At 35.8% G+C, this 66,174-nt stretch overlaps 3 protein-coding genes across 3 annotated transcripts; 1 reads left to right on the top strand and 2 right to left on the bottom strand.

Moving 5' to 3' along the window:
• Positions 1-8,058: 8,058 nt before the first annotated feature.
• LOC113326377 (zinc finger protein 2-like) lies at positions 8,059-8,992 on the top strand. The gene has a single exon (XM_026574115.1). It carries the CDS (start codon positions 8,059-8,061, stop codon positions 8,836-8,838), a length of 780 nt encoding a protein of 259 aa, XP_026429900.1. The 3' UTR covers positions 8,839-8,992.
• A 24,205-nt stretch (positions 8,993-33,197) lies between these two features.
• On the bottom strand, positions 33,198-34,178 carry LOC113326376 (salutaridinol 7-O-acetyltransferase-like). Its single transcript, XM_026574114.1, has one exon. The coding sequence runs from the start codon at positions 34,176-34,178 to the stop codon at positions 33,198-33,200; it is 981 nt and encodes a 326-aa protein (XP_026429899.1).
• A 3,036-nt stretch (positions 34,179-37,214) lies between these two features.
• LOC113326789 (12-oxophytodienoate reductase 3-like) lies at positions 37,215-39,952 on the bottom strand. Its single transcript, XM_026574443.1, has 4 exons — positions 39,599-39,952; positions 39,275-39,415; positions 38,517-38,647; positions 37,215-38,385 (listed from the first exon to the last, which is right to left on the bottom strand). Exons 1-4 carry the CDS (start codon positions 39,697-39,699, stop codon positions 37,532-37,534), a joined length of 1,227 nt encoding a protein of 408 aa, XP_026430228.1. The 5' UTR covers positions 39,700-39,952; the 3' UTR covers positions 37,215-37,531.
• Positions 39,953-66,174: the final 26,222 nt, after the last annotated feature.

The following is a 66,174-nucleotide window of genomic DNA, read 5'->3' as shown; positions in this document are numbered from 1 at the left end:
CTCTGATATGGAGACCATGGATACACGGGATAAAAGGGATTGCCTCTATATATCATCAAGCAATACGATTTCCCATGCCAAGTGCGATTGACGAAATAAGAGGAGATTTCCTGGACGCGCAAGATTGCATCAACAAGGATGTCCATAACTATGAGGAGAAACAAAGAAATAAAATCGAGCAAAGGAAGAAGGCGTGCGAAGAAACAAGAGCGGAGCAACTGATGGTATTAACTATCGGGACATGTGAAGAGTTGGACGCAACACGGAGGGACATGGGCGAGGAGGAAAAAATGACGAGTGACGGTGAAAAGGAGTACGAGATGACTCCAGAAAAGGGAGGTCCAGATGAGGTAAAGCAAAATGGAAGGGAAAAGAAAGGAAAACGGCTGAGAAAAGCGTGACGTCGAGAAGTGAGAAAGAAACCCCTATCATAAAAGATAAACGAGCCCCGTGAGGAGGATAAAAGATAAACATTTCAAAGCATAAAAGGGCATTGAAACAAAAGGATGATGAGAGCGTTGAGTTGCATGATTCCATAGGTAAAGGGGAAAGGGATTACGAAAAAGAAGAAATGGAGTGATTGAAGGAGGAACTCTACCAAGAAAGACGAAAAATAGAAAACTTAGTGAAGGAGCGCGTAAGTCAGGAAAGACAAAATGAGAAGCTTATAATCAAGAACAACTATTTAAAAAGGATGCAGGAGGGGAGTAGTGCACACAGAGGAGAATACCGGCGAGATAACAAAGGGCGAGGGGAACAAAACGAACGAGAAAACTTAAAGAAAGCCATAGAGAATAGGATGAGGGAATTCAGAGAAAGAGAATATTTAATGCAGCAATCAATGGTGTCCGACAAGAGAGGAAACATCACCCGAACAATAGAAAAGGCAACCGGGATGCAACCCAAGCTAATGAACAAGTGCGCAAGAAGCGACCCATGCAAACCGGAAATAACATCATTGTTTTTGTTAAGACAAAGAGAAAATGAAAATCTTCGAAGTCCAGTGGCGAGATGGGACGCGATCTGCAGAGAACTAGAAGGAAGGATTTCGGAGGAAGATTTAGTGCGATCATTCATCTATGCATTGTCAACTAGGAAGCCATTATTCACGACATTATTTAAAATCAAAAACGAAGTAAATATGAAGGAATTGAAAAGATATCAGTCTGAGCACATTCGCATGAAAGAAGAACACTGATAATCGATGAAGAGTGATAGGGTCCAGATGAGTGTACCTAATTCAATCTATAACTGATAATGTATCAAATTTCAAAAGGATAGCAATGAAAATTTTATGAATTTTGATAAATCGTATCACACATATGAATTTCACAAGAGCAAGGTAAGACCTCACATTAGGAGGAAAATACGATTCATAAAATAAACAATTTCTAGGGAAACTTAAAACCTTCACCTAGGAAGGCTAAGAATCCACGACATGCACCCTAGTTCGCATGAAAATACAAGGGGCAAGACCTAACGCATGTCTTGAACAACTCTCAGAGAGATAAGATAGGGGCAATGATAAGACCTATCCGCTGAGGGTCCCTTTTTATGATGGCCTTCAGTAAGAGGTGCAGAAATATGACCAAGGCGCCGACGTAGTCGGTTGAGCTGCGGGTGCCTGGGACGTCTGGAGCGTTACCGTCCATGACCGTATGGAAAGTCTTGGCTACGATGCACTCTATCCCAAAGAAACCTCACATAGGGTATGGCTTCGTAATCCCAAGACGTATCGGCGAAGGTGATAAGAAGCCACGAAAACAACTGAATGTCGTAATAACTGGATGGGAGGAGACCGACATGGCTATTAGGGTTAACCTCCTTGAAGGGGAAATCAGGGGGAATATAAAGGGATGGCACCCTCCAGATTAGAGAGCTGTGTGACCAAAAAAGACGACAGTGTCATGGGACTAACATTCATGGGAATGGCTAGACCTGTCGCATTGTCGCGAGATGGGGACAAAGCGAATGTTAAGACGAGGTTGATGGATTATTACTTGAAAGAGTAATAAGCGCCTGAGACTTCGTCGAATTAAAATCCTTCAAAAAGGATGAGGCAAAATAAGAACTTAATTAGGAGGCGCGTTAAGACCTTGTATAAAGTAACATGTAACAATCAGAATGTGAATAAGGACTAAAAGCGGCGAGATAATTCCTGGAAAGTAAAGGCAATAAAGAAGCAAAGGTAAGGATGTCAGAACTAAAGGAAACGAGATAATATTTTTACATTTTATGTTTAACACCATCCACGCGAGGCTTAGCGTTTCGCCCCGACGAGAAGGGAAAGAGGAAAAAGGTAAAAAGCAAAAACAAGAGCAAATAACATAAGAAATCTGAAAACAAAGACCACATGAGGAATGCAGGCGGGTCATAAGATAAGACAAAATAAAATGCATCATGAACCCAAAGGAAGGGAAGCATTTAGCAAGGTCATGGCGAAGATGGGAGCTGTCAATAATGTCTACACCATACCTCAGAAACACATAAAAGAATAAGAGTATACTTTAAATTTCATTATTCTTTTGAGCGTTTCTTCGGTAAGTATATACTTAGCAAAATAGAAGGTAACACAAAAGTCTATCGAAATACTACCCGAAGATGTTAAAATGTCCCCCCCCCCCCCCCCCAAGTTTGGGAGCGCCCAAAAAGAAAATTTGTTTCTAAAGAAGTTAGATGTAAAACCAAAATGATTAAAGAAAATTAAAGCTACTGCTGAGGGAGGGCGTCATCGATAATGGTTGTCTCGGGAATTTCATCACGCGCTCCAACACCAGTACTAGCAGAAGCACCCTTGGAATCTTCCTCCACGACCTTCGTGTCATCAGCCTTATGTTCCTCGCAATCCTCAGTGAGCCTATCTTCATCACCAGATATGACATTATCATCCTTTGGTTGTTCGTCATCGGACACCTCCAAGGGAAAGGTAGGATGAGGAAGGCCTTTCTCATCACAGAAGTTGCCAAAAAGAGAGACCAGATAGCTCTGAGTATTCTTGCGAGCTAATTTCGCCATTTTCGCAGAAGACTCAAGCATTTCTTCCAAATCCCCGTTCAGACCGTTGACCTCATTTTGAAGGCGAGGAGTCTTTGTGTGTGGCTCATCCCTTTTACGAGAAAGGCGGAGGACTTGGATCTTGTGACGCTCTTCGGACTCTGTAAAACCAAACAGAACTTCATCAAGAACTATAAATTTGACATAATCAATGTTATTTGGCATCACACCTAAAACTACCTTTCATCTGCAAGATAGTGGTATTCAAGGTTTCTTGAATATCAGTATACAAATGATCCATCTTGGAGATCGTTAGGTCTGACTCTTGAAGCCGTACACATAACTCGTGATATGCATTATCCTAGCCTTTACCATGACCAGACTTCGAGGTATCTTTTTCGGATTGAATGACAAGAGCACCCTTGTTTTTGCAACGTTCGAGGGACTTGGCCTGAGAGGAAGATTTGATGGACTTAGGGCGCGATGAGTTATCTATCTGAGCCTGAAGGAGTTCCACTTTCCTTTTTAGACATTCAATCTCTTCGTTTAAACCAGCTACTTTATTACGAGACTTGCGAAGATCAACCACAACCCTACTTTTGCAGTTGATCACGCGCTCGCAATCTTCATCCAGTCTCTTATAGGAAGCCGACGACGAGAAGTGGAGACCCCTCGAGGTAAGGAGGGAATTGTTGACTCGTTGAAGTTCCAGATTGAGGCGCTCATTATCATTATGAAGATGGTGATTCAACTCCTCATTACGGGAACAGTCAATGGACGGACGATCCACTTGCGAAAAACGAGTTTCGACCTTCTCATTTAATATTGTCTTTTCAGACACATAACAGTCATTTTAGGTCACGAGGTTCATTTTCTCGGCACGAAGATCTTCTAGTGAGGCAAATGCTTCGGAGGCACTCGTTTAGCGTTGTATGCACCGAGATTAACGAAATACGAAATAAGAAAATAACAGAAGTAAAGATAAAGGAAAAAACGAATCTGCGAAGTTAGGAAACTTACTTTGAAGATTCTCTATCTTCTGACTTTTCTTGCTGGAGTGCTCCTTCTCCTCTTTGAGCTCCTTTGCCAAGGTTTTGATTTGAGCTTCATCCTTCTTCGCTTTCTCGCAGACCTGTCTAATATCCACGAGGCTGGCCATATGTCGATTGACCTCCTGAAAATCAAAGAACCAAAAGTTAGAAGTAATCTTCAGAGTGATAGGGAGGTCGAACTGAGGAGATACAAGAGATTTACCTGGCACATTAAGGCGGAATGTTGCTGGAGAGACAAGTTCATAGAGGCGTTTAGCATCACAAAAGGATCTTGGGAAAGAAAATTGCCGGAGCTAAAGGTCACTAAGGATTCTAAGGCACGGGACTTTAGAGCTGGATTTTCGCGAGATTTGTCATAAACCTCCTGAAGAAAATTCATATCATGATCATAAATGAGATTATACATCACCGACGGAGCCGCTTTCTTCTTCGTCTCGCTGACAGAATGATCCTTGGTGGGATTCTTGGAGCACTCAACCTTGGGAAGAGCGGAAGGATCAACTACTGAGGGAGATACGGTCATGCGAGACCGAGAAGATGGATGCTTGGGAGGAGTAGAGAGGCTTGTAAGAACGACAGATTTCGGAACTGCGGTCAAAGCATCTAGATCTAGGACCTTTCTTTGCCTCTTATGCTCGCCTGAAGAAGGAGAGCGAGTATGCGAAACAACAAGATTAGAAGGAAGATGGATAAGAGTTTGAAATAGGCGAGGTAGTAATGATGACGAAGTAGAATACCTGAGAAGAAGGAGGAGGCGGAGTAGGGTGATCACGCCTTTTTTGCCCCTTTGACGATCCCAAGGTGGGCTGCTTAACAAGAGGAGTATCATCCTACAAGGAGAAAAGGATTAGAGTTTAAGGATATCACGAGAAGAAAATCATAGGCGAGATGGATAACTGTTTGAGATTTGGGTACTTGGTAGTTACAACCATTTCCTTGTCCGTCCTAAGAAAGCCAGCGGCATGCATCACGAACTGAAATAAAGGAGAAACATGAGAACTAATCAAACCCCGAAACAAGGAGGATTATAAGGAAGGGAGTCATACCTCGGGTGGCACAGACCACCGAAGTCTCCAAGGATCACAATCAGCGAGATAACAATGTTTAGGAAGAGGGCCTTGGCGAGGAACCTCCTTTTCGTCAAAACCCCAAACAAGTGGGCCACCCACCACTTGAGGAAACATTTCCCAATCATCATCCTTAGAAAGGAGAAGCTGGGAATCCACATCTAACAAGAGAGCTTTGATCGGAGCCACGACAGTCTTTCGAGCAAGCTCAATGCCCCATTCCTGGTGTTCTCTAATACTTGTGAACTTCGCCGAATAGTTAGCCATGAAGGAATCCACATTGAAATCGAGAGAATCGACTTCCTCGGCCACTGATGGAACCTGCGAGATACCGTTACCAGAACGGATCTTGAACTCGTTGAGATGCGAATTGTGTTACCCGAAAGCTGAAAAGTCCCGCAGTACAGCTTTCCAAGAATCTCGAGGAAGATGGGGTTGGAAGGATTGTAAAGTGAAAGTTAATCCATCCCTTAACTTACCAATCGTGACGATCATATTGTTGGCCGTCCAAGTATCCGACTGAATCCACCTATAGTTAAGCTCAATATCCTAGGTAGCGATAACAGGAGGACTCACAGAAGAGTCAACAACAAGAGTTAGGGTTAAACCCATCTTTTGAAAATCTTCTTGGGAATCCTCAAAGGATTTAAGAGAGATGGTTACTGAGACATTCTTGGAAGCCATGATAATGAGAGAAGAATAGGGGATAAGAAGCGGAACGACAATGGAAGAAGAAAGAAGAAACACAAAACCAGATAAACGCAGAAAGAAAGAAAGAAGAGGGAAGAAAACCCCAGACTTAGGTCGAGTGGGATATAGATAACACATAAAGGACGACTGGCTTAATGGGTTGATGACACGTTCGAGGTATACTAACCGGCAATAAACGGTTACCCAGAGAACGTGGACACGTGGAAGCAGGGAAGTGGAGAACATGGCGGCTAGGGAATCTGAAGCGGTTCTTATTCCATTCTCGTATTATTCGAATAGAATAAGAAAAACAAAATGTAGGTACACGAATAAGGTTCGCCACGTGTCGGAAATAAAGAGAAGAAATAGGGATAAAAAATCTCACTAAAAGATCCCGGTCAGAAACTTGTCAATTCAAATGCCAGAATTATCTCGTCATCGATTGCCTCTGCGAAGTACGAAGAGAGTGAGTGCGGAAGCGAAGAAACTCGTACCAAGTTGAAGTATCCAACAAGATATCAAGGACGAAGTCGTAAGGGACGAAGTAAGATTACTTGGCCGAAAAGATAATCCACGAGATAGATAAATTATGGAGCAAGAAGGAGACAGGTTTCCCGACAACCCATGTGAAGTAAGCGAAAGAAGGGGAAAAACTTTATGGAAAACGGTCCGGGCGAAGTGTAAAGCGTTACTGCGAGAACGCGACGAGATAAAATGAGTTGTGTTCCATAAGGGTTAGATGGCCTATAAATAGAGGTCTTTGGACAATGCAAGGGGGATTGGATTTTTGGAGAGTGGGAGAGCTTAACCAAGGAGAGATATTAGGGTTTTTTGGTACTCGAGAACTTATATCTTTATTATTTTGAATGATTCATCAATAAGAATTCTCGGTATTTACTTTACTTAATATGTCTTAGATCTTAGTTACTATCACTTTGGGTGTATTACTGGATTTTGAGCAGTTACATCTCCCTCAAATTATGATCACAAGAATGTATTTTGAAATCCTCGACTGAAACCTGTTCTTGGTGTTCGAGTAAAGTCGGGCGAAGAACAAACAAATATGTTTTCAAAATATTCTCTCTCTATATCTACTTATATACTCTGTATTAAACGGAAAATACCTAACTCGCCAGCCAATCATTCTTGTGCCAACGTGAAAGGGGAACAAGACAATAAATATGGATACATCATTCGTCCTTAGTACTATAATGGATTAGCTCTTTCTTCCATGGTTCATACCTTTTTCTTCCAATACAAACTACTTCTCACCCGAAGGTGTTAGTCCCCCACTCAACAAGGCATGCTGATTGTGTAGTCGGCATTGTTATCATGGATGATTGCCATACCGATTGTGTAGTCGGCATTGTTTCCATGATGGAGGCCATACCGATTGTGGGTGCCTTTTATACTTTGATTTCTTTTTAGAGTTGATTTTACAATCTGAGCTCATATAAACGTCTAATTGTCAACGGCGAGTACTTTGATTTTCTTTTCAATTTTTTCAAACTTCTTCTCAATTAATTCAAAACTCTAATCCAATTAACCTAAACGAATATTCCAATCTAATCATAACAACTAATCTCATTAACACTAATTAATCAAGAATAAATTAGACATTACCATAACTATTTGGATAAGGGATTATTTAAATTACTTCATAATGTTTTATTATTTATTTATTTTTAGTATCCTTAATTTGTGAGAGTATCCCCAATTGTGGGTTCCTTTTAAACTACACGTCGGATTTTTGTAAATTTTATATATTTGAAAAACACTTTAAATTATCTACGCAATGAGCACAAATAATAATATCAAATTTTTGTTTTTCAATTTTTTTTTATATTTCTCCAAATTTTATATGCTTTCTCCTTAAAAGTTAGACATAACTTAAAATAAATTGAAAAAATTTACAAAAGAAAAAAAATTGATTGATTCTTAAGTACAAAAACGATTAATTTTCAAATAAAAAGATATGGTGTCGAATCACCACCAAATTATTTGCAAAGTAGAAAAATAGCATGGCTGACGTGAAACGCACATGCTCACTACTTGTATTCAGTAATGTAAGAAAAGGACATCATCTTTACATACTTGCAGAGAGACAGAGAGAGTGAGACTTGATTTGGATCACACGAGATTTCTCTTTCTGTCTCTAGCTAATTAAGTTTTCTTCTCCAATAAAAACACCCAACAGATAAGTGTAAGAAAGAAAAATCTCATTAAAATCTGTTCCTCCTCCTCCTCCTCCTCTCATGGAAGAAACACAACCCAGTACTGAACCTTCTCTTTCACTTACTTCATGTAGTATATCGTTTTTGCATGAAATAGACAACTCTGAAACAGAAAACCCAAGTAGATACAATACATACCAAGTAGAAGAACTCAATCTTATAGGTAATTTCAACGATGAAGAAAGTAGAGAATTAAATGAAGAACCAAGAGTATTCCCATGTATATATTGTCAAAAGAAATTCTATAGTTCACAAGCTTTAGGAGGACATCAAAACGCACATAAACGAGAGCGTACAATAGCCAAAAGAGATCGATATCTTGGCCGTGAAGCCGCTGCTTTTAGTTATGCTAATAACATGCACCACTACCATCCCTACTATCAGCATCAATTCTCAACTATGGGTTCTTTACCTTTTCATGGTTTACTCATCAGTAATAATAATAGATCATTAGGTGTTCAAGTTCATTCTGTGCTGATGAATGAACCCACACCATCATCTCATTTACCTTCTTCATCTTTTCGTGGTCTTCCTCCTCCTCACCATCTATATGGACAGCAGCATCCTGGACGGACAGCATCATTAAAACCATTTATAATGGATCATCGACCAACAGTCGGACGGTTACCGACGTCCTATGTACCTGGGTCCCTTCCCCGAATCCCAAGGTTTCATGATGAAGGGATTGATGGTGGGAGTTTTCTGTTGCAAGTTGGCGGCCGCGGTGGGGTTTACCGGAGTGGCACTGCTAATGATAATCAAAAAGACTTGAAGAAGATTGATTTGGGTCTTAGGCTTTAGGTTATATTAGGAAGTTTTTTAAGTCTTGAACTCTGGAATAAGAGTTTTCTCACTGGTATCATCACTAAATTTGTTATTTCAAATTGATATCTTTTTCTATCACTCTGTAATTTGTACTTCATTTTTAGTCTTAATCTATTCATGTCTGGTCTAGAACATACCAAATTTGTATCAGTTCAATGTTCAAACAATGATGCGTACAAACGTACATTGTCAATGTTTATGGGGCTTATAATATGGGGCATATAACAATCTCTAAAGATAAATATGTTTTGTTTACTATTTTGATTGGTGATATAATTTGGTTGTGTGGACTCTGGCCTGGTTGGTAGTTAATAAGTTCTCTATGCAGAGGTGAAGCTGGTATGGTGTGACCAGGTAAAATTGAACTGAGGTACCCTTTACTTTTATTAAGAGTAAACCACTTATATGGTGCGCTTGAATAAGTATATATGACTGCAAATGGTGTTACAAAATTATGGGAAGTTACCAATCCAGTGGATCCAGTGGCGAAGATTATTTTATGTTATACGTAATCCTTTGCAGCAGCCTTCCAAAGTCCTAACGACATTCAAGATCTAGCCAGTGTAACCAGAAAGCTCATTGATACAGAGGTGTGGTGTGGTGTCCTCGGATAGGCCTTCGAATGTTATCCGAAAATTCAAATATAGAATCGAGCGAGTCGTGAGTTTTTGGAGGGCAGAGCGAGTCAGTGGTTTACTCACCATTTAGATTGACCCTCCATATGATCAGGATTCAGGTGGTAGCTACTCCTACTTGCTAGAAAATATCAGTTTGGAAAAACGTTAAAGATAGAAAGATCCAAAGATGTCTGTGTTGTGGAAAAACGTTAGAAGTTAGAAAAATCCAAAGATGTCTGTGTCGTGGGGTTAATGATTTTTATCATAGTACAGACAGACTGTATTCAATATAGACCTCTCTATACTGTAAAACCATGTGTGAAGATCGAGTACAATCAAAATATCGACACCTGAACGCAAAACGATAAAACGCATTCATCAGTTTTAGGTAGTGTGGACGCCGGCAATTCCCCATTTTTGTTCTGAACAGTTTGGAAGTGCACGTCACGAGTTATACTTTTTCATCGAGAAACTGAATCGATTTCTTATGTTTTGCTACAAGAAATAACCCGTGCCATAGCGGCACGGCATGAAACTGGAAATTTTTTAATTATAATTATGAGGCTTAATTCGATCCGAACAAACTTTTAGACATGAAAATCTTAATCCAAACAATTATAAAATTGGTCACGCTTAAATAATAGTTTAATCATTCTCACGATGATCTTTCGACTTAAAATAATATTTCTTTTATAAAAATTCCGTTTTATTTTACGTTAACTAATGATTTTTTTCCGATCCCCAAAGATTGGTACTTGGTGGTATTGATTTGTGTTGGGATAAACACCAATCTGCTTCATGTGACCCAACGTATAGTGCATCGAGATACTGCTCGACTTCATCGCAGACTTTTGGGACCAATGTGCTTTGGATCCATCCTTGAGAACCATGTGAAAAAGCGTGGGTCTAACAACACCACCCAATATTTCGCTTAGCAATCTGTATGGACAAACTCGAATATATTTTTAAGAGAATCAACAAGACTCAATCAATTAAAAGCATATCAACGAGTTTATATCTCTCTCTTGATTTAATTTACTCAAGCAGGAACTGCGAGTTCTAATCAAATACAAGGAATAACTTGGATGGTACCAACGACCAATATCCAAGGATCAATCAATGAAAATCAACAACCAAAGGTTGGATTATTTTAATTGATGATCTAAACGCACAACCTGTATTATTTCAATTATAAAGATAAAACAATATAATGCGGAAATAAAAATAACACAGACACCAGAAATTTTGTTAACGAGAAAACCGAAAATGCAGAAAAACCCCGGGACCTAGTCCAGATTGAACACACACTGTATTAAGCCGCTACAGACACTAGCCTACTCCAAGCTAACTTCGGACCGGACTGTAGTTGAACCCAAATCAGTCTCCCACTGATCCAAGGTACAGTTGTACTCCCTACGCCTCTGATCCCAGCAGGATACTGCGCATTTGATTCCCTTAACTGATCTCACCCACAACTAATAGTTGCTACGACCCAAAGTCGATGACTTGACAATAAACAAATCTGTCTCACACAGACAAGTCAATCTGTCTCCCACAAATAAACCCTAAAAGATTTTATTCTGTCTTTTGATAATAATCAAGGTGAACAGGAACCAATTGATAATCCGGTCTAATATTCCCGAAGAACAGCCTAGAGTTATCAATCACCTCACAACAATCTTAATCGTATGGTAGGGAAACAAGATGTCGTGGAATCACAAACAATGAGACGGAGATGTTTGTGATTACTTTTTATCTCTTGCCTATCGGAGATATCAATCTCAAGCCAATCAATCTGATTGTAATCGTACGATAGAAGATGCAAGATCAGATCACACAACTACGATAAAAGTAGTATCGGTCTGGCTTCACAATCCAAATGAAGTCTTTAAGTCGTTACTGGTTTTAGAAGAAGAAAACCAAAGGTTAAAGGAGAACCGACTCTAGTATGCAAACTAGTATTACACGTGAGGTGTGGGGATTAGTTTTGCACAGATACTAGAGTTCCCCTTATACAGTTTTGCACAGATACTAGAGTTCCCCTATACAGTCTTTCAAATCAGGGTTTGAATTAAGTTACCTTGGTAACAAAGCAATCAATATCCACCATTAGATGAAAACCTGATTAAGATTCAAGATAATATTTCTCAACCCTTAGATCGAAAACTTAGCTTGTTACACACACTTGACAATACACGCTTCTAGGTTTGTTAACCGTACCGAAACATATTCACTTGTTGGTTCAACAATTGTTAACCAAATGGTTAGCCATATGAGCATTCCATATCAACCACATTCTTCTTCACCATAACTAGTTCAAATGATTTCAAATGAACTAGTTAGAGAGTTGATCAATTGCAAGGAAATCTCATGTACTACACAAGACACAATTGAAGCAAGGATGATTTGATTCACTTGAATCGGTTCATGAACTTTTACATCCACGGTTTGCAAACTGCATTCCTTAGTCTTTATAAGTTTAAGTTCAGAAATCATCTTCAAGTATATGACCTTCTTAAGTTTGCACACTAGGTTCACGGACTTAAGCAACCGGGCAGAGTTTACAAACTCCAGTAGAAAATCTCGGCAAAGACTTTCCACCGGTTCCCGAAGTGGGTTCGCGGACTGAGTTCGCGAACTTAGTTTCACGCAAGTAGTTTGTCAGCTCCATCAGAAATTCTGGGGTTTGATAACTTCGGCAGTTCGCGGACTTGGCTCACGCCATTCTTCCGGTTCTCTTGATCAACAAAGTTCGCAAACTTTGGTTCAAGGAATAGGACTTATACATAAATGTGTTTCCACAACAATGCTTATGTCCACCATTGGTTATGTAATCTAAACTCTCATTTCAATCATTGAAATATTCTTAGAGGACGTTATATAGTTGTTACACCATTTCTCGTCAAAGAAATTTTCAAGATGATTGAAACATATCATGACTTTCGTCACATGGTAAAGATAAACTTGGTTAAAGCGAAAAGCTTACCAACTCATATTTCGTGATATATATAGGCGAGGTATACTCGGTTCGAAATACCAAATGTGTATAATCAAATTCTATATATATAGCATACGACTTCTTGTCTCAAAGAGCAGGAGATAGGGTAGATGGACTTTTGAGTGATACAAAAGTTCAAGTCTTCACATACCTTTTTGTCGAGAAGTTCCACCGGTTCCTTAAGTAGTTCTTCTACTTGTATGATGAATCGCCATGAAGTCCTTGATCTCAACTACACTTTCTATCCTAGTCCTAGACTTAGCTATAATAGACTAGAAATCAAGACTTATAGTTTTGATCACTAACATTGACAAACATGCTTGAGATAGCAACGCATGCGAGTTCGACCGAGCAATGCTCTAACACCATGGGCTTGTCTTCTTTGCAGCCATGCATCCTTGAAAATGAAGCATGTTCGACATATTGATTACAATGAATCAGTATGAAGGTATAATAGGAGATACACTCCTCTACTTATACATGTTTAGTGAACAATTAGTCTTTTGAAAATTAGCATTTCCTTAATTTTTGCATGAGATATTATGTCTTAATAATAAATTACTATGGTGCACGGTGCACCCTTTATTAAGCCCTTCATAACTAGTCACATTTCTTTTGCATCATTGTCTAATATTATGAATATGTTGATGGTAATATTGTGTTTGTGTACGACATAAAAGTGGTAATTCCCAAATAGTAGCCTTGCCGTGACAGGGAAACTACAGTTAAATCTGCAGAGGATTCAAGGAATGGAAATAAAGGGTGAATAAGGAGGAGATACATTGAGAAATAATTGTAACATACTATATTTTTCAAGAGGGATTGACGTGTCACTGCACCTTACATTTTGGAGAGTCATTAGTAAATCCAAAGTAGTGACTTCATTGGTCGCCACGAAATCGATCTCTTCCCATTTTTCTGCAACACCAAACCTGAGTACTGCAGGTTTGTTTTCATCGCAATCGTGCATTCTCGAAAAGGAAGAAAACACGTTTTGGGAAACGGTTTTCTTGGGCTGCAGATAATCATGTTTAACATGTTGATACTCTTAAGCTAAAAATTTCACCAATAAAATAAGTTAGGAATGAGTGGATGAATGAATGTGTGTAGTTGAAGAAATATATTCCTTTATTTATACACGATTCATTGATAATTGTAATTAGTGACGTATTCAGTTTTTTGAACGTTTTTTTCTCTTGGAATGGCTTGTTATGTGCTAGTCATAAAGGAGTAGCCGTTTCGTTGCATGTAAACCTTGGAGCATGGATGGTTTTAACTTATTTATGGGTAAGCAATTATCTTAATCGTGGGAGGATGATGGAGGAGTAAATAGAGGATCCAAAGTAATTGAAAAAATTAGAATTAGAAGTAAACTTTTAAAGGTGGGATGTATAGGTGCATGGCCTAAATTTTATCAAAAATTATGATTGAATTCTTATGTAACTTTTCCGTTTTGAGATTATTTTATTTTTGTTTGTGTCGTGGATCACCAAAAAAGAATTTTTTTTTTGACTCCATCGGAAGGCATTAACGTTTCCATCAGAAGATGTGCTCCCAAAACTAAAGAAATAACTTTATTCCATATCCCATTATCACCAAAATAGTGGCATGGAAGCTCATTGGTAAGTTTTACTTTAGTAAGCGTGTAAATGGTAAGGAAACTCATAAGTTTCATTCTTCGTTTTCTTGGAATCAATTGATATCGAATGTGAATGGCATGAATTTTGGTGACAGTTCGTTTCACCATTTAGTTTATATACATGTATATGTGTTATCTCTATTTTTCAATTGCTTGATCAGGATTTTTTGTTTTTTTTTTGTTTGAGTTTAGCTTCTTTTTGTTTGTGCTGCAAATTTTGATTAAATTATTCATGGCATTAAAATCTGAAGAAAAAATAGTCATGATCTTGATCAAGTGATACATGTGTATCTTTATCTCTCTGGGAACTAGTGATCCTCAAGATGGATTGAGGATAAAATTGTAATTTAGGATGGATTACTGATTTAAGGCAGTATTCCTATTAAAGGGAAATAAATTCCTACGAGGTTTGGGAAACCAAACCAAAGTAAGGAAGTATACCTAGATAAGGAAATACTTCCTAGATGAGGTAATATTCCTAGAAAGGGAAATATACCTAGAAAGGGAATTATTCCTAGATAAGGAAATAGATTCCTATAAGATTTGGGTAACCGTTAAAGCTATAAATAGAGATGTTTAGCTCATTGCTAAGACATATCTAGGGAGTGTGGTTTGACACCTAGAAAATGAGGTTTAACACACATACCTAGAGAGAAGTTTGTGAGGCAATTAATTATTTTAAAAGCAAGCTTAAAAAATAGTTCAAAGTTATTTACCTAGAGAGATTGTGAGCGTAACAAAGAGAGAATTGTAATAGTTTTGTTGTTCATAATCTAGAGAAGGTATATTATTCTGAATTCCGCCTCTATAATAATAGTCACCAAGGTATAGAGATCAGTATGTATCATCAAGAATGCTCAAATGTATCCAAAAATACTAAAGTTGATACACATGAAAACAGGGTTCATCTTTCGATTGGTTAAATATCTCATTCAAAAATAAATTTATTATGGATGCTAGAAAATGACTCTAAAATTCTTTGTTCTTTGGTTAAATGACTCTAATGTTTTTTTTTTTATTATTATTATTTTTTTTATTTTTTTGCAGGATGATGAAAATAGGTTCATTCGATTACTAAAATTAAAATCAGGCCTATGGTGTAAGATTATTTCTTTTGGTGAGTCCTTTTTTGGGTATATATAACTCATTGTTACATTTTTACAATGAGTATAATGAAAATTATTATTCCTATTTTTCCCTTTACACAATGAGTATAATAAAAATTGTTTGTGTTTTGCAGATTGTTAAAGGCTGGGATAATTTGTTTTTTTAAAGATACGGGTTAATTTTGTATTTATTTTTTGTCTATGGTTGTAACATTTATTTTTTCAGTTTATTTTCTTAATGACGCATTTATTTCTTAAACTGATGAGGAACTAATTAAGAGGGTTAGTAATATCTCCATAAACGAAGGAGGTTACAAACACCAAAGTCGTTAGATGGCTTTGGCTGGGATGAGACTGGGATGATCAGATCACTTGTTTGTCTCTCAAAATGTTATCCGTCCGTCCAAGCTCAAAAACCCATTATGTTATGTATTATAGATAAACTTATGAATTAAAAGAGAACACTGTCTAAGCAACATATAAGAGCAAGTCCAACAGGACTTGGTAAAATAACATAATTGGTAGTCCATGTGGATGGGCAAACTTATTTTATCACGGTAAGAAAAAAGAAAAGAATATATCGATGAAGATTGAGATGATCGGTCTTAGTTGGGACGTTCTTCCCAGATTGAGTCGAGCTTCGGCAAAAGATCAACCGAGCCTCAATTCCGCTAGATCCGATTGTCGCCATATGCGATAATAATGTCTACATTTCTAACGTTAATCAAACAACTATTTTACTTATATGTCTATTTTACTTATATAAATCTTCTCCCATTCGCCAATAAACTCACACAACTTCTATTTATTTTTTATTTTCACATAAATTTATTCAATATGTTCCTTATTTTCAGTCATTTCAATCAATTTTTATTCTTCGTACGGATCCTGATTTGTAGAATAAGGAATCACATACAGTTGCGTTATTCTTTCTCCATCAAAAACAAGCGTGCTTGTATCAGTTGGATCAAATAATGGATGCAGATTCAGACAATGATGAACTCCTTATACAATTATATATAAGGGAAAATTGGAATATGTTCCGTTCTCACTATTTTATTTGAGGATCTATCCCATGACGAAAAATATTAAGGAGTCTATCCTAGAGAGAGAAAATAAACATTAAAACTTTGGTATCCCGCCCGTGTGAGATTACACGTATACTACAATTTCAATTTTACCCTCAAAATCTAAAATTTAGTTATCGTATCTGTAGCATGTACATTTGAAGAGAGAATCCATGGAAGAAAGTAAACTACTTTGAACCGACAATAGTTTTTCTTAATGATTGAATTCTAACGGTAAGTCACTAAACCTAGTTTTGCTTCTTCTACTTCTTCATCTGGTTCCATGTCTCCCTTTTTAATATTCTAAAAACACACTTGTCTCTCTAAACCTCTCTCTTTTTCTTTAGGGAAAGTGCAATCCAATCATCCATCAGTAGTTACTAAAAAGTAGAAGTGATAAAGAAATTAACTTGTCGGAGTATAGAATTATAGGAAGAAACAATTACTTGGAAGATGAAGGTTGATTCAAAAATTGAAATGAATGGGGAAAAAAATCTATGGTCCCTCTTTGAACCATCTAACACCTCCGTTGATCCTGTGTTTGAATCACACAAAATTGGTCAATTAACCCAATAATGACAATTCCTTGGTGAAAAAAACATGTAAAATTTGATATTATTTAAATGGACGAGAATATAAAAATAGTCAGGATGTAAACAATTTCATCCTACCCATTTTCAAATACTTTTTCTTATTTTTAATTTGCATCAGGATGCATCCAGTTTCACCCTCGCTATTTTTTAAGTTTAAGCCCGGATGAATCCAGATTCATTCTTGCTTATTCTTTTTTTTGTGTCCATTTCACCCATAGTAATTTTTACTCGTCCATTAGAACCATGTTTTAAATTATTTGGGAAATTGACCCAATTTCTCTTTGAAATACCGAAGATATGGAAATAATTTCTAGCTGTGGCTAGTTCTTTTTAATATTGTTATACTGACTTTATAATGCCGGAAAATCCAATTGAGTATCTTGAATTCATCGTGTTTGTTCCATATTAATGTTGTTCTTTACTAATTCAAGAAGTTTGCATATTTGAATGGATGTTTGAAATCGATGGGCTGGAAATAATTAATCATGTAAAATTGTATCTTTAAGGGTTTGATTTCATCGATCAATTAAAAATGAATACAAAGTGTATTTTTTGCCATGGTTGTTGGAGCGAAGATAAACATGTTACAGAGAAACTCGTTTAGCAATTGAGGGTAAAATTGTCACTCTAACACACTTGTATCCCACACATGTGGTATACTAAGTATTTAACGTTTTTTTTCTCTCTCTTTGATAGATCCCTTAATATTTTCCGTCATGGGGATAGATACCCAAACTAATTAGTGAAAACGGGAGATATTCCTAATTTTCCCATTATACAAGGGACAAGTTTCGCTAGATCCAGAACCAAGAGCAATATTGACAAGAAGATACACGTGTTCGACAGGAAGAACATTAATAACTGATACATGATTATTTTATCGACGGATGTGTGTAGTATGTTCAAGATTTTCAACGTCGCTTCACTATGCCTCTACCTTGGTTATAGAATTATCGGAAATCTTTGTTGGGTAAACCCGAAGCTCAACTATCAATTTGATATCCGAAATTACAAGCACATAGTCCTGAACAAAAGGTCACTGCATCTCTAAGGATTCTAGATTATGTATTCCAACAAATGGCCGTGATGAGTATATTCGTATCGCAAAATAATAAATACATGTACTTGGTTTAACAATATCCTCAAAAAGGGGATGGATTTGTCCACACCTTAAGAATTTCGAAACAGAGGATACTACCCCTTTTAATGTTTACCATTCCTAAAAATCTTCTTACCAACTCAGCATCAGTCTTACTTACTCCTCACTCTAAATTGATCGACTTGCACGCTTAAAGCTAAAAATTCACATACTTCACTGCTAATTGTCTCCAAACAACATTGTAAGTCACATATATAGCGTGACGACTCTGGTTATGGGTGCCAGTACGATACTTCACCTTAAATTCATACTCGATGTTGGTGCTCCAGCAAGATGAGTTTCTAACACATAGTTTTTCAAACAGCCAAATCTTCTTCTCGAGTATATTAAACTCGAAGAACTAACTAGGGTTGAGACATATTTCAATAAATTATATTTAAATTGGGAGAGATTTGTGTGATATTTAAGGTTTGATGGAGATATAATTTGATACAATGTAAGAAATTAGTATTTATAGAGAAGTGAAAGATAACCATAGGGCGGGGGAACTTTTGGCCACACTGTTGAATTGCAGGTGCCAGTGGTTGATCCTAAACCGCGCAACAAAACATACGCCACGACTTAAGAAGAGACGCGCATCTGTAGTAAGGCCACAGTGCTCAAACCCACAAATTTGTTGGTTTTCCTATCTATATTTTCATGTTTATCTTTCTATCATGGGATCAATATGGAAAATCTAATTCTCTCATCCATAAGAATTTCTCTTGTATGTCACGTGTTATGCTATTTTATCCAAAAACTAAACTGATTTTTAACTTGTGAACCAAAGGGGTTGAAGTTTGAATACCATCTAAACAACATGTAACTATGGGTTCTTTCAAACAACATATAAGAATGAGTTCTTTCAAATTGACCTCAAAATATGTGTAACCTCCTGGGGAGTTACATATTACACGCTTACACACTTAGCAATACAATAAAACCTCTGTGTAAGAATGTCTTAAGGCCACGAAAAAAAAAACTTTATATGTAGCAGTGGCGAACCTAGAAGATTTTATTATTGGGATCAATGTATGGAAAAATCAACATTTAAGTGGGGTCAACATACCTATTTTTTACTCTTAGGAAAGTTCCTACGGTAATGGTTGAATTGGAAATTTTGCTCAGCTACGTGGGTGAACGAACGTGATTTTCCACTATGGAAAACAATAACAAAATGAACAAATCAGGTTTTCTAGGTACCACCAATTATTTTATTAATATAAAATAATAAAGATAATGTCCCACTGACTATTTAATAAATAATATAAAAGGATGATGATTAAAAATTAATGGTAATATAAAATATTCGAATATAATAGAGAGGGAGGCATTTAGCGGGCAATTTCATAATCCGCCAACGGATAATGTTCATCCGCACAGGCATATTAAATCCGCGCGGTTTTAAATGAAACGCGTAACTCTTGTTGGTCCGCAGTAAAAAAACCTACAAAATCGTTGGTTTGTCCACCCGTTTTTCATGTTTGTTGAGTCCATAGTTAGAGCAAAATGAACAAATTTCATGTTTATTGAGTCCATATAAACTGCTCTTACACCCAAATTTTTTTAGTGGGGGTCTGATACAAGTTAGCCAATAATGTGGAGGTTATTCTTATATAGAGGTCTACCTTGATTAACCGAAAAGAAATGTTACAGAAGAAGGATTGATTTACACTTTTTTGGTAAGAATATGGATCTTTATAAAAACAAAACGAAACGCTGGACGTATAGAGTTTTAAGAATATAGATCTTTTTTTGGTAAAAATATAGAGTTTTAAGGATTCATTTACACTTTTTAGGAAGGATTCTATCTCACACGCTAGACGTCATTTTTGTGAATAAAAACAAAATGAAAACAAATTTGAAGCTAGGATATGTTCCTCTTCATTATAATGCTCCACATGACTACCAAAAATTAGCGCATTCTGAAATATTATACCTCACAATTTACCGGTCTTAATTTCGATGGTTAAAAATTCTTTAGCTTTCAACGACTCATTTTCAAAGAATTTGATGGTGGTGTTATACATCTCCGAATACGCTCGTTTATGGTAAGAATATAGAGCTTTATAAGATGAACATATCCCCAAAATGTTAGCTTCTAATCCGCCACCATTTAGTTTTTATTCACAAAAATGACGTCCAATGTGTGAGAATAAAAGTGTAAGGGGATCCTACTATGACATCGGAAATTGATAAGTGAATCATATAAGTAAAAGATATTTGTATTCAATTCTGCAAAAAAAAAAAAAAAGAATGGTTATAAGAGTCTTTTAGTCTTAATCTTTGATGTATGATTTCCGTCTTGGTATTTTTGAAAACAGGATTTGTGAAAACAATTAATACGAAGGACACATGTCAACATCTCATTTTTCTCTCGTGCCCCCATCAAAAATTTATTCATCAATTATTCTTAAATGCGGAGGTGATTTTCCTAAGACAGGACTGAAAAAAATTATAACTTATTATAATATGAAGTTTATTCTTAATTATAAGTGGCCCATGCCATAACCAGAACTTTTTATGCTTATATGGATTTTATTCCTAGATAGTGTACTCTTGCATAGGGGTTTCAGATACGCGACAAGGGTTCTTTCTCTATGTTTCCCTGAACGATAAATGGATAGAGAAGTTTCAGAGACGCGACAAGGGTTCTTTCTCAATTTTTCCCTGAACGATAAATGGATAATCTGTAAATCCAGTAACTGGGTTTGATGTGTAAAATGTAGCATACTGGACAATATCTTGATCTTCTACAAATATGGCCATGTCTTCCTCTTCTAAAGTCACCCATGCTTCTATACCAGTGCCAGATTTTGCGTCCACCAGAAAAAGAGAGTTCTTATATTATTTAAATGTATTTAAGGCCACCCATGATGGTTTTCCCCAACCAAAATTAATCTCATAAATCGGAAGTCTACCTATGTTGCTTATCGAACAGATATGAACCTTCTCATCAGCATTTTCATCACCATTTGAATGATGAGAGGCTTCATCAAGTGATTTTAAGAACTCAACATCACCTTCTTATAATTTCCGTCGTCCTTGATCTTACTTACCCCTAACCTCAGCTGGCTTAGCAAACCATGTAACGGTTCCGCGAACCGCAGAGTATTTTCATCATGGTCAATTACCGATGACTTTGCTGTTGCATACATCATAATATTGTCGAATGATGGTTGAGGCAATGGTAGATTTAACCTTGTTCGCATATTTACAGCAAATTTTGCTTTAGACCTTATGATGGGTTTTTTTTCCTGCTGTTGATAAGGGGAATTCACGGCTTACTTGCACTCTACTTGTCTCCATGAACGACTTCCACACCAAAGCCGATACTACTTCAGTACGAGTCGGATATTTTGATAAAATGTTGAACGCCGTTTTTTCTTTGGAGGGAGTCATCTGACTCAAGTGATGATACTTGAACTCCTGGTGGTAGGGCTAGGAAAATAGCCGCTGAATCAAAAGTTGATACACGATTTGTTTGTCAGGTGCTGAACGAGCAGTGGCTTCCCGACTATTAAGGAATGTCATTTATGCAGATCCATCAACTGTTAAGGTATGTCATTTGTGATAAACATACACTAATTGCGAATCCGCCACAATCAAATAAATTGGCTTGAACTGTTAACTGCACTTCTTTAGCTACACCGGCGAACACAATGTACGACTGGTGAATTTGATGAACTACATCGACATTCATAAAATCAAACATCACAGCATTAACTTTCGCTTCGATATAGTCCACGCCGTGGACATTACAATCTACAAAAGATGTTATCTCTGACTCTACTTAATTGGGTAGTAACGTTTCAGGGTTTCCGATAAATATTTCTTGAGCATGCTAGATTTACTTCTTTGATCATTATTATTTGATTCATGACCATCATTAGCCGAGTAGAATATTACTATGGGAAAGTAGAATGCTGGAAGAAGTTGATCAAGAATTGAAAGCTTGAAATTTCTAAGATGCGGAGGTGTTGGTTTCGAAGGTTTAATGATCTCTTTCGAGATAACCGGGACCTTCATCATTTTCGAAATCTGCTGATTATTATTTACAAATGAACAGAAATATGGATACAGACGATGCAGATATAGGCTGGTTTCATCTTCTATATATGACATTGATCTTACATTATTGTAAAACATCATTCACTAGATGAACTACCATTCATTTGTAACTTTTCCATTTTGAGATTCTTTTATTTTTGTTTGTGTCGTGGATCACCAAAAAAGATTTATTTTTTTTTTGACTCCATCAGAAGACATTAACGTTTCCATCAGAAGATGTGCTCCCAAAGCTAAAGAAATAACTTTATTCATATCCCATTATGACCAAAATAGTGGCATGGAAGCTCATTGGTAAGTTTTACTTTAATAAGCGTGTAAATGATATGGAAGCTCATAAGTTTCATTCTTCGTTTTCTTGGAATCAATGATATCGAATGTGAATGGCGTGAATTTTTGTGACAGTTCGTTTCACCATTTAGTTTATATATGTACATGTGTTATCTCTATTTTTCAATTGTTTAATCAGGATTTTTTGCTCTCTTTTTTTTGTTTGAATTTAGCTTTTTTTTGTTTGTGATGCAGATTTTTGATTAAATTATTCATGCAAGAATGCTCAAATGTTTCCAAAAATACTAAAGTTGATACGGATGAAAACCGGGTTCATCTTTCGATTGGTTAAATGTATCATTCAAAAATAAATTTATTATGGATGCTAGGAAATGACTCTAAAGTTCTTTGGTTAAATGACTCTAACGTTGTTTTTTTTTTTTTTTTTTTTGCAGGACGATGAAAATAGGCTCATTCGATTACTAAAATGAAAATCAAGCCTATGGTGTAAGATTATTTCTTTTCATGAGTCATTTTTTGGATATATATATAACTCATTGTTGCATTTGTACAATGAATATAATTAAAATTAATATTCCTATTTTTCCCTTTACACAATGAATATAATAAAAATTGTTTGTGTTTTGCAGGTTGTTAAAGGGTGGATAATTTGTTTTTTAAAGATAAGGTTTTTTATTTTTTATTTTTTTCTATGGTTGTAACATTTATTTTTTCAGTTTATTTTCTTAATAGCGCATTTATTTCTTAAACTGATAAGGAACTAGTTAAGAGGGTTAGTGATATCTCCAAAAATGAAGGAGGTTACAAACACCAAAGCTGTTAGATGGCTTTGGCTGGGATGAGACTGGGATGGTCGGATCACTTGTTTGTCTCTCAAAATTTTATCTGTCCGTCCAAGCTCAAAAACCCATTCTGTTTTGTATTATAAATGAACTTATGAATTACAGGAGAACACTGTCTAAGCAACATATAAGAGAAAGTCCAACAGGACTTGGTAAAATAACGTAATTGGTAGTCCATGTGGATGGGAAAACTCATTTTCTCACGGTAAGATAAAAGAAAAGAATATATCGATGAAGATTGAGATGATCGGTCTTAGTTGGGACGTTCTTCCCAGATTGGGTCGAGCTTCGGCACAAGATCAACCGAGCCTCGATTCCGCTAGATCCGATTGTCGCCATATGCGATAATAATGGCTACATTTCTAACGTTAATCAAACAACTATTTTACTTATATGTCTATTTTACTTATATAAATCTTCTCCCATTCGCCAATAAACTCACACAACTTCTATTTATTTTTTATTTTCACATAAATTTATTCAATATGTTCCTTATTTTCAGTCATTTCAATCAATTTTTATTCTTCGTACGGATCCTGATTTGTAGAATAAGGAATCACATACAGTTGCGTTATTCTTTCTCCATCAACAACAAGCGTGCTTGTATCAGTTGGATCAAATAATGGATGCAGATTTAGACAATGATGAACTCCTTATACAATTATATATAAGGGAAAATTGAGAATATGTTCCGTTCTCACTATTTAGTTTGAGGATCTATCCCATGACGAAAAATATTAAGGAGTCTATCCTAGAGAGAGAAAATAAACATTAAAACTTTGGTATCCCGCCCGTGTGAGATTACACGTATACTACAATTTCAACTTTTCCCTCAAAATCTAAAATTTAGTTATCTTATCTGTAGCATGTACATTTGAAGAGAGAATCCATGGAAGAAAGTAAACTACTTTGAACCGATAATAGTTTTTCTTAATGATAGAATTCTAACGGTAAGTCTCTAAACCTAGTTTTGCTTCTTCTACTTATTCATCTGGTTCCATGTCTCCCGTTTTAATATTCTAAAAACACACTTCTCTCTTTAAACCTCTCTCTTTTTCTTTAGGGAAAGTGCAATCCAATCATCCATCAGTAGTTACTAAAAAGTAGAAGTGATAAAGAAATTAACTTGTCGGAGTATAGAATTACAGGAAAAAACAATTACTTGGAAGATGAAGGTTGATTCAAAAATTGAAATCCTAGTACCGAATTGAATGGGGAAAAAAATCTATGGTCCCTCTTTGAACCATCTAACACCTCCATTGATCCTGTGTTTGAATCACACAAAATTGGTCAATTAACCCAATAACGACAATTCCTTGGTGAAAAAAACATGTAAAATTTGATATTACTTAAATGGACGAGAATATAAAAATAGTCAGGATGTAAACAATTTCATCCTACCCATTTTCAAATATTTTTTCTAATTTTTAATTTGCATCAGGATGCATCCAGTTTCACCCTCGCTATTTTTTAAGTTTAAGCCCGGATGAATCCAGATTCATTCTTGCTTTCTTTTTTTTGTGTCCATTTCACCCATAGTAATTTTTACTCGTCCATTAGAACCATGTTTTAAATTATTTGGGAAATTGACCCAATTTCTCTTTGAAATACCGAAGATATGGAAATAATTTCTAGCTGTGGCTAGTTCTTTTTAATATTGTTATACTGACTTTATAATGCCGGAAAATCCAATTGAGTATCTTGAATTCATCGTGTTTGTTCCATATTAATGTTGTTCTTTACTAATTCAAGAAGTTTGCATATTTGAATGGATGTTTGAAATCGATGGGCTGGAAATAATTAATCATGTAAAATTGTATCTTTAAGGGTTTGATTTCATCGATCAATTAAAAATGAATACAAAGTGTATTTTCTGCCATGGTTGTTGGAACGAAGATAAACATGTTACATAGAAACTCGTTTAGCAATTGAGGGTAAAATTGTCACTCTAACACACTTGTGTCCCACACATGTGGTATACTAAGGATTTAACGTTTGTTTTCTCTCTCTTTGATAGATCCCTTAATATTTTCCGTCATGGGGATAGATACCCAAACTAATTAGTGAAAACGGGAGATATTCCTAATTTTCCCATTATACAAGGGACAAGTTTCGCCAGATCCAGAACCAAGAGCAATATTGACAAGAAGATACACGTGTTCGACAGGAAGAACATTAATAACTGATACATGATTATTTTATCGACGGATGTGTGTAGTATGTTCAAGATTTTCAACGTCGCTTCACTATGCCTCTACCTTGGTTATTAGAATTATCGGAAATCTTTGTTGGGTAAACCCGAAGCTCAACTATCAATTTGATATCCGAAATTACAAGCACATAGTCCTGAACAAAAGGTCACTGCATCTCTAAGGATTCTAGATTATGTATTCCAACAAATGGCCGTGATGAGTATATTCGTATCGCAAAATAATAAATACATGTACTTGGTTTAACAATATCCATCAAAAAGGGGATGGATTTGTCCAACACCTTAAGAATTTCGAAACAGAATACTACCCTTTTTAATGTTTCCCATTCCTCTAAAAATCTTCTTACCAACTCAGCATCAGTCTTACTCCTCACTCTAAATTGATTGACTTGCACGCTTAAAGCTAAAAATTCACATACTTCACTGCTAATTGTCTCCAAACAACATTGTAAGTCACATATATAGCGTGACGACTCTGGTTATGGGTGCCAGTACGATACTTCACCTTAAATTCATACTCGATGTTGGTGCTCCAGCAAGATGAGTTTCTAACACATAGTTTTTCAAACAGCCAAATCTTCTTCTCGAGTATATTGAACTCGAAGAACTAACAAGGGTTGAGACATATTTCAATAAATTATATTTAAATTGGGAGAGATTTGTGTGATATTTAAGGTTTGATGGAGATATAATTTGATACAATGTAATAAATTAGTATTTATAGAGAAGTGAAAGGTAACCATAGGGCGGGGGAACTTTTGGCCACACTGTTGAATTGCAGGTGCCAGTGGTTGATCCTAAACCGCGCAACAAAACATACGCCACGACTTAAGAAGAGACGCGCATCTGTTGTTAGGCCACAATGCTCAAACCCACAAATTTGTTGGTTTTCCTATCTATATTTTCATGTTTATCTTTCTATCATGGGATCAATATGGAAAATCTAAAATTCTCTCATCCCATAAGAATTTCTCTTGTATGTCACGTGTTATGCTATTTTATCCGAAAACTAAACTGATTTTTAACTTGTGAATCAAAGGGGTTGAAGTTTGAGCACCATCTAAACAACATGTAACTATTGGTTCTTTCAAACAACATATAAGAATGAGTTCTTTCAAATTGACCTCAAAATATGTGTAACCTCCTGGGGAGTTACATATTACACGCATACACACTTAGCAATACAATAAAACCTCTGTGTAAGAATAACTTAAGGCCACAAAAAAAAAAAAAAAACTTTATATGTAGCAGTGGCGAACCTAGAAGATTTTATTATTGGGATCAATATATGGAAAAATCAACATTTAAGTGGGGTCAACATACCTATTTTTTACTCTTAGGGAAGTTCCTACGGTAATGGTTGAATTGGAAATTTTGCTCAGCTACGTGGGTGAACGAACGTGATTTTCCACTATGGAAAACAATAACAAAATGAACAAATCAGGTTTTCTAGGTACCACCAATTATTTTATTAATATAAAATAATAAAGATAAGGTCCCACTGACTATTTAATAAAATAAAAGGATGATGATTAAAAATTAATGGTAATATAAAATATTCGAATATAATAGAGAGGGAAGCATTTAACGGGCAATTTCATAATCCGCCAACGGATAATGTTCATCCGCACAGGCATACTAAATCCGCGCGGTTTTAAATGAAACGCGTAACTCTTGTTGGTCCGCAGTAAAATAACCTACAAAATCGTTGGTTTGTCCACCCGTTTTCATGTTTGTTGAGTCCATAGTTAGAGCAAAATGAACAAATTTCATGTTTATTGAGTCCATAGAAACTGCTCTTACACCCAATTTTTTTTTAATGGGGTCTGATACAAGGTAGCCACTAATGTGGAGGTTATTCTTATATAGAGGTCTACCTTGATTATCCGAAAAGAAATGTTATAGAAGAAGGATTGATTTACACTTTTTTGGTAAGAATATGGAGCTTTATAAAAACAAAACGAAACGCTGGACGTATAGAGTTTTAAGAATATAGATCTTTTTTGGTAAAAATATAGAGTTTTAAGGATTCATTTACACTTTTTAGGAAGTATTCTATCTCACACGCTAGAAATCATTTTTGTGAATAAAAACAAAACTAAAACAAATTTGAAGCTAGGATATGTTCCTCTTTATTATAATGCTCTACAAGACTACCAAAAATTAGCGCATTCTGAAATATTATACCTCACAATCTATCGGTCTTAATTTCGATGGTTAAAAATTCTTTAGCTTTCAACGACTCATTTTCAAAGAATTTGATGGTGGTGTTATACATCTCCGAATACGCTCGTTTATGGTAAGAATATAGAGCTTTATAAGATGAACATATCCCCAAAATGTTAGCTTCTAATCCGCCACCATTTAGTTTTTATTCACAAAAATGACGTACAATGTGTGAGAATAAAAGTGTAAGGGGATCCTACTATGACATCGGAAATTGATAAGTGAATCATATAAGTAAAAGATATTTGTATTCAATTCTGCAAAAAAAAAAAAAAAAAGAATGGTTATAAGAGTCTTTTAGTCTTAATCTTTGATGTATGATTTCCGTCTTTGTATTTTTGGAAAGAGGATTTGTGAAAACAATTAATACGAAGGACACATGTCAACATCTCATTTTTCTCTCATGCCCCCATCAAAAAACACTCCCATCAAAAATTTATTCATCAATTATTCTTAATCGCGGAGGTGATTTTCCTAAGACAGGACTGAAAAACATTATAACTTATTATAATATGAAGTTTATTCTTAATTATAAGTGGCCCATGCCATAACCATAACTTTTTATTCTTATATGGATTTTATTCCTAGATGGTGTACTCTTGCATAGGGGTTTCAGATACGCGACAAGGGTTCTTTCTCTATGTTTCCCTGAACGATAAATGGATAGAGAAGTTTCAGAGACGCGACAAGGGTTCTTTCTCAATTTTTCCCTGAACGATAAATGGATAATCTGTAAATCCAGTAACTGGGTTTGATGTGTAAAATGTAGCATACTGGACAATATCTTGATCTTCTACAAATATGGCCATGTCTTCCTCTTCTAAAGTCACCCATGCTTCTATACCAGTGCCAGATTTTGCGTCCACCAGAAAAAGAGAGTTCTTATATTATTTAAATGTATTTAAGGCCACCCATGATGGTTTTCCCCAACCAAAATTAATCTCATAAATCGGAAGTCTACCTATGTTGCTTATCGAACAGATATGAACCTTCTCATCAGCATTTTCATCACCATTTGAATGATGAGAGGCTTCATCAAGTGATTTTAAGAACTCAACATCACCTTCTTATAATTTCCGTCGTCCTTGATCTTACTTACCCCTAACCTCAGATGGCTTAGCAAACCATGTAACGGTTCCGCGAACCCCAGAGTATTTTCATCATGGTCAATTACCGATGACTTTGCTGTTGCATACATCATAATATTGTCGAATGATGGTTGAGGCAATGGTAGATTTAACCTTGTTCGCATATTTACAGCAAATTTTGCTTTAGACCTTATGATGGGTTTTTTTTCCTGCTGTTGATAAGGGGAATTCACGGCTTACTTGCACTCTACTTGTCTCCATGAACGACTTCCACACCAAAGCCGATACTACTTCAGTACGAGTCGGATATTTTGATAAAATGTTGAACGCCGTTTTTTCTTTGGAGGGAGTCATCTGACTCAAGTGATGATACTTGAACTCCTGGTGGTAGGGCTAGGAAAATAGCCGCTGAATCAAAAGTTGATACACGATTTGTTTGTCAGGTGCTGAACGAGCAGTGGCTTCCCGACTATTAAGGAATGTCATTTATGCAGATCCATCAACTGTTAAGGTATGTCATTTGTGATAAACATACACTAATTGCGAATCCGCCACAATCAAATAAATTGGCTTGAACTGTTAACTGCACTTCTTTAGCTACACCGGCGAACACAATGTACGACTGGTGAATTTGATGAACTACATCGACATTCATAAAATCAAACATCACAGCATTAACTTTCGCTTCGATATAGTCCACGCCGTGGACATTACAATCTACAAAAGATGTTATCTCTGACTCTACTTAATTGGGTAGTAACGTTTCAGGGTTTCCGATAAATATTTCTTGAGCATGCTAGATTTACTTCTTTGATCATTATTATTTGATTCATGACCATCATTAGCCGAGTAGAATATTACTATGGGAAAGTAGAATGCTGGAAGAAGTTGATCAAGAATTGAAAGCTTGAAATTTCTAAGATGCGGAGGTGTTGGTTTCGAAGGTTTAATGATCTCTTTCGAGATAACCGGGACCTTCATCATTTTCGAAATCTGCTGATTATTATTTACAAATGAACAGAAATATGGATACAGACGATGCAGATATAGGCTGGTTTCATCTTCTATATATGACATTGATCTTACATTATTGTAAAACATCATTCACTAGATGAACTACCATTCATTTGTAACTTTTCCATTTTGAGATTCTTTTAGTTTTTCAAACAGCCAAATCTCCTTCTCGAGTATATTGAACTCGAATAACTAACAAGGGTTGAGACATATTTCAATAAATTATATTTAAATGGGGAGAGATTTGTGTGATATTTAATGTTTGATGGAGGTGTAATTTGATACAATGTAAGAAATTAGTATTTATAGAGGAGTGAAAGAGAACCGTAGGTCGGGGGAATTTTGGCCACACTGTTGAATTGCAGGTGCCAGAGGTTGATCCTAAACCGGGCAACCAAAGATACGCCACGACTTAAGAAGAGACACGCATCTGTTATTAGGACACAATGCTCAAACCCACGAATTTGTTGGTTTTCCTATCTATATTTTCATGTTTATCTTTCTATCATGGGATCAATATGGAAAATCTAAAATTCTCTCATCCCATAAGAATTTCTCTTGTACGTCACGTGTTATGCTATTTCATCCGAAAACTAAATTGATTTTTAACTTGTGAATCAAAGTTTTGAAGTTTGAACACCATCTAAACAACATGTAACTATGGGTTCTTTCAATCAACATATAAGAATGAGTTCTTTCAAATTGACCTCAAAATATGTTTAACCTCCCGGGGAGTTACACATTACACTCTCACACACTTAGCAATATAATAAAACCTATCTGTAAGAATATCTTATGGCCACAAAAAGAAAAAAAAAAGCTTTATATATAGCATTTGCGGACTTAGAGGATTTTATTACTCGGGGTCAATGTATGAAAAAATCAACATTTAAGTGGGGTCAACATACCTATTTTTTACTCTTAGCGAAGTTCCTACGGTAATGGTTGAATTGGAAATTTTGCTCAGCTACGTGGGTGAACGAACGTGATTTTCCACTATGGAAAATCATAAGTAAATCAACAAATCAGGTTTTTTAGGTCCCACCAATGATTTTATTAATATAAAATAATAAAGATAAGGTCCCACTGATTATTTAATAAATAATAAAAAAATATAAAAGGATGATGATTAAAAATGAATGGTAATATAAATTCGAATATAATAGAGAGGGAAGCATTGAGGCAATTTCATAATCCGCCAGCGGACAATGTTCATCCGCATGGGCATACTAAATCCGCGCGTTTTTAAATGAAATGTGTAACTCTTGTTGGTCCGCAGTAAAAGAACCTATAAAATCGTTGGTTTTTCCACCCGTTTTTCATGTTTGTTGAGTCCATAGTTAGAGCAAAATGAACAAATTTCATGTTTATTGAGTCCATTGAAATTGCTCTTACACCCATTTGTTTTTAGTGGGGGTCTGATACAAGTCCGCCACTAATATGGAGGTTATTCTTATATAGATGTCTACCTTGCTTAACCGAAAAGAAATGTTATAGAGGAAGGATTGATTTACACTTTTATTCACACACTATCTCACACGCTGGACGTCATTTTTGTGAATAAAAACAAATCGAAAAAAAATTTGAAGCTAATATTTCGGGGATATGTTCCTCTTAATTATAAAGCTCTACATGACTACCAAAAATTAGCGCATTCTGAAATATTATACCTCACAATCTACCGGTCTTAATTTCGATTGCTAAAATTCGTTAGCTTTCAACGGCTCATTTTCAAAGAATTTGATGGTGGTGTTATACGTCTCCGAATGCACTCATTTTTTGTAAGAATATAGAGTTTTATAAGATGAACATATCCCCAAAATGTTAGCTTCGAATCCGCCACCCGTTTAGTTTTTATTCACAAAAATGACGTCCAATGTGTGAGATAGTGTGAGAATAAAAGTGTAAGGGGATCCTACTATGACATCGGAAATTGATAAGTAAAGATATTTGTATTCAGTTCTGCAAAAAAAAATGGTTATAAGAGTCTTTCAATCTTAAACTTTGATGTATGATTTCCGTCTTGGTATTTTTGGAAACAGGATTTGTGAAAACAACTAATACGAAGGACACATGTCAACATTTCATTTTTCCCTTATGCCTCCATCAATAATTTATCCATCAATTATTCTTATATGGGGAGGTGATTTTCCTAAGACATTACTGAAAAAAATTATAACTTATTAAAATATGGAGTTTATTCTTAATTATAACTGGTCCATGCCGTAACCGGTAACTGGTCCCAGTAAACGACCAACACATTGGTACCCAGTAAATGACCAATACGGAGTTTATTTAATGGTTGGTACCCAGTAAATGACCAACACATTGTTTTGGTACCCAGCATTTAAAATATTAAGGATTGGTACCTGGACCGTTACTCCACTGTGAAAGACTCTGTTTGACCCATCTTTATTTTGTTTTCTTTTATTTTTATTAAAAATTTATACAAATTTACAAAACTCTCCCTAAAATGAACCTTATCTTCTTCCTCTCCTCTTATTCGGTTCCCCCTTCTCTGTAAATTTGATTCTACACCATTTTCATTATGTCAACTGCCCGTGCAAGTACATGCAGTGAACTAAAACAATGTTCTTCACCAAATCAAAGACAAAAAGGAAAATAAACCTCGAATCAAAGACAAAAAAGAAAATAAGATATAGGTAGTGAAAGAAATTAAGATCAACTGATAAGAAGAAAATGAAGATTTAAGCTGCTGGTAAAAATTCCAGAAATGAAAAATCAGCCCCCATCTTTTCACCTTCAGGAGTTAGAAAACATTATGGTGATTTCTTGGCTGGAAAAAATCAAACAAGCGGTTTCTTTGCCATCGATATTGGGTACTGGATGGATTGAGTTTCTAATGTTTTAAAGTCTTGATATGACTAGGAAACGGTTTCAATTGTTTTGGACGCAACGGTTTCAATTGCTTTGAAGAAAAGAAATTAGTGGTGATGAATACACATAGAGAGCAATATAGGGGCGGTTGCGGGAGCTGGTTCTATCGGCGACAACGTCAATCAAGGAGATGGCTGATGTTTCTAACCCTGTGTGTTTTTTAAGAAGGGCAAATGCATAAAAATAATAATTCATTCATAATAAAAAGAAAGTATAAAATTTAAAACTAAAAATAGTCGGAATAAACGAGTCTCTGACAGTCGACTGTTAATCTAGGTACCAACCATTAATATTTTAAATGTTTGATATCAAAACAATGTATTGGACATTTGGTGGGTACCAAATATTAAATATCCCAATTTTTTATTTTTATATGGATTTTATTCCTCGATGGAGTACTCTTGCAGAGAGGTTTCAGAGATGCGACCAGAGTTATTTCTCTATGCTTCCTTGAACGATAAATGGATAGAGAGGTTTCAGAGACGCGACAAGGGTTATTTCTCTATGTTTCCTTGAACGATAAATGGATAGAGAGGTTTCAGAGACGCGACAACGGTTCTTTCTCAATGTTTCCCTGAACGATAAATGGATAATCTGTAAATCCAGTAACTGGGTCTGATGTGTAAAATGTAGCATACTTGACAATATCTTGATCTTCTACAAATATGGCCATGTCTTCCTCTTCTAAAGTCATCCATGCTTCTATACCAATGCCAGATTTTGCGTCCACCAGAAAAAGAGAATTCTTGTATTCTTTAAATGTATTTAAGGCCACCCATGATGGTTTTCCCCAACCAAAATTAATCTCATAAATCGGAAGTCTACCTATGTTGCTTATCGAACAGATATGAACCTTCTCATCAGCATTTTCATCACCATTTGAATGATGAGAGGCTTCATCAAGTGATTTTAAGAACTTAACATCACCTACTTGTAATTTTCGTATGTATTTGTCGTTGATCTTACTTACCGCTAACCTCAGCTGGCTTACCAAACCATATAACGGTTCCGCGAACCCCAGAGTATTCTCATCATGGTCAATTACCGATGACTCTGATGTTGCATACATCATAATATTGCCGAATGATGGTTGAGGCAATGGTGGATTTAACCTTGTTCGCAGATCTACAGCAAAGTTTTCTTTAGACCTTATGATGGGTTTTTCTCCTGCCGTTGATGAGGCGAATTCATGGCTTACTTGCACTCTACTTGTCTCCATGAACGACTTCCACACCAAAGCCGATACTGCTTCAGTACGAGTCGGATATTTTGATAAAATGTTGCTACTTCTTGATTCAGTAGCAATCCTTGCACGAAAGGCAGTGATCTTAGAAGCACTAAATAGAAACCGTTTCGTAACAACGTTTTCTCCTTGGAGGGAATCATCTGACTCAAGTGATGATACTAGAACTCCTGGTGGTAGGGCTAGGAAAATAGCCGCTGAATCAAAAGTTGGATACACGATTTGTTTGTCAGGTGCTAAACGAGCAGTGGCTGCCCAACTTTTAAGGAATGTCATTTGCGCAGATCCATCAACTGTTAAGGAATGTCATTTTTGATGGGTTTTTTTCCTGCTGTTGATAAGGGGAATTCAGGGCTTACTTGCACTCTACTTGTCTCCATCAATCTAAGTTCCATGTTTCTGGACGCCAAAATGTACCTACTGGAAATTCAGTAGTACATCCAAATAAGAGAATAAATAAGATCTAAGACATCTCAAGAACAAAGCATAACCAAAATCTTTTTATTTATTAATAACTTATGATGATAATACAAGTTTGGAAACTCAAGTAAACCCTAATATCTCCACTTTAGACAATACATCTCCCAATACCGAAAATCCAACCCCCTTTACAATGACCAAAGGTCTCTATTTATAGGCAAACTAATTAGTGGAAAACAACTCATTTTATTTAGTTGGAAATCATGCATTTCATGTGAACTTGCTTTTTTCTTTGCACCCAAGCCATTTTCCATAAAATTTTCCCCTTATTTTCGCCGATAACCCTGGCACTTTTTCGGGACAACTGTCTCATTTCTTGCTCAGTAATCCATATACTTCGTCAGTTATCTTATACTCCAAGTAATCTTATTTCGCACGTTCAATTTCGTGGATGATATCTTGCCGGTTACTCCAACTGGGTCTTCATATCTCTGATTTATTTCGCAGACCTGATAAGAATGAAAGTGATTCTGACATCTGATTTGACAAGTCCCTGACAGATATTCTCGGGAAGGATACAAAAATCTTTTGGAAAGATTTCTTAACCTAACTCGTGCCATCTCGTGCGAACACGTGGCGAGTACATTTTCTGTACCTACATCTTACTTGCACTCTACTTGTCTCCATGAACGACTTCCACACCAAAGCCGATACTGGTTCAGTACGAGTCGGATATTTTGATAAAATGTTGCTACTTCTTGATTCAGTAGCAATCCTTGCACGAAAGGCAGTGATCTTAGAAGCACTAAATAGAAACCGTTTCGTAACAACGTTTTCTCCTTGGAGGGAATCATCTGACTCAAGTGATGATACTTGAACTCCTGGTGGTAGGGCTGGGAAAATAGCCGCTGAATCAAAAGTTGGATACACGATTTGTTTGGCAGGTGTTAAACGAGCAGTGGCTGCCCAACTGTTAAGGAATTTCATTTGTGCAGATCCATCAACTATCTTGTGTGATAAACATACACTAATTGCGATTCCGCCACAATCAAACAAATTGGCTTGAACTGCTAACTGCGCTTCTTTAGATACATCGTCGAACACAATGTACGACGGGTGAAGTTGATGAACTACATCGACATTCATAAAATCAGACATTACAGCATTAACTTTCGCTTCGATATAGTCTATGCCTTGGTCATTACACTCTACAAAGATGTTATCTCTGACTCTACCCGCAATTGGGTAGTAACGTGCCAGGGTTTCCGATAAAGATTTCTTGAGTATGCTAGATTTACTTCTTTAATCATTATTATTTGATTCATGACCATCATTAGCCGAGTAGAATATAACTGTGGAAAAGTAGAACGCTGGAAGAAGTTAATCAAGAAGTGAAAGCTAGAAATTTCTAAGATGCGGAGGTGTTTTTTTCGAAGGTTTAATAATCTCTTTCGAGATAACTTGGACCTTCATCATTTTCGAAATCTGCTGATGAATTATTTATAAATGAACAGAAATATGGATACAGACGATGCAGATATAGGCTGGTTTCATCTTTTATATATGACATTGATCTTACATTATCGGAAAACATCATTCACTAGCTGAACAACCATTCTTATTACCATTTCTGGAAATACATGCAGTAACAAACATTCTGCGTTCAGAGTAAAATGAAGGACAACTGCAAGTCCGCCGTCCGTAGAAGTGAAACATAGGGCCTACCAACTTACAGATCAAGAAACAAAAGTAGACCATCAGATCAATCTGAATCAGTATATAGAGCTGCATTACAAGGTCGCAAAATTTGCAATAATCAACTCACCAAACACTGCAAGAAACTTAACATATTATAGCACCTAATGGTTATGGCATAAACCCCTACTAGTGCAGCGATAGCCTATGTAGCAAGAAGTCTATTGCTGCACCCACTCTCTATTACTGCAGCAAGAGATTATTCCTTTTTGCCACACTCTTTTCATATTGTTACTGCATTTTCATGGGAACAATTTCAATTTCATTTTGCAGCAGTAACTTATAGTTTTTAGCTGCACTTGAAAACTATTGCGACTAAAAACTTTCTTTTACAACATATATATTGAAGATGCGATAATATATAGGTAGATTTTCTTGTAGTGAAAGCCAAACGCGATTTTGGTGGTTCTTTCTTTGTGTTTCCCTGACCGAGAAATGGATAATCATGATTCAGTAACAATCCGTGCACGAAGGGCAGTGATCTTAGAAGCATTAAATTTGAAACCGTTTCGTAACGTAACGATGTTTTCTCCTTGGACAGAATCATCTGCCTCAAGTGATGATACTTGAACTCCTGGGGTACGGCTGCGAAAATAGCCGCTGAATCATAAGTTGGATACATGATTTCATTGTCATGTGATACAAGAGCAGTGTCTTCCCAAATGTTAATGAACAATATTATGTTTGCACATCCGTCAACTATCTTGTGCGATAAACATACACCAATTGCGATTCGGCCAAAATCAAACAAATGGACTTGCACTGCTAATTGCGCTTCTTTAGCTTCATCTAACATAATGTGTGATGGGTGAAGTTGATTAACTACGTCGACATTCATAAAATCAGACATTACACCATTAACTTTCGCTTCGATATAGTCTTTGCCTTCGTCATTACACTCTACAAAGATGGTATCTCTTATTCTGCCCATTAGCGGAGTAGTATATAACTGCAGGGAAGGAGAATGGTGGAAGAAGTTGATCAAGAAGTGAAAGCTTGAAATTTCTAAGGTGCGGAGGTGTTGGTTTTGAAGGTTTAATGATCTCTTTCGATATAACTTGGACCTTCATTTTCGAAATTTGCTGGTGAATTACATTCAAATGATGAACAAAAAGATGGATACAGATGATGCTCATATAGGCTGGTTTGATCTTCTATATATATAGTATATACTTTAATTTGAAAATTTAACATTTTCGGAAAATATCCGCCACTAGCTTACCAACAATTCTTAATTAACATTTCTGGAAGATACTAACAAACAGTCTACGATCAGAATAAAATGAAGGACAACTGCAAGTCTTCCGGCCATAGAAGGAAAAACATAAGGCCTATCCAACTATAGTTCAAAGGACAAAAGTAGACCATTAGACCAATCCGACTTTTCAGTTATTCAGTATATAGCTGCATTACTGGATTACACAATTAGCAATAGTAAACTCAGCAATGCAAAATCAAAGACGCGATAACGGTTGTTTTTTCTTTGTGTTTTCTTGGCCGAGAAACGGATAATCAGTAAACCCAACAACTGGGTCTGGTGTATAAAATGTAGCTCGATTATACTTGTTTAAGGGTGCATTAACCTTAAATCTGGTTACCAAATCCGGGTTCGATATGAATAAACGACCATAGGATACTAGATCCGCATCACCATTGGCTACTGCTTCCATTCCCAGTTCCTTGGTAAACCCACCACTGCACATGAATGTACCTTCATATGCTTTTCTCCAAGCTCTCATTAATCTTAATTCTTCATCTTCTGTACCGGGTCGGCCGGATTCTGTCTGCCCGTACGCTGTATATCTAGGTTGAGTTATATGTAGGTAAGCTAGTTTTTGGTTACCCAAATCTCGTTGAAGGTTGTTAAGGTTCTTGATCACAGCTAACCCGAGGTGGAAGGGGTCAGAATCCATTGCATCCAAATGATCAATTGCAGGTGACACCCGAACTCCGACTCTGTCTGGACCAACGGCTATTGCTACGGATTGGGTAACTTTCATTAAAAATTTTGTTCGGTTTGCCAAGGATCCACCATATTCATCAGTCCGGTCGTTGATCCCATCCTTGAGAAATTGATCGATAAGGTACCCGTGAGCTCCATGGATTTCAACTCCATCAAAACCTGCTCGGATAGCATTTTTTGCTGCTTGGCGGTAATGCTGCACAACTTCAAGTATTTCAGGGATTTCCAATGGTCTGGGATTTGGGTAGTTGCCATAAGACCCATCTGGCATTAAAATTCTCCATCTTTTCGAAATTGGCATACTAGTAGATGAGATAGGAGCACTAGTCCCACCTGGTTGATAAACTGAACAGAAGAGTCATCCAAACAATTAGCCTACCATCCGTCAGACGAAGCTAAAACATGCAAAATTGCACAAATTCTATATGAGATGACCAATATTTCTAGTTGATTAGATAAATGTGATTTGCATGTACCTTGATTAGATGCACGGCCGACGTGCCATAATTGACAGAAAATTATGCAGCCTTTAACATGAACTGCATCCACCACTTTCTTCCATGCCTCAATTTGCACATCAGTGTAGATCCCTGGACAATGTGGAAACCTGATTCCACATTTTCATATAAAGTTCAAAGTTTAAGATTTCTATAAAAAAAAAGGCTCTAAAATTGTGTGATTTATAGGTAAGAGATCCCTAAAGAGTATAAAACCCATGCAATGTAAACAAACTTTAAACTCTACAAGGAATATATTCCAGTTGACTCGGATCAATTCATTCTCATATTTGAAGTCAATACTTTGAATTCCCGTACCGACCAGAACCCTAAACCAAAAATAAAAAAAATAAAATCTACAAAGTTGACAGTCTTATCATGCACAACCATGCACCTGGCTGTGAAACAAAATCAAATTTTTGACCACAAATATGTTTGAAATTCAAATCCGCCCCTAAATTTTGACAAGAAATCTCATAGGGAAATCAAAAAGTGGTTGCCATATTACCATTCCCCATATGCATTACATTGTCCTATCAGATGTGATTTTATTCATTCTTGTGACACAAAACTCTAAATTTTCTATATATCTATTCATTTTGATATTATTTTTATCAAACTGATCCAAAAACATGATCTAAGAAAATCATTTAATACTTAACAGAAAAACATACTTTAAGAACACACACACAAAAAAAAAGAAAAAATATGAAAAATAGATGAAATGACGAGATTACCCTGCAGCAGTGGGAGAGATTGCAGTCCCTTCGGAGATGAGAAATCCACCATGAGTAGCTCTCTGAGTATAGTACTCAACATGAGCTGATCTTGGTATCCCATCAATTGCTCTGCATCTTGTCATTGGAGCTAATACTATCCTGTATTGTAAACACACAATAAATCCCCCTAAAAATCACATGCCATTCTAAAATGATGTTTCTGGGGATAAAACCCCCTGATCAACAACTAATTCTTTCAATTAAATTGTGTAACCAAATTTTGAGAAAAATATATTGTGAAATTTCAAGAAAAAGAGAGGGGTGGATTGATAATTTACTAACCTGTGAGATAGATTGAATCTGCCCATCTTGTAAGGAGAAAACAGAGTCGTCATCTTCTGATCATCATCAGTATCCCTATGTAATAATTTTGATGATGCCATGAGTCTTTGATGATTTTGATTCTTGAATCAAGAACAGAGAAAAATATATTGCTCAATAAGAATCTAGAGACAAAAAGAGAGAAAGTAAAAGAATATATTGGTCACTGTAAGGCCTAGTGAGTAATGTCTCCCACTCACTGTGTAATGGGAATTCTAACTTTTTTATATTCATATAGATCACACTCTCACAGCTGATGATGGTAATTGGTGAAAAGGATTTCAAGGAAACGAAGAAAACGTGTGGTCTATAGTGGCTGGCTGCCGCTCACTTGAATTATTAAGGTGGTTGTTGGCTTATTTATTGAATAAGCTTGTTATATGGGCGGACGAATTCATTAGAGGGGCGGTTATAATAGGACAAAAAAGGGTCATCTCTTATTAATTTTTTTGATAATGACCAATTAACCCTTACATAGTTTAGTCTTGATAATCTAGTTTAGTGTTAATGATTAAATTTCACTTCAATTAACTCTAAATCAAAACATAATCAGAATTGAGAGTTTTTTTTTTTTTTTAAAAAAAAAGTTTAGAAGAGAAGAAAATAAAAACTTTTGTGATATTTGTGAAATTCTAGATTTTTGTTGGTCAAAGTTTAAAAAAGAATGACCAGGTATACTTCTAAATTAGTCCCAACTAGCTTTTTGTTGTTCAAAGTTATCTAAAATACATAAAAAATTCAACCTTTTGACATTTTCAAAGCTAATTACGGTTGAAATTTTGCTCGTAACCAACCATAAATCTTAGTTACAGTTCGTAAAAGATGAACTACCAACAGTAACTGGTTAAATTTGGGGAAAACCCAATCGTAAAACCAGTTACGGTTGGTAACCAAATGCTCGATACGAACCATAACTCAATTACAGTTCGTAAGCTAAAGTGGTTACCAACCGTAATAGTATTTACGGTTCATCTCGAAATTTAGTTTTGAACCGTAATTGGCGACCTTTCTGAACTCTGGGCTCCAGGGTTATTTAAGGTTCGTATCTAGTATCGACATCAACCGTAAGTTCACTTACGGTTGAAAAAAAAACGTAACTGGAGAAAATTTTCAGATATAAGAACATACGGTTGGCAATTGAACTATTACCAAACGTAACAACATCAAAATCTCCAATTACGGTTTGTAATTGAGTTAAAATTAACTGTAACTCACATAAACCCAAAAATTTCAATTTCAATTTTCATCTAAACCCTAATTTTTTATAGAAATTAAGCTTAAATCGAACTAATCGGGTTTTTCAAAACATACCTCATATAAGTCATTACAATATAGCTTTTCAATTTGGGTTTGATTTAGCTTTGATGGGAGGAGGAGAAGAGAAGAAGAAAGAAAACAGATTTTCAATTTACCTTTGATTTAAGTCAAAGAATGGGGAGAGTAATCTAGACAATTTACAATACCATTTGGACATTCCCTAACCAACTAGATAGACATTATTATCATGATTCCGCCCCTATAACAAGCTTGTTATTGAATGCCAATATTTTACCCGAGGAAAGAAGACTACCAGTAGAACTGGTAGTGTCTGTTTTTGTAACCATAAAACATCTACCTTTTTAAGTTAAGATATAATAAGAAAATTTTAGAATGGTTCAGAATTGACCACCGTGAGATACACCAGTCCGCGCCATCTTTCCAAAACCCCATACCTGCTAAATTATGGGGATAGAGAGGGAACACATTTCTGTCTCACACAGGACAAACCATGTTGGTCAATTCCAGTTGATTTAAAATTGTATTCTCGATTATAATTCAACCCGGAAGCTGGAACATTAAGCTTTTTTTTTTTTTCCTTTTTCTTCGCCCAAAGACTACTATAACGATTTTTTGTGTTGGTTGTTGATCAATGGAAAGCATGAGAATTTCCGGACTTCTTGCTCTCCGCGCGCGATACGGACTCGACCTGCTCCTAGGCACCATAGCAAGTCGGGACCATTTATGCTGAACTTTTTTGGAAATCTGGAATCTTATGGGGTGACACAAAAGTAGGTTGCACTAAAATCACATTTTCAATAGAGAAAACGTGAGGCTAATGATGCCTTTGGCAGTTGATTCATGGGAAGCCTTCAAGAAATTGCTCTCCCCTGGTGGTCGGCTTACTCGGCTACTCCATGTAATTTAATAAGCCCACTTTATTCTTTTAAGAAGTTAGTGTGAAAGTATGAACCCTCTTTTAGGGCATACCTAAAAATGTCAGAGCATATCAAATAAGGACAAAAATGGATCATTAGATAGTGATTCTTAAAATCTATTATCCATATATTTTGCTTAATCACAAAACTGCCCTTATTTTATTTGTTATTTTAATTTTAATTTTTTAAATTTTTTTTAATTTTTTTTGTATTTGATTTTTTTTTAATATTTACAACACACTAGGTTCGGCTGATAACTAGTCAGACGAACCTAGATTTTATAGAAACATATCTAGGTTCGGCTAACATGTTAGTAGCCGAACTTAACTCTATAATTTCCGAACTTAGGTTCGGTTGATTCGAGAAAAAAATAGCATAACCGAACTTAGCGTTGCTTTTCATAAAGTGAAGTTCGGCTATCATTTTTGTGTTTAATTATCAGTCGAACTGTTCATCGGCACCTTCAAAGTGTGAAGAAATGAGAAGTTCTTCTGATAATTATTTTCAGTTATAAGCCGAACTTCATTCTGTAACTACCGAAAAACTCATCACTACACCAAAAATGGAGTTTTGCAACTGGCTTCCGCAGTTGCAAATCGGGGTCGCAATTGCACTCAGCTGTTGCGAAAGAGGGCGACTCGAATTTTCGCAACGGAAATGTAGTTGTTGCGAATTTTGGGTCGCAACTGTTTTCGCAACAGTTTGCAGGTGTTGCGACCCAAGAATTTAGCAACAACTTCTCAGCAGTTGCGAATTTTTTACTATTTGTTGCGAATTCTTGACTAAGTCAACGAATATTGACCCACAAAATCGCGGTAAAAATTTAGCAACGAATATCAACCACTTATATTGACATTGATACCTTCAGTAATACATAAAAAGAACATTTAAGAAAATTAAAAGAGAAGAGAAAGAACATTCAATTATATGTTCATCTGCACATGGTACACTACACATATGAGTTACTCTTGATTTCAGTAAGACTCTAACTTAGTTCAGTTTCAAACTCTAACAACTATATGTTCATCTACACGTGGTGAATGTCTAAGATACAAATTTCTGAGTTACGCGACAACCTAAACTTCAATAAGAAACTCCTATCTACATTACGTGACAATCCCTACAACACAAGTACAAACCATATTATTAGATGTATACGGCAGAAATGCATAAAGTAAATGCACAACCCCTGTAACTGATAAGAGACACCCAAAATGTACGAAGTGTTGATTAAACACAAATACAAACAAATACAAACAAGTTCAAACAATCAAGATTAAATTTAACTACATCATCTCGTATTGACATGCAAAACAAAACAAAAAATTTACAGTAGCTTTGCTTTGCAATCTATCAAAGCATCTGACAACAAAAGCATTTCGACTAAACACAAATACAAACAAGTGTTATGCTACTTTTAAATTTCTTTGTTATGAATTAATAACATGGTAGTGGAGTTCAATTACAATTTCCGTGTTATAAAATATGCACATATTGAGGCCAATAACTTACTGAAGTTGTTGTTTCGCTGCAATTAATCAATTTCAATTATCACAAGTAAAATGATACTTAATTATCAAAAAGAATAGGAAACTACGAAACTTATAAATCAAAAGTAAATTTACCTGCGAATTAGTATCTGGTATCAACATGCATGTTTTTTTTTTTATTTAAAAGTAATCTATCAACCAAATACAAGAAAATAATTTTTTTTAAAAAAATCCGTTGAAAACAAGATGCTGTGATTGATTCTATGAGTCTTTACAATGGGTTTTGGTAGATAGCTCAAGCTTGGAAGAACAAAGCAGGAGTAGCTTGAATCTTGGGGGTGATTTGGGTTCGAAATGATGTTATTTTATTATATAGAAAGACTAACTAACAAAGAGATTACTTTTTCTGGAATATGCTTGGCAGTAGTGTTTGATTGGAGATTAAATTACCTTTGAGAGTGAATGTGAACATCATAGCTGTCTTATTTGCTTCTAGGAACAAAAAAAATAAGAAAGATATTTGGCTTGCCAATTCAACCAGGACATATCTCTGTATGTTTCAATTCTTGGTTGTTACCGCTTGAGATTAAGGATCCAAGTGATAATAAACAAGCTTTTTGGCATGTTGATCTCTTTGAGACACTTAGGCTCAAGCACTTGTATGTCTTTTTATGTATCTGTTTTGCTTATATCATGTTTATGTTTATTGAAGGTCTTTTCTTTGCTATATGCTGATGATTGACGTAAAATCACTAACTAATGAAAATGGTTGCATAATGCTTTATCCATCGACTTTTTTGTTAGAACTGAAATTAATCAGTAAAAATGATTGAATAAACTATCTGCAATTATTATTATGCACCTACAAAAATGTATGCATAAATTGTTATGCAGCTGACAAAATGGATGCATAACGCATTATGCACTTATTTTCATTAGCACTGAAATAAAAAATTGTTGCATAATCTCTTATGTATTCGAAAATTGGATGCATAACATGATATGTATCCGAAAATATGGTTGCGTAAGCATTAATCATCAACTTTCTTTGTAAGCACTAAAATCAACCTAAACAATGGTTGAATAATATTTTATGCATCGAGAAAATGAGTGCATAAACTTATATGCATCCGAAAATATGGCTACATAATACATTATGCATCAATTTTTTCTGTACGCACTAAAATCAACCAGGACAATGGCTACCTAATTTGTTATAGATGCATAACTTGTTATGCAGTCGAGAAAATGAATGCATAATTCGTTAAGCGTCTGTTTTTGTGTTGGAATCAAGTATATACAACATTTTAGTGGCTGCATAACCAAAATATAATTGCATAACATGTTATGCATATTTTGTGGTGTATGCATATTGTGTTATGCATCTTTTTTGGAGGCTGAATAACAAACATGTAGTCAGTTTTCGAAAATTTTACCTAAAATGATGATCACCTCCTATTTTTTCGTGAAAAACAAAAATTTGATATTGTTGTTTGTGCTCGATGTGTAGATCTCTTTAAAAGATTTCCAACGAGATAAAATTTGTTAAATTCCAAGGCATGGATTTTTAGATGTGTTATATTCTAGTTTGCTTGCCAACTATATCCCTGAAAAATTAGGATGCATGACGAGTTATGCTGACATTTTTCATAATTTCAGATAATTATGGGTTTCACTGTAACCCAAAAATGTTTTGGGCCTAACAATTAATAAATTATTTTTTGGGGGTCTTAGCCTATTTTCCCCTTTCAATTTTATTAGGACATTAAAAAGTAAACCGAAACCATCCTATCCACATATTTTAGTTAAAGGCCACAATGCCCTTATATATATATTTTGTTTTTTATTATATAAAAAAGAATATTATTAATAAACGGAGAGTAATTTACAAGGGGTTTTGTTGGAGCTTAATTATTATTAATAATATCATTGGATAAAGAGTATTATTAAGAGAAGAGTATTATTAAGAGAAGCTTGTTGGAAGCCTAATACATTAAGCTCCAACAACGTATTACTATATTAGTTGAACAGGTTTCCGTGCTAGCCTATCAGCGAGCCTCATGAGGAACCGGCAAGGAAGCCGAATCGGATAGGGTGACTGATTATGTCGCAAGGTGGGAAAGATAAATATACCTTCCATGTTAAATTCTACAATATTGCGACATCGCGTACTCGAACATGGGACCTCCTAGAGCGCATCAAACTTTTTAGGAATGGGAGGACCAGCTAGCGGAATGGGCCAGACATAGGCTAGTGCTGCGTTCTTCCTCTCCGCTTACGTCGAGTCCCTCACCCTAACGGGTAAGTGCCTTCATCCTACTTAATTTCATCTTCGGCGCCTTTGCTGGAGTGATACGTACATGCTTTTAAAAATTTTAATTTTTAACTTTTTTAAAATTTAAATTTTTTATTTTTTTTAAAATTTATTAATTTGTTTTAATAAAACTATTTTCTATTTATTTTTTTAAAAATAAAATAAATTAGAAAATTAGGATTCGTACAATGATTTGGTTGCTAACCTAGCAACAAGGTGGGTACCGACCCCTTTTGAACAACAACACATGATCTATAAAAAAAATAATACTACCCATCCCAATCTTTAAATTATTTTTTTAATTAATAGGTTTGGTCCGATAAGGGCTTGATTCTAACAATATGCGAATTCGTAGGTAGTTTTTGAACAAACCCATTATTTTTAATTCGTTTTTGATTGAAAAAGTTGAGTAGTAATCATCAAAATAATGTGAAAATGGAAGTTACATTAGCAAGTTCGGTTAAGTTTTAAAAAAAGACCTAGTTAACTGAACTTTCTGAATCCAAGAACACGGAGAACACTTCGGCTACAACCAGAACTTTATGTGCGTAATCGAACTTTCGTATAGAACACCAAATACAGAGTTCTGTTAGTTCGCAAAAATTGTCCCCTTGGCTGAACTCTTCTATGTAAACCCATATGTTGAGTTCGGTTAGTTCCCATTTCTTTGCCTATCCGAATTATGATGTTCATGTAGTTCGGCTATTTTTTTATTTATCTTTTAGTTTTTTTTTTGTCCTAGCTGAACCAAATATAAATAAATACACACAAATTATTTTCCTAAAAAATATTATAAAAAAAAACTCAAAAAAAAAAAACCTGAAGAAAAAAAAAAGAAACTCAAAAAAAAATTAAAAGATAAAAAAAAATTATTTAATTAAAGGGTAACTTAGTCATTTCCACCATTCAGGTTACCCCTTATAACTATAAATCAGATAGCTAAATCAAATGATGGTCCCAAAAAGAAAATTATAGTCCCCGAAAAATCTTTCTATATTTAAGTGAATGATAGGGGTCGGGATCTCGAATCTGATTCGATGATTCGCTCCGGCCAACCCAGTTTTTTGCCGATGGAGTTTCCAGAATGGAGAGTGGAATCTGAATTTTTTTAAATTGAGTGCATGTGTTTTCTTAAAAATCTGTTGGACATATATACTTGTTATATTAAAGCTATATATTTTTACCACGGGCTTACACTAATATATTGGACACGAGTAATCTGACGAAATAAGATTGAGTGCATACGGTGTCTTAAAAATTCATGGACATCTGCATCTATTATGTTAAAGGTATATATAGATTTTCGTAAAATATATGACTAATACAAAATTTATGTAGGATCACTAAAATTTTATATCTTTGGTATTTACTTTCATCGAGTTTTTAAGACTTGTTGTTAGGACTTGCCTTTTGGAGGCGTTGTCCACAACACTTGTTTCATCGATTTTTCGAGACTTATTGTTAGAACTTGCCTTTGGGGTGTTGTTCATAATACATTTTATATTTGTATGTTGTTGTGTATGATTTACTAGGGTATCATCTATGCCAAAACGACATGAATCGATAGTAAGTAGTTTTATATGTACTGATTTTGATTCGTGTCGTTCGTTCGTAGTTATTTTAAGGATTCACAAGCTCGTCAACGCTATTAGACCAGTCAAGAGTCGATTTAGCCGTTAATGACTCGATTAATCGAATATGAACCTTAATTAATAGAAATTAATCCAACCTTAATCTAGATACGAAACTAGTACCATTGGAAAGAACTCAAAAAGTTACGTGAAATGGACTACTCGAATGCGTCATTAGGATATTGGACGAAGAAGATGCCATCTAATTAGTGTGAAGGGTAAAATGGTAATTTCACATAAAATGTTATCAAGGCAATCGAGTTTTTCTTCTATGGGCACCAAGGGATGCCCATATTCATTTCAGCGGATGTTTCATCAATTTCCTTTGGAACCAACTCATTAGAGAAATCATTATCTCTTTTCTTTTCTTCTGTTCTTCCTCTCTTTCTCTCAGTCGATCTCAGTTCCAGTAAGTGAGTTTATTTCTGGCGTGAATGATTCATAGAAAGCTTGTAGTAGTTGAATCAAAGGGGCATGTGATAGAGCTGTAGTTGTTTGATCATACGAAAGAGAAGATTGATGTTGATGTAAGTTTAAAGTTTGGGTTTGTGTTTATTGGTGTGGTATTGACTGGAGATAATAATTGAAGATGGGTTTCGAGAGCCTGAATAGAAGTAGAAGATTGTTGTGTCAGTTTGAAGATTAGGTTTCAGAGAAGAAGAGTAATTGACAAATTAGGGTTTCTTGAATTGGAATGAAATTCAAATTATTGATTAGAGATGGGTTTGAATTGAATTAGAGTTTAAGGTTAAATAATAGTAAAATTGATGGTTAGGGTTTCAAATTTGAGATTTCTGAAATTCAAGTTGAGATTGATGAATTAGGGCTCGATTCTGTTAATTGAGTTGAGTTGAGTGTGGAGTTTCAGTTTTGGTTTAATTATGAAATTAAGAGTCACAATTAGGGTTTCAGTGAATTAATTTGGGGAATGCAAATTAAGGTTGTTAGATACAAAATTGGGGTTGTGTTGAAGAATTAGAGTTGGTGAACGGAAGCATGGGTAATGAATCTGTGAATGATGGTAGTAATTGTTGGATACAGTGAGATTCAAAGAGTTTCAGTTACAATCTGGTTGGTGCTTGAGAAAAATTGGTTTGAGGTAATTGTTTCTTCTCTCTGATTTTAGCTAAGTTATGCAATTTCTGTTGTTGAAAACTTGGATTCACCTATATAAAATGTTAATGAGTAAGAAAATGCAGTTGGGATATATACTAGAGTTGGTTTATTGAACAGAGGTACAAAGTTATTTGAACTGTGTGTGTGTGTGTATCTGAATTGGGAGAATGAGCAGAAGATGAGATTTGTATTTCCTTGTTGGTGGTAATGATTATAAGTTGCAAGTGGTGGGATTAAGTGACGGCTATAAATAGCTGGAATGAGAACCGCAGGATATGGGATTGGGTAACAGTGGTTAATGGATTGAGTATGATATCAATTGAAGATGCACGTAAAAGTGTATGAGGTGAAAATTTGAATAAGAATTAAGATTGGATGAAGTAGGGAAATCTCATATCTATGTTGTAAAAGGTGTTGGTCAAGGCGAGGGGCAAAGCCATCTCCTTGCCTAGCGCTTAAGCGTTCCCGGGGCGCTAACGGCGCCCAGAAAAAAAAACCGGTCATGGTTTGGTGCCTAAGAGCCTTTTTTCCCCTGGCGCTGGCCCTACGCTTGGTGCGCCTTTTGTGCTTCAACACCAAAGGCGTTCTCCTTTTACAACATAGTCTAAGATGAAGAATTGTGGGTCGAAATGGTGGTGTTGTTTGTACGTGTATTTATGTTGAATTTTATGTAAATAATGTTGTTGAGTGTTAGTCGTTGTAAATAGAGTTGAAGGATGAATGCAGACCTGAGATGTGTAAGTAGTAATGATGGTTGTAGAGAATAGCTTGTAACTCCAGTTGAGGTTTGCAATTTCTATTGCAGGTAAGTTGTGTTGTCTTTGTAAATCAATTTAGAGTTATAAATTGAAATGACTAAATATATTGAAGTTGAACTGGGTTAGAGTTGAAGCTGTGTGAGAAACTTCAGCCTGTCTGAAAGAATTTATTTAGTTTCACTCGTTTTTGTTCTTGTCTGACTCAATCATCTGACTTAGTCGAATCAGTTTTGATTTGGGTGTGTGATGCGTGTCGTAACCACAACAAATTAATTAATATTTTTCTCACTAATTAACAAGTAATATAGCGATACTAAGGATCGTTCCCACGAGGAGCAAGAGGTTTTAGTTATCTTATAATGTCACAAAAAAGGGGGTTTTTAGATTTTATAAAGTAAAAGATAAACAAAGAAATTAAAAAGATAAAGTTGAAATCAATAAGAGAGATTAGATCAAGGAATCCTTCTCCGTTGCAAAACAATGATTCAAGTTATGTTCTTTTCCACTTTTTATTAGTCACAGATTATCACCAACCGTAGGTAAAGCAGCTAGCTCAGTGCTAAACCCCTAAATCCCTAGTATCACCAGATACGGAAGTTCTCGACTACCGGATTCTATTCACCAAACCACCTAGTAGTAGCTAACTCAAGATGTAACTTAGTTAAACGCATTAAGATTTATGAATTTATTAGGTTGATATTAGTAGTTAGACTCTTAGCTCAAAGTCTACTTGCTAACGTTGTTTCCACACACAATTGCTCCACGGAATCCCTCCACAAGGTCTTTTGTTTGCTACTTGTGTAAAGAGTCAAGAAACGATTACTTATCCCCTAACTTTCACTAGCTTTAGATCAATTAACAAATCAATTTAGTATGCATCCTGAACGACCTATCAATTAACCATGAATGTATAAACATTCCTATTAGTAAAAACAAACGATGATCATGTCAAAACTTCAAAGTAGATTTAAAATAAAACTCAAAACATATCAAGAACTAGGAATTCATCCTCAATCAATAAAATTAGCTACTTATGCTAAGAAGTTCACACAAAGAATAAAGAAAAGAGAAGTGTTGTGTGTGTAAAAGGTGTGTAAAAGTTGTGTAGAGAACTTCTCTATTTATAGGCTTCAATTTCCTAGCAATCCTCTTATGAATAGAATCCTCATTCCATAATAACACCACTTTCCCTTTGTAGCTCAACTTCCAAATCCAAGTCTTTCTCAAATCTTCCATCTTCTCTTTCCAAATCCAAGCCCAATTGGTCAAACCCATGAGTCTAGAAAATTCTTCATTAATTGAGTCACCGGAACTTCACTGGTACCAACGGAATACGGCACCGGAAATCTCCCTGCCGGTCGCTGGAATCTTCATCGCCGCTGACAGAATATTCCGTCCAGTACCGTTATATTTAACTGTCAATCTAACGGTCTTCTGTTAATCAGCTGGGTCAAGGAAGGGAGTTAGCCGAGTCAGCTCAATCTTACTGGCTCTGAATTGTGTTCGCCTCTGAAATGACTAGTTTTCCCTTGTCGCTCAATTTGAATGATTTCTTTTTCTTTTCTTCCGCATGACTCCAAAGTAGCTATAAAACTTAAAACACGCGTAAAATACATAATTTACAAGAAAAATATCAGAGAAAGCATAAACAATAGATAATAAATAGGATGTATTCTATACCCTATCAGTGTGACTCACTGAGTCACTAGACTTGAGTCAGTGATTAGTTGACTCGTTTGACCTTGTACCTTTACCTTTGAATTATGTTTACTGTTAGTTGATTTCGTTGACCGTTATTGTTGACTGGTGATCTTTCTGATCACCTGAGTTATTTCCTAGTGACTATTACGGCCGGTTTCCAACCACTTTTGATACCCTTTCCGTTAGTTGAATTGGACATAAACTATCAATGATAACCTAATAAAGGAAGAGATAAGGGAGTTCTAGAGCGAAGATAGAGATAGAGCAAAGGATATCAAATGGGATTCTGAAAGACCATTTATGTATTATTGTCATGTTGATTCATATGGTAATTACACGTTCAAGATGATGACAATGTTGAGGATGAGTGTGGATAGGAAATTGTAGATTGAGAATCTTGATTTGGAGTGGTTTTCCTTCGATATCAGGTGGGAACTCTTGTAACCTTCTTGTATTCATTTTAAATTTATTTTCAACAACGAGCATGATGTGCCTTTACTTCTTTTGAACGTATTTTTGAGTAACTGAATGGGTATGAATTGTGATATGTGTTGCCTAGTATCCCCGCAGGGAGTGCCTATGGTTTCCCCATGGGTCCTTGCTAAGCTATTTCAGCAATGAAGTGTAAATATTATCTTATTCAGCACGGGAAGTGTGAATATTATCTACTAACACACTGGTGCAAATTATTACTTTTTGTTTTATATGGTAAATTTATGTTTTATTCAGCACGGGAAGTGTAAATATTATCTACGCAGAATTTTGGGAAAACGGTCTTGCGTATCATACTGGTTTGATTGTATTTTGAACTTCAAAATCTGCATTTCTTTTCTTAAAATGTTATATTTCGATGTTGTTCTCGGTGTTTGGTGTAAAGGTGTTAATTGTTTTCTATATTGTTACACTTTAATTGTATATCTTTTAGTAGCATGTTAGCTGGTGATTACTTGTAAGTTATGGTTTCCATTGGGCACCCCTTTGAGATGATTTGCTCACTCGTTCCTACTTTAGTTATAGTTACACGAATAAATGGTGCACGTGAAGATATCCATTTTCGTAGCTTAAAGTTTTAGCGAACTGAAGATGTTTGTTTATCTCTTATGAATGTATTCTTTCTTTCTTTGTAAAACAACACACTATTATATTCTTATCACTCGAGAGATTTTCATTTGTGTAGTATCAGAGTGTATGGGTTTTGTTTTGGGATTAGTTTATGAAATTATGATTCTTAAAAATTGATAATCCAGATTCGATGCTTCAATTAGGTTGTAATCTCATTAGCTAAGCAGGTGATTAGATAGGAGCGTCACGGTTATTTTATAATGTGACAATCAAGTTTTTAATAATGAAATATTTTATCGGAGTTTATGTTAGCATTAAGAAGATCAACCACACCTCTTAGACTTTAAAATGTTACTCGTTTTATGGCTACGCGTTTCGAGGAAGGTGGTGCAAATTCTTGACAATTTTGTGCAAAATGGGCTTAGGAGCTCACTTTATGACAAAAAAGGCCAAAAAAATTACTATTGGGCTTGGAAACCGGTTTAGAGGATGGGTGTGCACCAGGGGTAGATCTATGTTTTTGGGATAGGGGGTGCAAAAATCCTCGACAATTTCGTGCAAATGGGCTTAGGGGATCACATTAGGAAAAAAAGGCCAAAGAAAAATTATAATTGGACTTGTGAGCCAGTTGGGCTGTGTGTAACTACACACATGCTCTAAGTGGGCTCCGCCTTTATCACCATTAATGTTTCTACCTCCACCCCTTATTACGATTAAGTCCTATGGGCTAGATTTGGTTGTTAGATTAGCCAAAAAACATTGCAGATTAAAAAACAACGTTGTCTATTTGTTAATACTACTCCTCTCTCTAAATATATCTTTTATGTGAACTAATAGTGAGATAGTTTCGTTGAATGGTTGCAGCCAAAATCACCTTTTCTTGGAATGATTCAGCGTAGATTGATTTATTTTTTGATCAGACGGCTGAGATGATTGTGTTGTTCCATTAAGCGCAACAAAATTCTACTTTTCGATGTTCCATTCAGCTCATCTAGATGCTTGATTGGAATGACCATAGGACTTAGATACCAATCTAGTTACCAGTCGAGATGTTAGATTAGAACACCATAGGACTTAGGCTAACAACCGCCACTGCTTCCACCATCCACTACTTCTTTAACTACTGCCACTAATGTTTGTTGATATAATTTTTATCAAACTTATTTTATATCAATTATATTAATTAAGGGGACATTTATAATGAAATAATTATAGATCATTTATTTTGAGCAGTAATAGTAGATCATTTATTTTGAGCAGTTAATGAGACACTAACAAAAAAACACTTATAATTAATGTTTAGCTGAACAAACCACGAGTAAAATTTTATCTCTCTCCTAATACAAGTATTTAATATTTTTTTATCTAGACTAAGTTAGCCAATAATTTTTTTTTTTCTTTTTGTACCATAAAAGAATGGGAATCAAATCATTTTTATAGTTTCTTTTCTCATTTAAGATACTAACTAAAAGAGTAATCCGTTGGATCATCCGCATCTAACCCACGCACATCATATGTTGATTGAAAGAGGATACTGCTTCTAATATCAATCTGAACCATGCTCACCCCTGGTGAGGGAATAGTTTAACTCACCCAACTAGTTACCGCCTACTGTGACTCGCTCATCCATCACTTTAGGGGTGATCAGCGGATACATGCATACTTTGATTGGAGCAGCTACAGTCCAGTAGACATTTTATAATATGGATGTCGACTTTGAAACAATCGCAAAGTCGCGCTGACATGGGCGCACCCATTTTATTAAAAATGAGAAAAAATAAACAAATTAAAAGATAGTATCCAAAAATACGAGTGAGAAAAATATTTTTTTTAATAGAAAAAGAGCAAGAAAGTTCAACAAAGCTAACTACCCAGGGTTACAACAATGAAATCACCTGAGTTAAAACTAGCATCAGGGTTATCCCTCAAAATATAAGTATCATTATTACAGTTATCCTTAATAATATGGTTTACGGGATACATCAAGGCAGTCCAAAGAGACTGGAGATTAGGGTCTTTCCAGTTAAAGTTTTGAAACAAGAAAAAGTGACTAGAGAGCCTGTATAAGTTGACTGCAGTAGTGTTTTGCTGTGGTGCTAGCTTGATTAACCTGCCTAATACAAAATCAATTGGTTATATGCCTCTGTCAGTGTTTTGTGTGCGATCTCCCTGAAATCTTTCCTGAACTTGTAGTTGATAAAGTGACTGAATGATCTGTAGAATTCCTTCTTCCTCTGCTGTATAATCAATATTATTCGGGCGCATTTCCTTCCCCCAGTTCAGTGCAAGTTGAGCTCCTCTACTTTCTCTTCCTACTCTATTGAGTCCAGTTGTAATGTCTTTGATGTTCTGTGCTCCCATGCATTAACCTGTGGAATACATTGCCATAAATGCAAAGTAGTATAAGATGGTAAATCACTATTAGCTATAGAATTTTTGACTTCTAAGAAATGTTTACTAATAGTGATTCCAAGTTTTCCTCTAGAGTTTCTGCTCAGGCTGATGGGGCTTGTATTATGAACATTGGTATCTCTCTGGTAATAGAAATTGTTTAAAATATGTCCTGGGTTATGATTCACTCTAGAGAAATTGCATAGATGTTGGGTGATTTCTAGGGCAGTAGTTGTAGCAGAAGAGTTTATATTCCTGAAAACTTGATCACATCTAGCCTTCCAGATGAACCAGCATATGGTATCAAAGGTAGCATTCCAACTGACAGTGGGGTTGTTAGAAGTAAAGCAGTTGTTGAACCAATCATGGAAAGATCTGTAGGCAGTAAACAGTTGGTGATTTTCTCCAAAAATCTTAGCCCAAACTTCAGAGGCAGCAGGACAGGCTAGGAGGACATTGGTGATGTCTTTAGAAGAGTTCTTGCAAATGGAGAAAATGGGATCAATGTAATTCAAGATACTGGCAGACTTAGCATTGGTTGGAAGAATGCCATGGAAAGATTTCCAGAGGAAGAGTTTGATAGCTGGTGTAGTGTCCAATCTCCATATTTGCTTCTAGGGAGCTATGATAGTATCATTAGCATACTCGTCATTAATCTGCTTGTCATATAGGGATTTGACAGAGAATTTCCGTGTATTAGTCAAGATCCATCTTATAGTATCTTCAGAGGTTGGATTACGATGTGTATGGGTAATAAGGTTTTGAATGTCTTGGGTAAACCAGAGAGCTAAGATTGTAGTTTCCCACTCTCCATGAATATTGAAAAGTTGGTTAACTGTTTTGAGACTTGAAGGGAAATGAGGGGGTTTGTGAATGATGTCAGGGAATTTTTCAATCCATCTGTCCTCCCAGATGTGAATTTTTGTTCCATCCTCAATTTTTCATATGTAGTATTGTTGAATGCAAGAGATGCCTTCTAGAATTCCTTTTCATATTCAAGAATCAATGGTTTTTGGTTTGGTATCCATTCTGATAACTTCTTGATTTGGTTAATGGGATGCTTTCATAGTACTGCTCCAGAGAGAGTTTGCCTCTTCAAGTAATCTCCAAGAAATTTTGGAGATCATATCTAGATTGAAATATTCCATATTTTTGAAACCCAAACCCCCTAGCTCCTTTGGTTTGTTAACATCATCCCAAGCAATGTAAAATAGTCCTTCAGATTTGTTTTGCTCTTTATTCCATAAGAAGTCCCTTTGTATAGCATTTATTTCTTTGCAGGTACCTTTTGGGATCTTGAAGTAATTCATTTGATAGATGCTGGAGGTTGAAGTGACAGTTTGAATAAGAGTGACTTTTCCAGCTGTAGATAAATTAGTTTTCCAACCAGAAAATCTGTGTTTTATCTTACCAACACATGGCTTGAAAGCTTGAATGTTTATTCTGTTGGTGAAGAGGGGGGAGCCAAAGTATTTGTCAGTGTTGCTGATTCTTTTAACATGCATGGCTTCACTTATTCTGTCAGCAATGTCTGGGGAAGTGTTTATACTGAAAAAGTTTCCAGATTTAGCAAAATTGATCAGCTGCCCAGAGGATTGTCCAAAGTCTTGGAAAATCTTGATGAGATTGTTGCATTCTGTCATGTTTGCTTTGCAGAAAATCATGCAGTCATCAGCAAAGAGAAGATGGTTAATAACAGGGGCTTCAGTGCATATTTTGGTTCCATGAATGAGCCCTTGAGATTAAGCAGATGTCAGATGTCTAGATAAGACCTCCATGCAGAATAAAAATAAATAAGGTGATAGAGGATCTCCTTGTCTTAGCCCTCTAGATGGTTTGAAGAATTTTCTAGGGGATCCATTGACCAAAACAACAAGGTTGGTGGTAGAAATGCATTGATTAACAAAGTTGCACCATTGAGTGCTGAAGCCCATCTGAGTCATAACCTTGATAAGAAATTCACAGTTGACCCTATTAAAGGCTTTAGCCATATCAATCTTAATGCCCATGGTGCCATTAGCTCTTTTTTTTTCCTTTTTCTGGCGTTCATATGGTGAATAAGTTCATGGGAAATGGCTATGTTGTCAGATATTTGTCTGCCATGGATAAAGGCAGATTGAAAGGGTGGTATGAGTTTGGTTAGAAGAGGTTTGAGTCTTTGGGAAAGCAGTTTGGATATGATTTTGTAAGTGGTGTTGCATAAGGAGATAGGCCTGAATTGGGCTTGGGTATTTGGGTTGTCAATTTTAGGGATGAGAGAAATGAAGGTGGAGTTCATCTCTTTAAGGATGAAGCCAGAAGTGAAGAAATTTTGAACCATGTTGATGATGTCTTCCTACTACATCCCAGTTAGCTTGGAAAAAGTTTGGTGGGAATCTATTAGGGCCTGGAGCCTTGTCTCCTTCCATGCTAAATTGAATGTTTTTGATTTCCATAGCATCAGGAGTCTTTAGAAGATTAATATTCTCAGTGTTGGTGATGGTGGTGGGGATGAGATCTATGAGGGATTGATTGATGGTTATAGGTTCAGCAATGGCCATAGTAGCAAAGTGGTTGGTGAAGCAGAGAGTAATCTCATTATTGTTGTGAAGCCAGGTGCCATCTTCTTGCTGAATTGAGACAATTTTATTTCTTCTGTATCTTTTCTTGGCAGAAATATAAAAGAAGATGGTGTTTTTATCTCTAAGTTGGATGAGCTGATCCCTTCTTTTAGTCTTCCAGAACCTTTCTTGAATGTCTTTCCAATGTTCCACTTTCTGCTTAGCCTCTCTGATGACCTGACCTCTATTATGTTGAATTGATTCTTAGTAACCCATTCTAAGTGTTGAAGACTGTCTTCTATATTTGTGTTGATGTTGCCATATATTTCCTTGTTCCATTTCTTTAATTTGATTTTTACATCTCTTAGCTTCCTAGCTATCTTAATAGCAAGTGAGCCTTTGTATTGAGTCTTCCAAGAGTCAACTATGATTTCTTTACAATCTTTCTGATCAAGCCAGGGACCAAATAATTTGAATGGGATGTGACCTTGTTTCCAATTTGGGTTGGTATTGAGAAGAATTGGATTATGATCAGAGCCAATGGCAGGAAGGTTTGAAATGGTGGAGTTTGGGTGTGTTTCAAGCCAACTTTCAGTTGCTAGATCTCTGTTTAATCTTTGTTCTGTTAACTGGAGACCTACTCTTCTGTTAGTCCAAGTTAAAGGACATTCACCGTAGCCTAAATCAGTAAGATTAGCATCTTCCAATTTCTCCAAAAAGATGTTAGCTTCATGATAATCAATAGGATGTTGGCTGAATTTTTCATGATCATGCAAAACAAAGTTCATATCACCCATTATCAACCAAGGTATGGTGTTCAAAGTGTTAGTATTTTCTATCATTTTCTAGGAGTGAACTTTATCTAGAGTAGTATAAGGACTTCCATAGTAGCCTGTGAATAACTAAGGTTCCCCTTCATTAGGATAAAAAGTAGCAGTTATATGATGGTTAGAGACGTCCTATATGGTGACATTTAGGTTGGTCTTACAGACTAAGACAAGGCCCCCTGCAGTTTTTAATTTTCCTCTTGGTTCTACAAACCAAAAATTTGTGACTCCTATGTTGCTAAGGATAGCTTTCAAATTTCTGGTTTGTTGTTTGGTTTCAGATAAAAAGAATATGTCAGGATTATGCTTGTTTAACATATTGTTCAGGTGTCTACTAGTGGATGGCTGGCCTAATCCTTGACAATTCCAAGCCAAAATAGAATAAAATTGCCAGAAATAAGAAACAGCAGGATAGGTGAAAATTATAATTATGTATTCTAAGAAGATGATACTAAGGAGCATAGAATTGATATGAATAGTTAGACTACATTGAAATAAATGAATCAGAGCAATAATATCTTTTGGGAAAATGTAATGTAAGCTTTGATAGAGATAATTGGTCATAGAAAAATTTACCTGAGGAGTGAAGAAAGGATTAGCTCCCTCAAGGCTGCCAGTAGTCATGTCATTCAGATGATCCTCCTCCATTTGCATGATTTGGTTGTTGATTTTCTTGGTAGGTTGAGTTTGGTCCCATTTGATGTAATATTTGACCAGTGGGAACATCTGAAATTAATAGGTTTCTTTTTGGATCACTCAACTGAGAATGAAATTCAGTATCAACATCCTTAAGTTTAAACTCCTGCTTTCTTCTTTCCCAAAGGAGTTTTTTTCCGTTTGTTGAAATCTTCATTGATTTGGTTTTGTATTTCAGTCAAAGAAAGAAGGGTTTCAAACACATTTGGAACAAAATTATTGGGGTTTGGGTATTGATGATGGTTATTGAGTTTTGGGAAAATATTCGCAGGGGTAATAGTATTTTCTACACCATCAACAATAGTAGAATGATGTTTCCTAGCTGCATCTTTGATGTTGATGCATTTCTTCTTCAACAACTTATCTTTGTTCCTAGTACTCTCAATGAGTTTTTTGTGCTTCTTTTGGAAAGCAATATCTTCAGTTTTATTGGTAGGAATTTCTCCATTGATGGGTTGGTGCAGACCAGCTTTAAAGATGATATAATCCTCAGGACCATCAAGTTCTTCAATATTGTTCTTGAGAAGAATCAGTCTTTGTTCTAACCTCATTTTGATCGAAAACTCTTCAGCAATATCCTTGTCAGAGTAGTGCCTTATTTTGATAGGTTTTTGAGGGCTATTGGTGTTGGAGTTGTTTGGGGTGTTGGAAGATGAGGTGTTGGAGTTACTGAGATTAGAAGGGTGGGTATTATGAGATGTATTTTGAGGTTGTGTTTCTTTTTCCTCACAGAGAGGGCCAGGATGGTCGAGAATTCTGCAAACTTTTCAGAAACCAATACCATTCAGAGCATAAGCCATCTCAAGACAGTAAGAGGTTGTAGGGTTTTCATAAGCATCAATGCCATACTTTAGAGCTCTGGTAACATCAATGGTTAGAAGCACTTCTAAGTTCTTTTCATCATCATCTCTGCCATGAGCTTTCCTAGACTCTTGATGAATTCCAGCTGGTCTTATGATGTTTTTGATATCTGGAATGATATGCTTTGGAATCCTTTTAACCATAGCCCAAATCCAAACCTTGTAGAAGTTAGCTTCATCAATGAAATCAGGTCAAGAAGGTGGCACTTCAGTTAAAACTATGATTTTATCAAAAATTCCTCTAGTGCCTCCTTTCCTAAAGACTTTGTAGTCTTCTATGATGCCAAGTTTGATAGAGTAATAGTTTCTTCTCTTTTTCCAAAGATTGACTTCAGCATTCCTTCTAAGTTCCCAGTTAGAGTTGATAAACCTTGAGATAGTTCTAGTTTAGTGGGAAATTTTGGTACAATATCTGCCAATGAAGACCCATTTCCAATCCTCTTTCTTTTTGGGTAATGTATTCTCAGCATTGATAAATAAGTCTTCATGAATGTTCAAAGAAGAGTTCATTTTTTCAACCAGATTCTCTACTTGATCTATGGGTTTAGTTCATGATGAAGATGCCATGAAAGAAATTTTAGAAGTTGTGGTGGTGGTGGTGATGACATGGAGAGTGATGTTGTATTTATTACTGAGTCTAGTAACTTTAATTTGAATTTAGAGGTTAAGGTAGTCTGTGTACATGAAGTTCATTTTGTTGTTTAGTTGCAGGTGATGGTGATGTAGCTTAATAATCCAAGGGTCAGCTGAAGAGAAGTACAAGTACCATGTGCTAGCTATACGGTTCCAGAACCCGTGTTGTTGAGCTTTGCTGACCAGGGTGGAGCTATTGACTACTGGCGAACCATGAGAGGCCGAACTGTCAAGAAAACAATTTCTAGCACAATACAAGATATAATAATGATAGAGGTTAGCTGGCCTATGCATTTTATTTAAGGTAATGGAATCTAAAGTGAAGTCCATATCATATATATGTACAACCCTATATATATGATGTCTAGATTGCATAAGATTTGCATTAAAATAAATAAAAGCTGCTTGATAAGGTCTAAAGGATAAAGTAGGTAAGTTAGTGAACAAAATGAAGAGGACAAAGGGTTTAGCAATACTGAGATTTGCTTGTACACGTTGTCCATCAGCCTTGTAACATGACTCTAGAGAGTCTAAAGCTTGCGCAAGACACCACTCAGCTGTGCTTCTTGATCGAGTCAGATGATTTGAGAGCTGAATCGTAATAATGTGGATGGATCATGTGAGAGATATTGCAGTTATTAGCGCGCCGAACGTGTTACACTGCCAAGTGTAGTGTTGTTCATTCTCCACTCTCCATTTGTCAAAAAATGCAAGTTAGGAAAAGTTAGCCTAATAATTAAGATAACAATTAAGCTTCATAGGATGTAGGTATTGATGCCTAAGTTGTGGGAAAAATGAAACGACAGTAGTAAGGTTAGGAGTGTTGGATAAGGAAGGGTTTGCTCTTTGGGAACTGTCGCCACTTAATGGTGAGAAGACCCAACACCAATCAATGAATTCCTTTATAAGTGTCTTTGCTGTGGATAAGAAATGTTTCAAGTTCTTAATTTGTTCTTCTCCAATTTCTTTCTCCCGTTTGATAATACTCCATTCAGTCCAATCACAATGTCTGGTGCTGATAAGAACATTGATCGAAAGGGTAAGAACAAAATGGTTAAAGTTCATGTTGAACCCATAATCCAATGGTATCCGCGAGAGCATTGTATTTCTCGGCTGCCTTATGGGATCAGATTTCCACAAGGTTGTGAATCGCCTGGTTATGAGAGTGATTTCACTTGGTATTTGGATGATCTTCAACACAATATTGAAGTGAAAATTGAAGAGTGACTGCAAGAGGATGGACCACCAGGGATTATGCATGAATTGATGACAAATTCTCCAGTAGAGCGTCTTCGACATCATTTCAATCAGCCAAATCCTGCACCCATAAATCAGGATACGAGCAACCCTTTTTCTGAATTGGATGTCAGAGTTGGATTTGGTAGAAGTAGTGAACATGCATCTGGTGATGGAGTGCATACAACGACTAGAGTAGGTGCTGATGTTGAAGGATGTTATGTTATTGGAATTCCCAAATCGACAGAGCATCCTCAGATGGGTTCCATTTATCATCGGGTTTTGTATGCTTTCCATCCCAAATTTGGTCTGTTTGAGGTTCATGAGGGCGTTGCTGTTGTGGCTGATCGATTTTTGATGTCCGGTTTGAGTAGAGTTGGATACCATTCCATTACTCTTGAAGAATAGGATAGGTTGATGGTTTGTCAGATGGCTAGTAAACCTTGGCACCATGGTGAGCCCATGCGCTTTCCTTTGATGGATTGTCTGTGTCAAGCCACTGGTAGGAACGGTCGTTCGATTTTTACAGGTTTTTAAAGACCAAATTCGGTCCAACCACCGTTCCAGTTTCTGAGCCAACCATCGTTCCAGTTGCCAATCCTGAAGAAGTACCTAAGAGGAATGTGCATACACCTTCTATGGATGTGACTATGGGTTCTTCTAATGAAGTTGCTGCCAGTGATGTTGGTCATTAAGGTGAATATAAATCTCCAGTACCTGTAAGGCGATCTGCTGAAGCTAGAATTCCAATGACTCGTAGCCGGACTCAAAGCGTTAGCCAAGGAACTCAGAGCAAGACTCGCCTCTTCCACCAGTAAGAGAATGCATGATCTTTTACTTTTATCTTCAATCTTAGACTTGGGATGGGTTCTGAATATGGTTTTGGAGTGGGATTTGTTTATGGTAAAGATACTGCATTTTTTATAGTTCGAACAATTATGTTTTATGGTTGTAATTTTGCTTGAACAATTTCGGTTTCTTTCTTTATGTTTTCCTTTGAATGTGTAATTGTGGATTTCTACTATGATAATTTTATGATTGAATTGCCTCTGGTGGATGTGAATGTTAATAAATTTAATATGATCATGTAATTTATGATGGAATCCATCCTTGAGCTGAGTAGAATGAATAACCATGGACTGATTAGAATTAGAAATATAAGGTATGCCAGTAGAAGGGGTTGGGTTTGAAATTTTATAATTGGTAGCCTTAATTAGGAATTGTTAGAAGATGTCAAAGAATTCTATCGAATGCATGTAGTTGTGATATGTGTGAAGTATCCTTGGGTCGATTTTGGTGTTGTTGGTAGAATTGATAGAGTTAATCTGAGGTGTTCTAAGGGTAGAGATCATTTTAAAGGTAATGGTGAGGCTGGTAGTGGTATCAGTGATGAAGTTTATGTTGGTATCATTAGAGATTTTAGGGATTGTGATGCTTGTGATTCCTGAGTTTCCTGAACTTTTTGTGATATTTGAGATGCCTGTGACTTCGGTGAGGTTTTTGTAATTCATGTGATTCATGATTAGAGGAGCCAGAGGTAGATTAGATATGAATAGGTTTCATGAAATAAGAGGGGAGAGGAGGAGAAAAGCAGAGGGAGTAAAAAATTTAACTAAGTTGAGTTTCTGGCATAAAAACCAGCGAATTACAGGTGGGAATTAGCCGTTAGAACACAACAGGACAAGAGTAATGGCTAGAAAGCACTGGAGAAAGAAGAGAGATGAGAGAAAATGGAAATTGAATATATATCCCTCTTTCTGATGGGCCTTTACAAATATCCTAGAGGAACTTTATAAATATCCTGATAGCATTATTGAAATTATTTTGGAAAACATAATTTTTATTAGTCCGTATTTAGCCTTCTTGTCTCACCTTGCACTAGTAGAAAAGTGACATTTAGTAACAGTTCAAACTTTTATAAAGTAACAGTTCGTAAAATGCCCGTTACTAAATGTTAGATAGTTAAATAACAGTAACACTTTTCGTAAGAAGTGTTACATAATGTTATCCAGGTTGTATATTGTAACTGTTTTTATAGTAAGTGTTACTATATACCCATGTTATTATAACATATTTCGTATGTCGACATTACCATTACAGTTCTTTAAACCAACTGTTGTTATATACCTATGTTACCGTAACATATTTAATATGTCACCGTAGTTGGCATTATCGTAACGTTTTTTAAACTAAATGTTACTATATCTATGTTACTGCAACATGTTTAATATGTTACCATAGTTGATATTATCATGACATTTTTGTAAATTATTTATTTGTATAACTAGTTTTTGGGTATTCGGTTCAAAAAAATAACTACTTATGGACTGACATTAATTTAACATCTTGATTTAGTTCTAAGCACGAGAGCTAGCCATGGCTCGTACTGATGGTTACCTAAGGTTTGAGAAAAAATCGAATATAATACAAAATAATAAACAAGTTGTAAAAATATGTAGGAATATTAAAATATAAATTGTGTTGTAGTTGCGTGGTGCGACGACGAAGGTGGTGGAGGTATAGTTTACTGTCTAATGAGAGTAAATATTTTATTTGGATAACATTAAACAAAAGGAAAACATGGAAGAGTGGTTCAAGAGTTATAATTAATGCAATAGGTCTCAAGGTCGAATCTTGTGAAGTGTACTTTTATAGAATTTATATTTCATGTCCAAGAAGACCAACTCATGGTAGTGGACGCGGCGGACATGGTGGTGACGGTTGTGGAGATGCTAGTGTTGATGGTTGTGGCAGTGCTGGTGGTGGAGGTGATGGTAGTCAGTAAAAACTGTCAGTTTTTATGACAGTTTCAATAAAAACTGTTACGGTTACTCAAACAATAGCAACAGTTTGTTCCCAAACATGTTACAATAAACTGCTAACGGTAACGGTTTTATGTAAAATAGTTACAATAGAAATTATTCAGTAACATATATTTTTATAAAGTGTTACTGAAAACTACCAACAATAATAGTTTTAGAATTTATGAGTCATTTTTCAATAGCCTTTCCGTAACAGGTTTTATAAACTTTCCGTAACAGGGGCTTTAGTAACACCGCAGAAAAAACTAAAACTGTTACGGAAATAATACAGTAACAGTTTTTAACTGTTACAGATCATCATTTTTCTACTAGTGTTGTTCTTCTTCCTCTCTTATATACAAGCATATTATAGGGGCGGGATGATTTATTAGAGGGGAGGCATTGTGATAGCAATGTCCCTTTAGTTGGTTAGGGGATGTCCTAAAGGGGATGTAAATTGACTAGATTACCCTTTTCACCTTAAATCAACCAAAATCAAATCAATTTTTTTAAACCTAATGAATTAGAAAAAATCAAATCAGATTTTTTTTTTTCATCTTCTCTTCTCCTCCATCAAGCGTAACCTCCATTAAAACTGAAAATTTCATCGTTTTCGATTAATCGGCGATTTGAAAAATGTTTGGAAAAACCGAGTTAGGGTTTAGTTTATCGTGTTGGATTTAAGTTAATTTTGTATCAAAAATTAGGGTTTTGTATGAAAATTGAAATTGAAATTTCTGGTTGCATGTGAGTTACGGTTGGTAATAGCTCAAATACGAACCGTAACTGTAGATCGGGTTGACGTTACGGTCGGTTTTAACTCAAATACCAACTGTAAGTTCTTAGTTTTGAGAAATATGTTCAGTTACGGTTTGTATTTGTATCATATTCATCACCCGTAATTGAGTTACGGTTTGTTACTCAAACAACCATACCAACCGTAAATAATCATGATTCTTAAGAATTTATCAAATAATGATTTACGGTTCAAAAGTTAAGTTGACACACCAACCGTAGGGTAGTTACGGTTGGTCTATATTCATTAGTTACCAACCGTAATTTAGTTACGGTTGTTGTACAAATTTAATTACCAACCGTAACTGGTTTTACGATTGAATCTTCCCCAAATTTAACCAGTTATGGTTGGTATTCGATAACTTACGAACCGTAACTAAGAGTTCCGGTTGGTCACGAGAAAAATTGCAACCGTAAGTTCTTCTGAAAATTTAAAAGTTTTGATTTTGTTACGTACTTTAGATAATTTTGAGCGAGAAAAAGCTAATGGGAACTAATTTAGAAGTATACCGGATCATTAACACTAAACTTGATTATCATCACTAAACTAGGTTATCACAAAAGTTTTTGTTTTTCTTCTCCTCTGAATTTTTTTTAACTCTAAAAATATGATTTTTTTATTTATTTTGAATTAATATAAGTGAAATTAATCATTAATACTAAATTTGATTATCATCACTAAACTAGGTTATCAATAATGAGAGTTAATTTGTCATTTCCAGTTTTTTTATAAGGGATACCTTGAATGATCTTGTAATGACCCTTTTTGTCCTATTAGAATGTTGCCCCTCTAATAAACCATGCCGCCCCTATAATAAGCTTGCTCTTATAACAAAAATAAATCTTATCGCTCCTACCACCACCATCTTCATCGTTCCCACCATCACCACGATTTCTGTCGCCACCACCACTACCACCATCATCTATATCGTCGCCACCACGACTAACATCATCACATCTGCAACACCACCGTCTTATATGTGAAAATAAGATTATACGTCAGTAAAGTTTTATATCTAATTGGAAACCACCTCCACCACTAATACTTCCATCGACCCCAACTCCAATCTAACACCAGCTCCAATTTCCACACCACCTCTTAGTCACTAATCAATTTGCTCCAACACCAACGGTTCGTTCAGATCCAGAACGTTTTGAAATCCACAACCGTGGTTGACTTTTGATTTCATCCATATCCATCTCTTTCTAATTTACAAGTAATTTTATTTAATTAATATATGTTCATCATTACGATCTGTTTTTTATAATTTCAATTTTTAGCAGTTGAGCTGTTTCTTATTAGTCATTTTTTTCAAAATTGTTGATTATAAGGCGGTTGTTGCATTGCAGCACTAGTGTTAGTACTTGTTAGTGGGTGGAGGTGGAAGAGGTGTAATTGGTAAAGTTGGTGGACTACCGTGCGGAGGTGGATTTTGGAGATGGTGCGGGTTGTGGAAATGAAATTGGAGTTGGTACATTCTGTCTTCTTTT

Source organism: Papaver somniferum, unplaced genomic scaffold (genome assembly GCF_003573695.1).
Source record: "Papaver somniferum cultivar HN1 unplaced genomic scaffold, ASM357369v1 unplaced-scaffold_10, whole genome shotgun sequence".
Taxonomy (NCBI): Eukaryota; Viridiplantae; Streptophyta; class Magnoliopsida; order Ranunculales; family Papaveraceae; genus Papaver; species Papaver somniferum.
The sequence above is the reverse complement of the archived record's forward strand: the minus strand, read 5'-3'. Positions and strand labels throughout refer to the sequence as shown.

Bases quoted from the DNA above. Each gene is read 5' to 3' on its own strand.
- LOC113326376 (XM_026574114.1), bottom strand. From the start codon at position 34,178: ATGACATTCCTTAAAAGTTGGGCAGCCACTGCTCGTTTAGCACCTGAC.
- LOC113326377 (XM_026574115.1), top strand. From the start codon at position 8,059: ATGGAAGAAACACAACCCAGTACTGAACCTTCTCTTTCACTTACTTCA.
- LOC113326789 (XM_026574443.1), bottom strand. From the start codon at position 39,699: ATGGCATCATCAAAATTATTACATAGGGATACTGATGATGATCAGAAG. The intron at 39,416-39,598 runs GTTAGTAAATTA...TTTACAATACAG, and splicing joins AGATTCAATCTATCTCACAG to GATAGTATTAGCTCCAATGA. The intron at 38,386-38,516 runs GTACATGCAAAT...TCTTCTGTTCAG, and splicing joins CGGCCGTGCATCTAATCAAG to TTTATCAACCAGGTGGGACT.